The 54,478-nt window shown below is 41.8% G+C and overlaps 4 protein-coding genes across 5 annotated transcripts; 3 read left to right on the forward strand and 1 right to left on the reverse strand.

Annotated features, from left to right (window-relative positions):
* Positions 1–3,208: 3,208 nt before the first annotated feature.
* On the forward strand, positions 3,209–12,057 carry LOC135547203 (Bardet-Biedl syndrome 5 protein homolog). Of its 2 annotated transcripts, none has more exons than XM_064975980.1 (11): positions 3,209–3,411; positions 4,471–4,553; positions 4,709–4,774; positions 9,762–9,811; positions 9,903–10,030; positions 10,176–10,311; positions 10,408–10,503; positions 10,725–10,787; positions 10,998–11,132; positions 11,255–11,338; positions 11,573–12,057. In XM_064975980.1, exons 1-11 carry the CDS (start codon positions 3,350–3,352, stop codon positions 11,696–11,698), a joined length of 1,029 nt encoding a protein of 342 aa, XP_064832052.1. In that variant the 5' UTR covers positions 3,209–3,349; the 3' UTR covers positions 11,699–12,057. The 2 variants fall into 2 exon arrangements, with proteins under 2 accessions (XP_064832052.1, XP_064832051.1); XM_064975979.1 differs by lacking the exon at positions 10,725–10,787 and adding an exon at positions 10,625–10,687 and having other exon boundaries at positions 3,210–3,411.
* Positions 12,058–12,856: 799 nt separating this feature from the next.
* Positions 12,857–20,244, forward strand: klhl41a (kelch-like family member 41a). Its single transcript, XM_064975982.1, is given in 8 exon segments — positions 12,857–13,600; positions 13,602–13,958; positions 14,523–14,606; positions 14,608–14,681; positions 14,791–14,898; positions 15,239–15,424; positions 15,513–15,659; positions 20,133–20,244. Coding segments are annotated over 8 exon segments (1,812 nt in total).
* fastkd1 (FAST kinase domains 1) lies at positions 20,222–31,826 on the reverse strand. Its single transcript, XM_064975981.1, has 15 exons — positions 30,251–31,826; positions 29,448–29,909; positions 29,283–29,351; positions 29,039–29,164; positions 28,559–28,957; positions 26,896–27,006; positions 24,444–24,575; positions 23,844–24,330; positions 23,599–23,713; positions 23,385–23,513; positions 22,154–22,285; positions 21,953–22,066; positions 21,447–21,591; positions 21,213–21,327; positions 20,222–21,117 (listed from the first exon to the last, which is right to left on the reverse strand). The coding sequence occupies exons 2-15, from the start codon at positions 29,792–29,794 to the stop codon at positions 21,025–21,027; spliced, it is 2,514 nt and encodes an 837-aa protein (XP_064832053.1). The 5' UTR covers positions 29,795–29,909; positions 30,251–31,826; the 3' UTR covers positions 20,222–21,024.
* A 923-nt stretch (positions 31,827–32,749) lies between these two features.
* LOC135547207 (peptidyl-prolyl cis-trans isomerase G-like) lies at positions 32,750–39,515 on the forward strand. The gene is made up of 13 exons (XM_064975983.1): positions 32,750–32,870; positions 33,317–33,393; positions 33,500–33,574; positions 33,679–33,786; positions 33,879–33,923; positions 34,003–34,090; positions 34,487–34,516; positions 34,662–34,801; positions 36,486–36,684; positions 36,784–36,960; positions 37,066–37,147; positions 37,245–37,390; positions 37,624–39,515. The coding sequence occupies exons 2-13, from the start codon at positions 33,333–33,335 to the stop codon at positions 38,660–38,662; spliced, it is 2,190 nt and encodes a 729-aa protein (XP_064832055.1). The 5' UTR covers positions 32,750–32,870; positions 33,317–33,332; the 3' UTR covers positions 38,663–39,515.
* Positions 39,516–54,478: the final 14,963 nt, after the last annotated feature.

Genomic DNA, 54,478 nt, shown 5'->3' on the forward strand with positions numbered 1-54,478 from the left:
TGGAGCATCAAGCAAAAATTACTAACATAGGCCTACTGGTCATTTGGTATGTAAAAATTGCTCAAAATGTATAATTTACTTATGAAGCTTGCATTTGGAATTTCTTAAAAATAATGATTACATCATCAAAATGAGTTGAAGACAAAAATAATGAAAAGGGCTATCTGGAAGCCTCAATAACTAGACAAAGATTTGTAGTTGAACAAGTCATTTTCTGTGTAGATTTTGTGTTACTTGACTTTTTTTTAAACTTGTGACTAGACTTGCTCTTAGAATGCACAACTTGGACTTGCCTCAAGACTCGACCGGTTCTACTTGGGACTTGACTTGCTCTTAGAATGCACAACTTGGACTTACCTCAAGACTCGACCGGTTCTACTTGGGACTTGACTTGAGACTTGGACCTTCTGTCTTGAGAATAGCTTGTGACTTGAATAATAGTGATTTGGTCCAACCTCTGGGGGCTACGCAAGTAACCTTAAGTTACAGGAATGCAGTTCAGGCCATAATGCACAGGAGCAGGGTCTACTGTTGGAGGAGGATAGAGAAGTCTACCTCTGTCAAAGTCCACGGCTGCGCTCCCCATCCACCTTCTTACAAACCTACCAACATCCTCATGGACTCTGGTAAATGCTTTGTGTGTGTGTGTGTATTACTGTCCTCCTGGGTAATGTCTCCACAGGGATGGTAAAACAAGGGGGAAAAAATCACATGGAGACATTTCCCAGGTTTCCATGAGGACAAAGGCTATTTCATGGTTAGGTACCAGGGTTACAATTAAGGTTAGAATTTGGGTTGGGGTGAGGGGTTAAGGTAAGGGTTAGGGGTTAGTCTAAATAGGATTTTGAATGGAAATCAATTATTTTAGGTCACCACAAGGATAGTAAAACGTGTGTGCGACCCAAGTCATAGACTGTTCTCTCTGCTACCGCACGGCAAGCAGTACCAGAGTGCCAAGTCTAGGTCCAAAAGGCGCCTTAACAGCATCTACCCCCAAGCCATAAGACTGTTGAACAATTAATCAAATGGCCACCGGACTATTTACATTGACACCCTCCCCCTTTGTTTTTACACTGCCGCTACTCGCTGTTTCTTATCTTTACCCCTACCTACATGTAGATATTACCTCGACTAACATTTACCCCTGCACATTGACTCGGTACCGGTACACCCTGTATTGGGGCAGCAGGTAGCCTAGTGGTTAGAGCGTTGTGCCGGTAAATAAGAATTTGATCTTAGCAGACTTGCCTAGCTTAAAAAATATATATATATACATATGGCCTTGTTATTTTATTGTGCTACTTTATGTATATTTTTTTTACTTAAGTTTATTTAGTCAATATATTCTTATGTTTATTTTCTTAAAACTACATTGATGGTTAAAGGCTTTTAAGTAAGAATTTCACAGTAAGGTTTACAGCTGTTGTATTCGGCACATGTACAATTTGAGAGTAATGCTGAGTATTGCTGCGCTCTACTGGTGTGAATATGCACTGAAATAGTGGTTAGGAGGTTAGCCGTCTCCCTCTGACAACTTCTGGTGCTCTCAGTCAGTCATAGTTATGAAAACAACGAACAAAACGAGGAGGGACTAGCAAACCTTGCTGTAGTTCCAAACCAGATTCTGCAGTTTGTACTGTATATTGAAGGGCCAGTTCTGTACTGAAGAGATCAGCGTTTCATATTCCTTCTATATTTTGTACTTGACATTGCTCCACAAGTTGTACAATCATCAGTTTTACCATTGTCAAAACAAATGTGTATTTCTAATTTGTAAAGGAAGGAAATCATTCAAACCTTCAACGGTGCATTTCAGAGAGCAGAAATTAGGTACCATTGACTGTATATTTTAGATGGTGAAATCACAACCATTGTCAGTATATTTTAGAGGGTGAAATCACAACCATTGACAGTATATTTTAGAATGTAAAATCCCAACCATTGACAGTATATTTTAGAGGGTTAATTCACAATCATTGACAGTATATTTGAGAGGGTAAAAACACAACCATTGACAGTGTATTTAAGGGGGTAAAATCACAACCAGTGACAGTATATTTGAGGGGGTAAAATCACAACCATTGACAGTGGTTTTGACTAAGTAAAAACACAACCATTGACAGTGTATTTGAGGAGGTAAAATCACAACCAGTGACAGTATATTTGAGGGGGTAAAATCACAACTATTGACAGTGGTTTTGACTAAGTAAAAACACAACCATTGACAGTGTATTTGAGGAGGTAAAATCACAACCAGTGACAGTATATTTGAGGGGGTAAAATCACAACCATTGACAGTGGTTTTGACTAAGTAAAAACACAACCATTGCAGTGTATTTGAGGAGGTAAAATCACAACCAGTGACAGTATATTTGAGGGGGTAAAATCACAACCATTGACAGTGGTTTTGACTAAGTAAAAACACAACCATTGACAGTGTGTATGACAGGGTAAAATCACAATCATTGACACTGTTGACTAATCACTGCTATTATGTTGTGCCTTCTTCTGAAAGAAACTATATGCACATTCAAAATGGTTATTTATTCAAACACAAAAATACAAATCTACCGTAGGTGAGTCTAAACCTCTAGGCAACCTCTGGGCAACACCCACCCGTAGCACGCGCTCCAGCAGGTGTATCTCACTGATCATCCCTAAAGCCAACACCTCATTTGGCCGCCTTTCGTTCCAGTTTTCTGCTGCCTGTGACTGGAACGAATTGTAGAAATCGCTGAAGTTGGAGACTTTTATCTCCCTCACCAACTTCAAACATCTGCTATCTGAATAAAAATAAAAAATAAAAAATTATTACACCCTAGATAAGATTTGAGTATCATGTAGTAGCCTAAACCTATCGATGTTACATTGAACTGGGTGAATGGAATATGAATGACAGTCATCCAACATGCTGTACTAGAAATGTGTCCTCCCTCATCATAAATGGCATTGACTGCCACTGGTATACAACTATGCATTTTTCTGACAAAGTATTTTGGAAAACGAGTTATTCTAACATTGAATGTGGTGTTTGTTTCTTTATTTCTTTAGTAATTCACTGTCAGATGAACAGGTAATGTTGCCAGAATTAGCATTCTGTGTTTGTAGTGTGTTTGTAGTGCTGATGACACACGTTGACCTTGAACACCATTAAGCAAGGTGAACTGTCTACCAAGAAGAAACGCGGTTTGCTTTTCTATTATGTCCCTTGTGCTTACCGTAGTAATGTTGCCAGGGCAACAGGGAATGGGAACGAGGAAGACGCGTAATCTTTGGCGGGCCATCTTGTCTGGAGAAGATTAGTAATAATGATTTAAATACATTAGCTACCTGTTGTTGTTCTAATATCATGGCGTCTATGTTGGATGTTCTCTGGGAGGATAGAGATGTTAGATTCGATATAACCGCACAGTAAGTTATTTAATTGCTCATCGGCAATGCTAAGTTAGCATAAAGATATGCAGCAGAGTGCAAAGCAAAGGGGGACCTAGCCGTAGCCGTTTGATAGCTGGCTAGATTTCTGCTTTTCAACGCTGTTGTATTTACATACACTAGCGTTTATTGCTATTGTATTGGCCTACACAAAAATAGTCCACGGGAAGCCTGAAGTTAAATGAAATGTACATTTACTGTGCCGATAGGCAGGACAGTTAGTTATGATGACGGGGGGATTTGAGACAAAATATCTCAAGGAAATTCTTATCATATAGGAAGAGGCGAAGCAAGAGTTTTTACTCGGCCCAAAATCTGTCCATGAAAAATAAGCCCACGCAGTGAGGAATTTCTGTATGGGAGGTCATTGAGAGACTGACTGACAAATGTAATTGCTAATTTGCTACATGAGGCTTATTTGATAATTTATACTTTCATAATGGTTACGTTGTTAGGAATGGACTGATATAAGTGGGTGCACGTGCCATTTCGGCAAATTACCACTAAATGATTTTATATTGGAGTTGTGTCTGTTGTCATATGTTAAAAGAGGACTCCTCGTGGATATAACTCGTGTTTACTAGATCGAATCCCTGAGCCGACAAGGTAAAAATGTGTTGTTCTGCCCCTGAATAAGGCAGTTAACCCACTGTTCCTAGGCTGTCATTGTAAATATCCATTTGTTCTTAACTGAGTTAAATAAAAATTGCAGAAATAACTTTTATTTTGACGAGGGAAGCAGAGAGGAAGTGGATCTATAACGTTTGGGAAGTCTGTTTTAAAATACGTTCCTTTAGATATTTTGTCTCTAATTACCCTCGTCATAATTACCAACCGTCCTGCCCACTGGCACAATAAGTTGAAATTGAATGTTATTTAACTTCTGGCTTCCCGCTGACTGTTTTTGTGCAGCCAAATACAATGGGTGCAACGCTAGTATATGTAAATACACTCACGTTACTAAAAGCAGCTACTGGTTAGAATTAATCTGGTTTACATAGGAAAACACTGACTAGCTACAACTGTTTTTATTTACAGGCAAATGAAAACGCGACCTGGCGAGGTCTTGATAGACTGCCTTGATTCCATTGAAGACACCAAAGGAAACAATGGGGATCGAGGTAAAGTAAATGTAGCATGTCTATCCCACTACTGACACCAATGTAGCAATTGAGGGGGAGAGGTAAACAAAGCCAGATAATGTGGGACTTGAACCAGCAACCATGTGGTTATGGGCGTTTGCACTAATTATACAATGCTTACTCCTTACTTGCAGGGAGGCTCCTGGTAACAAATCTGAGGATCATCTGGCATTCTTTGGCTCTGCCAAGAGTCAATTTGTGTGAGTACATCTAGACCTAGCTAGCTATGTACATGTATATATCTTCCCTTGACATGGCTAGAGGAGCAACCACCCTGCAAAGGGAAAACATTAATTATTCTCATCTCAATTCATTTAGACTGCTTTTGGATTATGATAGTACTACAGTGGGCCACAAAGATTCTGTGCCTTTTGAGAAGTATAACTTGGTAATCTCAAGAAGTTTTAAATACAATTACTTTAGGAAGTGCCAAATAAAGTAACAGGTTTGACCATAGGGGATTTCTTCTTAAATGAGACATAAATCCCCTTCTGATAGGGGGAATGGAAGCTTGTTGGGTGCAACGGAGTGGCAATTTAATGCAACCTTAACAAAACGTGTTTTATTGTTAAAACATTTCTAGCCTGTCTATCTATGGGTAACAGAGTAGAACCAGCTAACCTTCTTTTACAATATGATTTGACTATTACAGTTGAAGTCGGAAGTTTACATTTTAAAAAATAAAAATGATTTCACCTTTATTTAACCAGGTAAGCTAGTTGAGAACAAGTTCTCATTTACAACTGCGACCTGGCCTAGATAAAGCAAAACAGTGCGACATAAACAATAATGCAGAGTTACACATAGTTTAAACAAGCGTACGGTCAATAACACAATAGAATATATATATATATATATTTTTTTTTGTCTATATACAGTGTGCACATTTTTATTTTACCTTTATTTAACTAGGCAAGTCAGTTAAGAACAAATTCTTATTTTCAATGACGGCCTAGGGACAGTGGGTTAACTGCCTGTTCAGGGGCAGAACGACAGATTTGTACCTTGTCAGCTCGGGGATTTGAACTTGCAACCTTCTGGTTACTAGTCCAACACTCGACTAGGCTACCCTGCCATCCCAAATGGAGGAGATAAGGCAATGAATAGGCCATAGTAGCGAAGTAATTACAATTTAGCAAATTAACACTGGGGTGATAGATGTGCTGATGATGATGTACAAGTAGAAATACTGGTGTGCAAATGAGCAGAAAATTAAAAAAAAACAATATGGGGATGAGGTAGGTAGATTAGAGGGGTATTTACAGATGGGCTATCTACAGCTGCTGTTGAAAGTTAGTGAGGGAAATATAAGTCTCCAGCTTCAGAGATTTTTGCAATTCGTTCCAGTCATTGGCAGCAGAGAACTGGAAGGAAAGGCGACCAAAGGAGGTGTTGGCTTTGGGGAGGACCAGTGAGATATACCTGCTGGAGCGCGTGCAACGGGTGGGTGTTGTTATCGTGATCAGTGAATGAGATAAGGCGGAGCTTTACCTAGCAAAGACTTATAGATGACCTGGAGCCAGTGGGTCTGGTGACTAATACGTAGCAAGGGCCAGCCAGCTAGAGCATACAGGTCGCAGTGGTGGGTGGTATATGGGGCTTTGGTGACAAAACAGATGGCACTGTGACAGACTGCATCCAGTTTGCTGAGTAGAGTGTTGGAGGCTATTTTGTAAATGACATCGCCAAAGTCGAGGATCGGTAGGATAGTCCTTTTTACTCGGGTATGTTTGGCGGCGTGGGTGAAGTAGGCTTTGTTGCGAAATAGAAAGCTGATTCTAGATTTAACTTTGGATTGGAGATGTTTAATGTGAGTCTGGAAGGAGAGTTTACAGTCTAGCCAGACACCTAGGTATTTGAAACGTCCAGAGTAGTGATGCTAGTTGGGCGGGCGGGTGCGGGCAGCGAACGGTTGAAAAGTATGCATTTAGTTTTGCTAGCGTTTAAGAGCAGTTGGAGGCCATGGAAGGAGTGTTGTATGGCATTGAAGCTCATTTGGAGGTTTGTTAACACAGTGTCCAAAGAAGGGCCAGATGTATACAGAATGGTGTGGTCTGCGTAGAGGTGTATCAGGGAATCACTCGCAGCCAGAGCGACATCGTTGATATATACAGAGAAAAGAGTCGGCCCGAGAATTTAACCCTATGGTACCCCCATAGAGACTGCCAGAGGTCCGGACAACAGGCCCTCCGATTTGACACACTGAACTCTATCTGAGAAGTAGTTGGTGAACCAGGCGAGGCAGTCATTTGAGAAACCATGGCTGTTGAGTCTGCCGATAAGAATACGGTGATTGACAGAGTCGAAAGCCTTGGCCAGGTCGATGAAGATGGCTGCACAGTACAAACTTTTATTGATGGCGGTTATGATATCATTTTGTATCTTGAGCGTGGCTGAGGTGCATCTGTGATCTAGAAGAAAAAGAAACGCACACCTATTAAGACGATGTGCTGGATAGCGGAATAGAAACTTGAAAATAAAAGAGAGCCGCGCACTCTAGGAGCTCAGATGCAAAAATGTAATACCAACGTTTCGACAGCCAAGCTGTCTTCATCAGGGTATAATCACAAACACTGCGGGATGACTTGTTTATATAGTGTCAAAAGGTGTCTGTAATCATGACCAAGAGTGGCCTAATATCATTGGTTAATAATCAAATATTAAAATGTCATGAGGTGCATCTATGACCAGCTCGGAAACCGGATTGCACAGTGGAGAAGGTACGGTGGGATTTGAAATGGTCAGTGATCTGTTTAACTTGGCTTTCGAAGACTTTAGAAAGGCAGGGCAGGATGGATATAGGTCTATAACAGTTTGGGTCTACAGTTTCACACCCTTTGAAGTAGGGGATGACCACGGCAGCTTTCCAATCTGGGGATCTCAGACGATACGAAAGAGAGGTTGAACAGACTGGTAATAGGAGTTGCAACAATGGTGGCGGATCATTTTAGAAAGAGAGGGTCTAGATTGTCTAGCTCAGCTGATTTGTACTGGTCCAGGTTTTGCAGCTCTTTCAGAACATCTGCTATCTGGATTTGGGTGAAGGAGAACCTGGGGAGGCTCAGGCAAGTAGCTGCGGGGGGTGCAGAGCTGTTGTTGGCCGGGGTTGGGGTAGCCAGGAGGAAAGCATGGTTAGCCGTAGAGAAATGCTTGTTGAAATTCTCGATTATCGTGGATTTATCGGTGTTGACAGTGTTACTTAGCCTCAGTGCGGTGGGCAGCTGGGAGGAGGTGCTCTTGTTCTCCATGGTCTTTACGATGTCCCAAAACTTTTTGGAGTTAGAGCTACAGGATGCAAATTTCTGTTTGATAAAGCTAACCTTTGGCTTTCCTGATTGATCATACACTTAGGTTGGAGTCATTAAAACTCGCTTTTCAACTACTCCACAAATTTCTTGTTAACAAACTATAGTTTTGGCAAGTCGGTTAGAACATCTACTTTGTGCATGACACAAGTCATTTTTCCAACAATTGTTTACACAGATTATTTCACTTATAATTCACTGTATCACAATTCCAGTGGGTCAGAAGTTTACATACACTAAATTGACTGTGCCTTTAAACACCTTGGAAAATTACAGATAATGATGTCATGGCTTTAGAAGCTTTTGATAGGCTAATTGACAGAATTTGAGTCAATTGGAGGTGTGCCTCAGACCTCAGAAAAAAAAAATCTCACAAGTCTCATTCATCCGTGGGAGCAATTTCCAAATGCCTGAAGGTACCACGTTCATCTGTACAAACAATACTACGCAAGTATAAACACCATGGGACCACGCAGCCGTCATACTGGTCAGGAAGGAGATGTGTTCTGTCTCCTAGAGATGAATGTACTTTGGTGCGAAAAGTGCAAATCAATCCCAGAACAACAGCAAAGGACCTTGTGAAGATGCTGGAGGAAACAGGTACAAAAGTATCTATATCCACAGTAAAAACGAGTCCTATATTGACATAAACCAATAGTCCGCTCAGCAAGGAAGAAGACACTGCTCCAAAACCACCATTAAAATAAAGCCAGACTACAGTTTGCAACTGCACTTGGGTTTGCGGTTTTTGGAGAAATGTCCTCGGGTCTGATGAAACAAAAATAGAACTGTTTGGTCATAATGACCATCATTATGTTTGGAGGAAAAGGGGGGATGCTTGCAAGCTGAAGAACACCATCCCAACCATGAAGAACAGGGGTGGCAGCATCATGTTGTGGGAGTGCTTTGCTGCAGGAGGGACTGGTGCACTTCACAAAATAGATGGCATCATGAGGAGGGAAAATATTTGTGTATATTGAAGCAACATCTCAAGACATCAGTCAGGAAGTTAAAGCTTGGTCGCAAATAGGTCTTCCAAATGGACAATGACCCCAAGCATACTTCCAAAGTTGTGTCAAAATGGCTTAAGGACAGCAATGTCAAGGTATTTGAGTGGCCATCACAAAGGCCTGACCTTAATCCTATAGACAATTTGTGGTCAGAACTGAAAAAGTGTGTGCGAGCAAGGAGGCCTTCAAGCCTGACTCGGTTACACCAGCTCTGTCAGGACGAATGGGACAAAATTCACCCAATTTATTGTGGGGAGCTTGTGGAAGGCTACCCAAAACGTTTGACCCAAGTTAACAATTTAAAGGCAATGCTACCAAATACTAATTGAGTGTATGTAAACTTCTGACCCACTGGGAATGTGATGAAAGAAATAAAAGCTGAAATAAATCATGATCTCTACTATTATTATAACATTTCACATTCTTAAAATAAAGTGGTTATCCTAACTAACCTAAGACAGGGAATTTTTACTACGATTAAATTTCAGGAATTGTGGAAAAACTGAGTTTAAATGTATTTGGCTAAGTTGTATGTAATCTTCCAACTTCAACTGTAGTTTCACCATATTAAAACGAGAGTTCATGTTACGTAGCAGGGTTGACCTTAATTAAAATGAGAGACCGATGTAAATTAATGACTTTAAATCAATAATAATCTTCAGAAATGACTATGTCAAGGCAACAAAAATAACTAGGGCATTACAGTGATGGTGAAAACTTGAGAGATGTTGAGGTTAAGTGGGTCAAAATCTTCATAGCAGTCACAGAGGGTGCACCGTGTGCAGAGGGATGTCAAAATGCTGAATTTTGGCACCTTAGCAAGTCTCAGATTTATTGAAAATTGAGTGACATTCATCTTCTTTGTTTCATAGCTGTTGGATACAATTCCATTATTAACATCACAACAAGGACAGCTAACTCTGTACGTATACTGTATTGGACTGTCTATCAATTTACTTTATGGGTAGATTTGCCTAGATGTCACCATTTATACTACGACTGTTCTTTTTCAGAAATTGAGAGGCCAGACTGAAGCACTGTATATCTTGACAAAGTCTAACAACACAAGATTTGAGTTCATTTTCACCAATGTGGTTCCAGGGAGTCCGAGGCTATTTACATCTGTCATTGCCGTTCACAGGTATGTATACATAGAAAACAAGAAATTACCCTTGTGGAAGTTGCTACACTTTTTCAGATTATGTTATGAGATAGGATTCAGTCAAGTCACTGCTGAGTTGAATTGAATGTCTCGTCAACTAATTGTCCATATCCCTCTGCTCCAGGGCTTATGAGACCTCTAAAATGTACCGTGACCTGAAGCTGAGAGGAGCTCTTATTCAAAATAAACAATTGAGGCTTTTGCCTCGAGAGGAAGTGTATGACAAAATCAACGGGGTGTGGAATTTATCCAGTGACCAGGTACATCAACTAGCTAATCCTTCAGGAAGTATTTCAAATAAAAACGTGTTTCATGCTCTTTCAATAAAATGTTCTGTTCTGAATTGTATATTGTAGGGTAATCTAGGGACCTTTTTCATCACCAATGTTCGGATCGTGTGGCATGCCAATATGAACGAGAGCTTCAACGTCAGCATTCCCTATCTTCAAATTGTAAGTGGCGTAAAACAAAAAGAAGTAATAAAACAAATCTGCTGTCATACCCTCATACCCATGTTTTAGGGTATTGAAAGTGATCATCTATTTTCCTTATTGTCACCTCTCTTCCCCGTAGCGTTCCATCAGAATAAGAGACTCAAAGTTTGGCCTAGCTTTGGTGATAGAAAGCTCTCAGCAGGTAATTGTGGTCATTATTGTCACTTTCTTTCCCAAAGAGTTCCATCAGAGTAAGAGACTCAAAGTTTGGTCTGGCTTTGGTGATAGAAAGCTTTCATCAGGTAATTGTGATCATTTGAGATGTATCCGATCTAGTATTTGACTTATTGTGTACCATAGAATTACATATAGAACTAGTCATTTAATAGGATATGTAGAATATCTGTGCTGTAGTATCAGCTTTAAAACATGACATAAAATACAGAGCGAAGAACTTGTCTCTTGCATGCCATTGACATACTCCTGAGTACATAAGTCGTCTTTGTCTGTAGACTGGAGGATATGTGCTTGGATTTAAGATCGACCCAATGGATAAGCTTCAAGATGCAGTTAAAGAGATCAACTCGCTGCACAAAGTCTACTCTGCCAACCCCATCTTTGGAGTGGACTATGAGATGGAGGAAAAGGTACTCCTATATTATACAAGTGACCACACATTGATGAAAATATCACAATTAATGCAGTTCGATGTGTAATGGCTTTGCCATGTTTCAACAAGAAGTATTCTCTCTCCCAACAATGATTCCAGCCTCAGCCACTGGAGGAGCTGACAGTGGACCAGCCCCCCGATGATGTGGAAATTGAGCCCGATGATCAGACTGATGCTTTCACTGTGAGTGTGCTTATCCAAACTGGCAACTCCCTTTGGGAGTCTGATTTGTTTTCACAATCTGAAAATAGCAGTTTGTTAAAATCATGTTACACAACATACTGCAAACATGACTTTGGTGTTGCCTAGTGCTATCATGTTTATACAGACTGAGGTGTACTTTGTAAGATGGCTTAAACACTTAACCTCCTATTTAATGCCATTGTGATAACTGATTTCTATTTGTTTGCTTCTAAGGCTTACTTTGCTGATGGCAATAAGCAACAAGACCGGGAACCTATGTTTTCTGAGGAGCTGGGAATTGCAGTTGAAAAATTGAAGGAGGGGTTCACACTTCAAGGACTCTGGGAAGTCATGGGCTGAAGCATGAACACTGATAAATTAGATTAAGTTAGATTAACCTAGTTCCTGAAATCCTCCCTTTCAAATGACACAATTGACACTACTGTTTTTTTTAGAACCATTTGTAAATGTACAATGTATTTTGTCAATTGAAAGGTCTTGATGTATATAATAAAGATGTAGACCTGGTCCGTGTATGAGTGACATGAATTTTAAGAATGATTTCTAAATAAAAATTATAATTCTATATAATTCTATATAACAGTGTAGTTTTGGTGTTAATGTTTATATGTACAATTTAAGTAGATATTGCAAATGTTAATCATTGAATTTTGAATTGTATTTTTTAGATTGAAGAAATAAAGTATTTCTGTATATTATACATTTGGTCTGACCTTTCTTAGTTGTGACAATGTCTTCTTAAATGTGTTTTTGAAATTAGTAATTTTGTTCTGTGTACAATGATCTACAGGCTATTTACAAGTGTGCCAGAGGAGCTTTAGTATTTTACAAATGGTTCACAAGGACAGACTGTCCCTGTTGTAGCTGCAGCTGCTCATTGACCCTTCCTACGAGGACGGTCAGTCCCTTGGAAATTTACTCACATTTAAATATAAAACATGTTCATGTCGCACACAAATTAATCACCGAAGATTTTCAGGACTAAAAGGGATCATATTAATTTCTATCAAAGATGTGATTACAGCGTCAGAGGACTTTAAAGTCCACTTCATCTTTATTTTCAGTTTGACATACTTTTTAATGATACAATAACTGATTATACATCAAGGATTTGTCATAAGTGATAAATGGGCGAACCCTTATGATCTAGGATGTTCTTTCCTAAAACGTGACTGAATATGAAGATTTCATCACTACGTAAAACTGCACCGGTCACTGTTACACATATTGTGTCTAGTCCTATGACATTACTAACAGCTAACTATCACAGTGACAAAAGTGCACAGTTGTTCCTTTCACTCTGTGACAGCTGTGTGAAACAGACTGCTTTCGGATTTGGCCAACATAAATGCTTCCTGAAAGGGGTGGTTGGCTATATTTATAGGGCCAAAGTTATATTGAAGGGTCTTCCGATCTGGGGCTCAATACTGCTTAGTCCAGCTGGGACAGTGTTGAGAGTTGCATCCATATCCTTTGTCAAGTCACGTTTCCTACAACATGGATCCGAAAGCCGTAAGGGAAGATCTGCGCCTGTTTCAGAGCACCCTGCTCCAGCATGGCCTGAAAGAGCTTCTGAACGAGAACAAGCTTATTGACTGCATTCTGAAAGTGGGAGACAGAAGCTTGCCCTGTCATAGGCTCATTTTGGCAGCCTGTAGTCCTTATTTCCGAGAGCTTTACATCTCAGGCGACGCTAAGGAAATGGATATGGAGGTCGTTCTGGAGAATTTAGATCCCACAATCATGGAGATGATTGTGAATTACATGTATTCAGCAGAGATCGACATCACAGACGACAATGTGCAGGATATCTTTGCTGTGGCAAACCGTTTCCAGATCCCCTCAGTGTTCACTGTGTGTGCAAATTTCCTACAGAAGAAGCTGTCCCCGGGTAACTGTATGGCCATATTCAGAATGGCACTGGTGCTCAACTGTCCTAGACTGGCATTGGGAAGTCGAGACTACATTGCAGATTGTTTTGAAACCCTGGCCAAGGAGGATGACTTCTTAGAGCTGGCCTCTCATGAACTCTTTGCTGTCATCGGAGCGGACTCTCTCAGTGTAGAAAAGGAGGAGGTGGTGTTTGAATCCCTGATGAAATGGATTCGAAAAGACAAGGAGAACCGTGTCAAGACTCTGGATGAGGCCTTTGGCTGCATCCGTTTCCGTTTACTCCCAGAGAAGTACTTCAATGAGAAAGTGGAAAAGGATGACAACATCAAGTCTGACCCTGAGCTCCTCAAAAAAAATCAAAGTAATCAAAGATTCTTTTTCTGGGAAACTCCCCAAAAAGAAGACAGGAGAGTCAGGGAAGGATGCATCTAGTGGTGAAGTAGAAGAGGATAACAGGTTACCTGGTTACCTGAATGATATCAAGAGAGTTGGTATGTATTCCAAGGATCTTGTGTTGATGATCAACGACACTGCTGCAGTGGCCTATGATGGCGTTGAGAACGAATGCTTCCTTGCTGCATTGACTGAGCAGATACCACACAACCATGTCAGCCTGACGTCAGAGAAGAATGATCTCTTTATCCTGGGAGGATTGTTTGTCGATGAAGAGGATAAAGAAGCTCCATTACAGTGCTACTTTTATCAGGTAAGAAGCCATGTTTTTTCACTTCCTAAGGACATTCACTACCAAATGAATGAATTAATATGAATGACGTTTTATTTTCGTGTCAAATCGCCAATTGGCAACCCATCCCTTATGGGGTTAATTGACACATAAACAAACATTACAATAATTCACTGTGATAATTCAGTGATATTTCTTCAGTTCTGTGCAGTACACATCACATAAGGAGTGAAAAATAAATCCATACATAATAGTAAATAAGGTTATCAAAGCAATTAACTATAACCCTAGAGCAATAAAATAATAAAATATACAGATAAATACATACAGACAAATTAAATGGAAGGCATTTGAACCCAGTCAAGCACAAAGAGAAGATTCAAGTGGGAGACAGGCCTACACACAATCTATAAACTGTACATTTGCTATATAGAAGCTAAATATTTGTTATACCAATGATACACGTTTAAACTAGCACCATGTGTAATGCAATGAGCAAGGAACGTTCTCTGACCATCAGAAAATGAAAACCATCCATAGATGGCTTCATGACTGGAATATTCTAATATCCGGTTCTTTTTTCAGCTGGATATCCTTGCTGCTGATTGGATAGCTCTGCCCCCTATGCCCTCTCCCAGATGTCTGTTCAGTATGGGAGAATTTGGCAATAAAATTGTTTGCTGTAGCTGGTAAAGATCTACAGTCCAACGTGTCTCTTGACTCTGTAATGTGCTATGATGTTGAGTAAGTATTATCCACTTGGCTGAGTTCATATATTCCCACACTTAATACCTGTCACTAAATGAGTAAGGAGCCTTAAACACATGTTTTGTCCTTACTATCTGCTGCCCAGGACAATGAAGTGGGCTGAGACCAAAAAGCTGCCTCTGAAAATCCATGGTCATAGTGTTGTCTCCCAGAATGGGTTGGTGTACTGTATCGGAGGGAAGACAGATGACAAGTAAGCTTGCAAAAAACACTTCTTAATAAATATTTGATACTTTTACTAATACAGTATGCTGGTATAGGTGTAGCAGGGGTCAGTGTGCTGCTAACAATTTAGCTTCCTCCCCTGTCCGACTGCCCCACACTGGGCTAGAACCAGTGATCCTATGCTTCGCAAGTGACCGCACTCCTTAACAACGTTCCAATGGCACGTTCTTAACTTCGTTACAAAAGGTTTAAAATAGTAGATGCTTGATGTAAAACAAATGAGTTTGTGTCGTTTTATAATCCTCATTGAGACGATGGTTTATCCCTGTGTTCCTAAATGTGATTTCCCATCCTTTTTTCTATGAAAGCAAAGCAACCAATAAGATGTTTGCGTACAACCACAAGAAGTCAGAATGGAAGGAGCTGTCTGCTATGAAAATGGCAAGATCCATGTTTGGGGCAGTCGTTCACAATGGGAAGATTGTGGTGACTGGAGGGGTCAATGAAGATGGTCTCACCGCTGCATCTGAAGCATATGACTTTGGAAACAATAAGTATGTGCCTTGACATTGTAGTCTGCAGGCTATGATTAGCAACAATCTAACAACAGAGCCATTCAGTTAACAATGATCCTCTTTCCAGGTGGGTGCCCTTCACAGATTTCCCCCAGGAGAGGAGCTCCGTGAACCTGGTCAGTAGTGGAGGATTGCTATATGCCATTGGAGGCTTTACCATTGTGGCGACGGAGGACGACAAAGTTGCCCCTACGGAAATCATTGACGTCTGGCAGTAAGTGATTAACTAGTACGCAAATTTCATCCAATCCTATATACAGTACATTCAGAAAGTAGTCAGACCCATTGAATGTTTCACAATTTTGTTACGTTACAGCCTTATTCTTAAATAGATTAAAACAAAAAATTCCCCTGATCAATTTACACGCAATACCCCATAATGGCAAAGCAAAAACAGGTTTTTAGACATTTTTGCACATGTATTAAAAATTAAAACTGAAATATCACATTTATATACAGTAAGTATTCAGACCCTTTACTCAGTACTTTGTTGAAGCCCCTTTGGCAGTGATTACAGCCTCAACTCTTCTTGGGTATGACGCTACAAGCTTGCCACACCTGTATTTGGGGAGTTTCTCCCATTCTCTGCAAATCCTCTCAGGCTCTGTCAGGTTGGATGGGGAGCGTCGCAACACAGCTATTTTCAGGTCTCCAGAGATATAAGCTTGCAAAAAATACTTCTTAAAGATTTGATACTTTTACTAATACAGTATCCCGGTATAGGTGTAGCAGGGGTCAGTATGCTGCTAACAATTTAGCTTCCTCCACTGTCCCATACTGGGCTCGAACCTGTATCGGGTTCAAGTCCGGGCTCTGGCTGGGCCACAAGCACATTGAGACTTGTCCAGAAGTCATTCCTGCGTTGTCTTGGCCGTGTGCTTAGGGTCATTGTCCTGTTGAAAGGTAAACCTTCGACCCAGTCTGAGGTCCTGAGCACTCTGGAGCAGGTTTTCATCAAGGATTTCTCTGTACTTTGCCCGTTCATCTTTCCCTCAATCCCCACTCGTCTCCCAGTTCCTGTTGCTGAAAAACATTGCCACAGCATGATGCTTCCACCACCATGATTCACCGTAAGAATGGTGCCAGGTTTCCTCCAGACGGGATGGGCTGACATGTGCCTTTTACTGAGGAGTGGCTTCTGTCTGGCCACTCTACCATAAGGCCTGATTGGTGGAGTGCTGCAGAGATGGTTGTCCTTCTGGAAGGTTCTCCCTTCTCCACAGATGAACTCTGGAGCTCTGTCAGAGTGACCATGTGGTTCTTGGTCATCGCCCTGACTAAGGCCCTTCTCCCACGATTGGATCAGTTTGGCGAGCGACCAGCTCTAGGAAGAGTCTTGGTGGTTCCAAACTTCTTCCATTTAAGAATGATGGAGGCCATTATGTTCTTGGGGACCTTCAATGCTTCAAAAAAGTTGGGAAACCTTCCTCAGATCTGTGCATCGACACAATCCTATTTCAGAGCTCTCCGGACAACTTTTCCTCTGACATGCACTTTCAACTGTGTGTGCCTTTCCAAATGATGTCCAATCAATTGAATTTGCCACAGGTGGACTCCAAGTTGTAGAAACATCTCAAGGATGATCAATGGAAACAGGATGCACCTGAGCTCAATTTCGAGTCTCATAGCAAAGGGTCTGAATACTTATGTAAATAAGGTATTTGTTTTTTATTTGTAATACATTTGCAAAAAAAATGTAAAACCTGTTTTCGCTTTGTCATTATGGGGTATTGTGTGTAGATTGAGAAAAAATATATATTTAATACATTTAGAATAAGGCTTTAATGTAACAAAATGTGGAAAAGGAAAGGGGTCTGAATACTTTCCGAATGCACTGTACTCTGCTATCTTTAGAGATGCTCTATATTAAAATACCCCTGATAAGTTTATAATTTCTGGTGTACAAATGGTTTCACTACCACTTACTGTATGCTCAGTACCAAAGGTATAACCAGGGTTGCCAGGTCTCCCTACAATTTCTAGACCAATGACCTCTGAATACCCGCTCCCCAAAACAAATTTGCAGCGAGAGGAGTTGCCACATATAAACCAATTAACCCTTTTCCCATAACATTATTAAGCAAATTAAGAAGGAATATCAATGTCGTTAACATAGGCTAAGAAGCTAAATTTGGTTTTCCATCAAATTATAATTATTGCGAGTTTAAGAATAAATGTCAAGAAAAAAGATAAATTGTTCTTATTAAACTCTCCAGATCATTTTCCATCAATGGATGTCGATTTAACTAGTTTTGACTGCTATGACTAAGCAACAAGGCCTGAGGAGGTGTGGTGTGTGGCAAATATACCACGGCTAAGGGCTTTTCTTAGGACATAGCCCTTAGCCGTGGTATGTTGGCTATATACCACAAACCCCTGAGGTGCCTTACTGCTATTACAGTGGCTTGCGAAAGCCCACAAATTCTGACAAACTCCAAGCATTGATTATGCAAGAATGGGCTGCCATGTGGCCAAGAAGTTAATTGACAGCATGCCAGGGCGGATTGCAGAGGTCTTGAAAAATAAGGTTCAACACTGCAAATATTGACTCTGCATCAACTTCATGTAATTGTCAATAAAAGCCTTTGACACTTATGAAATGCTTGTAATTATACTTCAGTATTCCATAGTAACATCTGACAAAAATATCTAAAGATACTGAGGCAGCAGACTTTGTGAAAATTAATATTTGTCATTCTCAAAACTTTTGGCCACGACTGTATGTCCATTACATGAAATCCAAATAAAAATCTATTTAAATTACAAGTTGTAATGCAACAAAATAGGAAAAAGCCAAGGGGGATGAATAATTTTGCAAGGCACTGTATAAACTGGTTACCAACGTAATTACAACTGTAAAGTATGTTTTTGTAATTAATGTGGTACACAGCTTTCAACCAATCAGCATTAAGGGCTCAAACCACCCCGTTTATAATTGCCAATAAATCCTGTTTGAGCTAATGCATAACTATAGATAAATCCGACAGGAGAGTTTTAGGGATGAAAGTTGAACAGAGGATCTCGAAATCTCTGTGCAAGAAATACTTGGACAAACCTTAAAAAATCTAATGTTAGGCTATTTTCTGGCAATGGTGCCGTTATGTGCCAGATGTTAAGACTACAAACCCTTATAAATGGCCTATTTGCGAGATTGACTTATTTCAATATGCATAGGCTACTGACTAATATCTGGCTTTATAATTGCAATTCAATTTTGCCATGGTTTGCTGAGCGAGATGCAGGTAGCCTATAGCCCCTGATAGGCCAACATCTAATTTCAGGGAAAAGTCCACAATGAAACTGACATTAATTGTGGAGAATGATACATTGGCCATAGAGCTGTGAACATGACCACAATTGATAACTTCCAATTTAATTACCTAAACATGGCCATTAATACTTGCATAATAACACAAGGCTACAACCACAAACTGAGTTATATGCTATTTATTGAATCCGTTTTCCAGCTCCAGGTAGGCTACACAAGTGGCACAAATTGATTAGCAATGACTCAAGTGATTTTATCATTTCAATGTATATTTATTGTATGAAATGGTAGGCTACAGTAGACTGCAATGACATAGAAATGAATAGCCTACTTGATGGTTAACAAATGCAGCCCATCATTCTCCATATTTAATGTCATTTTCATTGTGGACTTTTCCCATAACCCAAGCACACAAGGGAGTTCCATAACTTCTATTTCAATTGTACACTCTGTGCAGCTCTCCAGACCCTAGAACTGAGCATGATAAAACTCTTAGCTTGATACGGTTATCCATAAGGAAAGTCGACATTAGAATGCAGTTTACTTTAAACCACCTCTGAGTGAATTTTTCTAAAGAGCGCTAGTGTGCGTTAATGTTTTATGGAAAAGGGGTGTCTCCAACAGGACAAATCTAAATAGCCTACATACAACTGGTGTGTGTTTGCTGCTCTGTCTCTACCGCAGCACTCTCTCAGCCAGTGCCCTCAATGCGCACCCCCCCTCCCTCACTCGCTAACAGCCTGATAATCAGCAGCAGCAGGTCACAGTGAAACACACACAGTACCAATCCAAAGTTTGGACACAACCCCTGGAATGCGTAGGTTTCTTTATTTTTCTACAGAGTTGGGTCGGTTACTTTATAAATGTAATACATTAGTTATTAGTTACCTGTCCAAAATTGTAATCAGTAATGTAACTTTTGGAATACCCAAACTCAGTAACGTAATCTGATTACATTCAGTTACTTTTAGATTACTTTCCCCTGGAAAATGTGCCAAGTTGTCATCAAGGCAATGGGTGGCTGCTTTGATGAATCTCAAAAATAAAATATTTTGATTTGTTCAACACTTTTTTGGGTTACCACATGATTCCATGTGTGTTACTTCATAGTTTTGATATCTTCACTATTATTGTACAATGTAGAAAATAGTAAAAATAAAGAAAAACCCTTGAATGACTAGGTGTGTCCAAACTTTTGACTGGTACGGTATATTTAAGAGAAATGCCATGACGGTAGTAGCCCAAAACCTACCACCCATACATTTTCCCCCACAACCTCGTTTCCAAATGAGCCCAAAACCTAACACCCATACATTTTCACCCACGACATCGATTCCAAAGTAGCCCAGTTTAGCAGAAAAAAACACAAACATAGCAACACTGGGTATAACATCTAACTTCTCTTTTCTCCTGTGGCAGGTATGAGGAGGATAAAAGTGAATGGACCGGAATGCTCAAAGAGATGTGTTATGCCTCAGGGGCCTCCTGTGTGTCTATGCGCCTCAATGCCGCCAAAATGCCTAAATTATGAACAAGAACACAATATGTACTGTCTAGATGTAACATGGAGGACTGAGAAAAGTATTTATTTAAAAGTGAATTTCATCCAGATCCTTCAGGATTGTAACCCACCATAATATTGTATTATAATATTGTATTTTGTTGCCCGTCTTTGTAAAGTTTATTGAACCTTTATTTAAACAAGGCAAGTCAGTTTAGAACAAATTATTATCTACAATGACCAGCTACCAAAAGGCTAAAGACCTCCTGCAGGGACGGGGGCTGCAGCAGAAAAGAAATAGGACAACACACATCACAAGAGAAACAACACAACATAAAGAGAGATCTAAGACAACATAGCATGGCAGCAACAAGGCATGGTAGCAGAACAAAACAGGGTACAAACAAGGGCAAGAAAGTAAAGTTTGTACCTTAAAGGTTTGTCTACATACATGTCTTCCTGCTCAATGTATTATATTTATGTGGAACAGATTCATTGGCGGAATCAAAACCACCAAAACAAATCTTTTTTATTTATTTTTATTACAAACAATTATTATTATTTGACAAATGACACAGTTCATATAAAAAGCCTGATACATGTTTTGTCTTGGTAGGAGGTGAGGTAGCTCCATGTCCACTTTAGGATTTGGAGTTGGCAATAAGGAGCACTTGATAAACATCTGATGCTTAAAAATAATAGTCAATGACCTGCCTGCAAATAAACATTTCTAAAAGGCAGACTTTTTCCTCTCACAGTTCGGTAGCAAAAGCAATATAACACGTGTCCTTCATTCAACATCTAGGTGCTTCAGGGAAGCCCGGTAAATATCTTCTTCCGAAGGTATTCCTTCCATGCATCCTGTGTGGAGAGCTCCATAGAGTTCCATTCAAAATGAGGGATCTGTTTAAATGGCATTACCATTAATCAGTGACGTACAATTTTATATACACAGTAATACCACTGAAAAGGACAGACATGATATTTCACACACATACCTGGACAACATGATATCCCAGAATCTCCAGATGTCTCTTTCTCATCATGGCTTCCCCTTTCATGTGACGAGAGTTTTTGCAGAAGGATTTGGAATCCAAGAAGTCCACAGCAACACTGAGTATGTGGAAAAAGGGAGAAAAAAAATCATTTTCAATGTGTTTACCCATGATAACAGTACATCAGCAAAACGTTTTCAACCAAAAGTTCTGAAATCTACCAATAAAGTTTTGTACCGTTGTGCCCCTGGAGGGACCTCACTCCGATCCTTCCCGACAGAGTCAGAACCCCAGCGGACCTTTCCATCTTCAGATATCTGCAGCTGGCTCTGCTCACTGTAGGCCACTGCCTGGTGGTGTCTGTCCAGAACACATTCAAAATCTAGGGAGATAAGATGAAATATAGATCACAACTAGAACAGGTGACAGACACACTAAAAAGTTAATTAAATGTTATACCAATCGACTAACATAACACATGGTCAGGACTCAGCCCTTACAAAAAAAATAGATTGCCAGTTTGAAACTGCAGTCGACTGTGGTATTTTGGACGCAATAACTGCAGAATAAATGCACTATAACTACAGTTACACTGCAAAATTACTGCAGAATTTTTTATTTTATTCTGGACGCAGTATTTGCAGCACACTAGTTATTACTGCATCCTGGCTGCAATCTTTTTTTGTAAGGGAGGAGCCAACTGCTGTCAAACATGCCACAATCCAATCCTGTGTATTACCCACCTACTGTGTAGAAATAAGTAGTGAGCAATGCCACTCTGGCACAATTAATCCCTCCAAGAACTTCCCCAAGCATTTTGTGGATTTGTTGTTGGACAGGACTGATGGAACCATTCCCTGACAAAAGTAAGCGTGAAATTAGACCCCTCAACATTTGTGATGTAGGAACTGGGGCAATCCACAAATATATCAGTATTGGCTCACCTTTCTTCTGTAACTGGAGGCAGTAACGCTCGTGGAACCAGGGAACCTGGGACTCTGGACACTCCAGACACACAGCCCGATTTAGCTCCATGAGACGCAGGCGGATCCGCTTGTTGAGGGCGTCAGGCAGGGCTAACACAAAAGAGAGTTATGCTTATCCCACCAGCCTCATCTCATAATATTCAACCTTTTTATACTACACACCAGTTTATTCGGTACACCACCCCGTTCACGAAAATGGTTCGCTCCTACAAACAGTGAGTCACGTGGCCATGGCTTGCGATATAAAGCAGGCAGACAGGCATCGAGGCATTGAATGTTAGAATGGGCAAAACTGTGAGCGTGGTATGATCGCCGGAGTCAGGCGCGCAGGTTCCATTATCTCAGAAACGGCTGACCTCCTGGGCTTTTCACACATGACCGTGTTAAGTATCCCTATCACTCTGTTATTAGTGCGCCTGCGCAGGAGTCTCGTTGTTGATGAACCTGGCCTGAGTGCAATGGCAACCTTGTATTGTCTAATACGGCTGAGTAAACGTTAAAAACTGGAACCTTGTTGTGGTGGAACTTTGAGTTAACAGACAGTGTCTAGGGTCTGCCGAGAATTAGGCGACAAACAAAAAACATCCAGTCAGCAGCAGTCCTGTTGGCAAAAACAGCTCGATGAGAGGTCGAAGGAGAATGGCAAGAATCGTGCAAGCTAACAGGCAGTCTACAAACAGGCAAACAACGGCGCAGTACAACGGTGTGCAGAACGGCATCTCGGAAACGCACAACTCGTCAGTCATTGTCATGAATGGGCTATTGCAGCCACACTGGGTTCCTCCTATGAGATAAAAACAAGAATATGCGGCTCTAGTGAGCACGCGATCACCAACACTGGACAACTGAAGAGTGGAAAAATGTTGCCTGGTCCGACGAATCCCGGTTCCTGTTGCGTCATACCGATGGCAGTGTCAGGATTTGGCGTAAGCGGCACGAGTTCATGGCTCCATCCTGCCTGGTGTCAACGATACAGGCTGGTGGCAGTGGTGTAATGGTAATGGCAAAGGGGGGGGGGGGTCCAACCCATGACTAGGTTGGTATAACTAGTAAACTGGCCACCGAATGTATATTGTTTTGCATTTGTATACAAATCAACCTTGATTAGCTTTTTTTTTGTTGATAGTAAGGGAAACAGGATACAAGTTTGTATTCATTCACACATTTCTAATATAATCCGATAACATACTTTCTAACTGGGAATCCAGCTTGGCAAGGAAATTCACATTGAAGATTTCTCGAACCAGGTCCTCCGGGAAGCAGTCAGCCACAGCCAAGGCATATGCGAGAAGTACAAGCAGATGGGGGTCAAAGGAACCTGGAGGAAGAAGAACAATATATTTGGCTTGTCCTATTGAGGAGTTCCAAACACAAAAGATGTAGCATAATCCACAATCACTCACTGATATGAGGTATGACGCGCTGAATGCACATGTCAAACAGCTCATCCACCCCTGGTGGATCATAATTCAGTACGGCGAAGGGCAGCAAGGTGGCATAAGTCGCTGAGTAGTGGATCTTCAGGACAAGGGGGGGGGGGGGGGATAGTTATAGTACGGGACTTCCATTCTGTCTCTACATATATACAGGCAATACAACAGTATTCCCTAATGTGAAATAAAAGGTCATGTGTCATGTCTCAAAGTACCTTGTTGATATTCTCCATGGCCACGCTAGCGATGCGGTCCATTAATGGAGTACAGAGGTGATTAGTCCTGGTCAGGAAAAGGGCCATCTCAGGCAAATTGGTCCAGGATATCTGGTCCTCCAACCTCTGGAGTGTAACCATGGTCTCCTCCAGCAGCATCTCCTCAAACCATTCCCCTGACATGTACTTGAGCTCCTCCAACACCAAGTCCAGGCGATCAGCCTTGCGCAGGCGCTCATGCCCGCAGCGGTTCAGTGTCTGTAGCAGACGCACATACTTGCTGGGCGTGCTGTGTCGGTAGGACGGGTCATTTCGCACCCACTTAGCGACGGCCATTGCAAAGGTGTTCAGGTCATTCAGATTACACTGGGACAGCACTGCCTCCACCCGTGAAACGACGCCTTCGTCGAGTCGAGGTGAAGGCAGCATGGCGAGAACACGAGTCAGCATGGTCACTTCATATGGGTAGACGCTGTTCAGCAAGAACCTGTGAGAAGAAGTTGTATTAGCTTACTCATACTGTATAGTATGCAATAAGAGTGACCCGTCTACACACAAAGGAGCTTGGTGGGCAAAGAATTATTTTGAATAATTACTCACTGAACCAGGATGTTCCTTAATTTAGTGAAGAGCTCTGGACTCTGGTAATGCAGCAGGATCAGGGCTTGTGTGATCCTGGCTATCTCCATGGGCTTGTAGACATGCAGGTTCTTGTGGACTACTGATGCAATCCTGTAAAGAGACAATGTTACATTATGACTATAACTACTGTTCCCTGAAGGAGGGGAAACGAGGTACAACATACGGATGGAGAGTCGCACTCTCGCAACTTCGGTTGAAGGATCTACAATCACACTTGACAAGGCCAATGTAATCTGTACCTCGCTGGAAGCCCCGCCTTCCACAGGTGATAAGCGTGAGGCTCGGATTCATTCCTTCAATTTAATACCACTCGTCACCGAGCCCAGCAACGGGCGGTGCGGGAGCAAACAGGTTTTGCACCACGTTTCCCTCCTTCAGTGAACGAACATTAGTTAAAGTTATATATGTTCCCTTTCAGTCAGTCAACTTCGGTACAACATACTATAGGGAAATATATCATGCCACAAGCCGACCCCTACGGATACTACACTGAACAAAAATATTAAAACGCAACATGTAAGTGTCCCATGTTTAATTAGCTGAAATAGAAGATCCCAGAAATGTCACATTTTTGGCACAAATTTGTTTACATCCCTGTTAGTGAGCATTTCGCCTTTGCATAGCAAGAAGCTGATTAAACAGCATGATCATTACAAAGGTGCACTTTGTGCTGGGGACAACAACAAGGCCACTAAAATGTGCAGTTTTGCCACACAACATAATGCCGCAGATGTCTCAAGTTTTGAGTCTGCAATTGGCATGCTTACTGCAGGAATAACCACCAGAGCTGTCGCCAGAGGATTTCATGTTAATTTCTCTACCATAAGTCGCCTCCAACATTGTTTTAGAGAATTTGGCAATACGTCCAACCGGCCTCACAACCGCAGACCAAGTGTATGGCATCGTGTGCATGAGTGGTTTGCTGATGTCTTTGTTGTGAACCGAGTGTCCCATGGTGGCAGTGGGGTTATGGCATGGGCAGGCATAAGCTACAGGCGACAATGAACACAATAGCATTTTATCGATGGCAATTTGAATGAACAGATACCCGTGACGAGATCCTGTGGCCCATTTTCGTGCCATTCAACCACCTTTGCAGACTGGATGGTAGCAATAATTGTCCATCTTAGGGTCCAGGCTCATAGGAACCAAATCTCGGGCCTCGCTTGCCAAACCTGCCTGTGCATCTGGAACAACAAGTTTCCACCAGTCCTTGTCTAAAAAGGCGAATGATCGCCACGGCTGCCTGGGCAAACGGGGAGCCACAAGAATCAATGGTAAGCCCTCCCGGTGCACCCACTCCAACGTGGTGGAACTGAGTAAAGGAGGGTACGAGGCCACTGGTGCACCAGTTCCCAACGGGGCACCCGGGTCCCCTATCGAGAAAAATAGATGACAGTACGTTTCCTCGCGATGCATAAAAATATGTCGGCCCTGACAAAATTGTCTCTCCTGAGGGACAGGGCCCCATCTGGAGAAAAGATCTGCACCTGAGTTGAAGCAACCGGGGACATGCGTTGCCCAAAGCATGTGCGCCCTGCTCCCCAGCAATAGGGAGCAATCCAAGGTTAGGAGGGAGAGAGAGTCTCTCCATCTATTCATGCACGCCACCACTGACATAGTCGGTTCTGACCAGCCAGATGAAAACAGGAAGAAGCGCCAGTGCCCCAGACACTCCGGGTAATTGACATGCAGTGTGTTCTGCACCAGTGTCCATACCCCCCGAATCGAGCTGCCTTCGTACAGAGCACCCCACCCTCAGAGGAATGCATCTGTCGTAATCACCTTGCAGGATATAAGAGTTAGGCGACAGAGCATACAGGAGACCGGTTGGGCACGGGCAACCACCACGTACCCCGCGCCCAGGCAAACATTTGTACCAAGCATCCAACCCAGCTCCGCTTCCTGGCATCCGGGAAAGGAAAGTAGCCATCTGTAATTCCAAGCATCCTCAAGAATGCTACACGTCTTTCCGGGGAGCTTGTACACGGTACGTAAAAATGCGCACACGGACTGGTTCGAGTGAGGGCCGCCTGAGTGGGCTCCAAGCCGAGACAAACTATACATGGATCATGAGTATCTTTCAGAGAAATGCTATAACCGCATGAATGGGGGCATGATCGACCCCGGCTTAGCCACTGTCGTCTCGGTCGTTTTCTTAGCCATCTTACTCATTGCACTAGCAAATTGAAGAATAACAAATTGTCTGATCAGAAAACGTATGATAACATGTACAAACTTCAGCACACAACATCCAGGGGGTGAGCACACTCTACCACTATGGAACAGTTAGTAGTATGTATATACAATATAGTATGTTGTACTGAAGTTGACTGACAAAAGGAACTTGCCTTAGTTCTACTGTCTACATGCAACTTTCAAACATGGCTGCAACAGAGAATGAACTTACTTTTGGATCAGATTCAGGTTTCTACACTGAATCTCCGCTAGTGTCTCTGCCACAGCTAGGGCCTGATGGGCATTTAAATCTTCTGCCAGTAGCAGTGCTGTACTCTCCAACCTGAAAGATAAGTGGTTAGTGCTTTCAGAAAGTATTCACACCCCTCAACTTTTTCCACATTTTGGTCTGTTTCAGCCTGCATTTTAAAATGGATAAAATGTAGATGTGTCTCTGATCTACGCACAATACCCCATAAACTCAAAGTGGAATTATGTTTACAATTGAATAAAAAATTAAAACCTGAAATGTCTAGATTCAACCCCTTTATTATTTCAAGACTAAATAACTTCAGGAATAAAAAATGAGCTTCACAAGTCAGATAATAAGTTGCATGGACTAACTATGTCCCATACATGGTGTTTAACATGATTTTTGAATGACAACCCCACCTCTGTACCACACATTTACAATTATTGGTATAATCCCTCAGTCAAGCAGTGAATTTCAATCACAGATACAACGTCAAAGACCCGGGAGGTTTTCCAATGTCATGCAAAGAAGGTAATTGACTATCCCTTTGAGCATGGTGAAGTTATTACACTTTGGATGGTGTAGCAACACACCCAGTCACTACAAAGATACAGGTGTCCTTTTAACTCAGTTGACGGAGAGGAAGGAAACCGCTCAGGAATTTCACTGTGAGGCCAATGGTGATTTTAAACTATTTAAGGCGTTAAATGGCCGTGATAGAAAACGGAGGATGAATCAACATTGTAGTTACTCCACAATACTAACCTAAATGACAGCTAAAGCAATACTGCAAAACATGTGGCAAAGAAATGTTTTGTCCTGAATACAAAGCATTATATTTGGGGGAAATCTAACAACACTGAGTACCACTCTTCTTATTTTCAAACATGGTGGTGTCTGCATCATGTTATGTGTATGCTTGCCATTGACAAGGACTAGGGAGTATTTTTTTTAGGATATAAAGAAAAGAAAGAGCTAAGCAGAGGCAAATTCCTAGAGGAAAACCTGGTTCACTCTGCTTTCCAACAGACAATAAGGTTATTATTAAACCAAGCCAAATATACACTGGAAGACGACATTGAATGTTCCTGAGTGGCCTAGTTAGTCTTGACTTCAATCGGCTTGGAAATCTATGGTAATACTTGAAAATGGCTGTCTAGCAATGATCAACAACCAACTTGACAGAGCTTGAATCATTTTTAAAAGAAAAACAGGCAAATATTGTACAATCCAGGTTTGCAAAGCTCTTAGAGTAACCCAGAAAGACTCACAGATGTAGTCGCTGCCAAAGGTGATTCTGATATGTATTGACTCAGGGGGTTGAATACATATCCTAATCAAAATTTGAGTGTTTTATTTGCCATTTATAAAAATAAATTACATTTCTTCCACTTTGACAGAGTATTTTGTGTAGATCGTTGACAAAAAGAACAATTAAATTAATTTTAATTCCACTTTGTAACAACAAATTGTGGAAAAAGTCAAGGGGTTTGAATACTTTCTGAAGGCAATGTAAAAGAGTTTTAAAAAAACAGTCTGTGAATTGAACTTGCGTCACGACTCAAAGTTGATTCATAGTTGTAAAACTATACAGGTTATTGAAACAGATTATAGCTGTGGCATACTAAAATGTTCAACCTACCTCTCTTTGGTGTCCTCCCCTGCCATAGGCCCAAGAGCAACAAACAGCTTGGTGAAGGAGAAAGGGTCTGCGCTCGAGTCCACGAGCTCCATTAGCCTTTGTTTTGCAGCCAAACGGAAGTCACAGTTGTTGAACTGGATTGACTGGTAGAGCCCCATGATGATGCTTATGTTCTCTGCATTTAGGTGGGGAACATTGCGCAGGAGAATATGGTTGCACTTCTCCAGCAGGGGGCGGTAACTATACTTGATGTTGCGCAGGAACTGCACCATCCTCCTGGGGTTGTTGTAGTGTGAGGGATCCATGGTGTCAAGGAGATGATCTGCCTTATTGATGAGTTTATCCCGCAGATGAGGGGACACCAAAGATGACACGCTGACCATCAGGGTTGTCAGGATCCTGCAGAGACATGTCCAGAAATGTGAAAAATGAAGTAGTATCAAGGACTTACCAGTACTGATTCTGTTGGTTTCTTTGTACCTGGCATCATCAATTGAGGAGAGTTTCTGATTCAAAATGTCAGTGATTTGACCCATTGGAGGACTGTGCTGCAGATGTTGATCACTTAGACAGACAGCAAACTTGGACAATGATGGCATTGGAAATCTGAAAAACAGTGAATCAACTCACATCTGTACACCAGCTCACATCACCATGTTAAAAGATAATGGTTCTGCTTTAGGTATGTAGTATTCAATAGCTAAATAACATGTTATTGATTTACCTGTATAATCTGAGCCAGGCCTCTGAGACCAATTGCTGAGCAAGAGAATCATATGGTTCCACATTGAGCCTTCAAATGAGAAAATACAACATTGATGTGAAAATGTAAACAAACATTTAAAGACTAAGTATATCTGCTTATCCACCACTTAGTGAACATCTGTACCTGAGAACATTGTAGAGCATGTCCACCAACATGACATCATCCATGAGCTCAATTTTGTTCTCAGCCAGCACCCGGAGAGTCAGGAACTCTGGGTGGCTTTTGATGAACTCAACCGTTCTGAGCATCTGTGGCTTCTCCTTCTGGAAATGCCAGAGCATGCCTATGGCACAGCCAACATGGTTCACAGTCAGCTTGGCCTTGTTCTTGCCGACCACTTCCAACACTTGGTCTTCACCAGAGCAGATGCCAAGCTGCTCCAGAACATGATCCCGGTTCGCTGCTCCCCCATGCAAAAACCTGCGCAGGTAGTGGCTCCCAGTCACAGCTCGGAGCCGAAACATGGACATGGAGAACCCGGCCTAGTTCAAGTGACAATGGAAGTCCACCTATTTAGAAGGTAAACTAACCAGGGCCAAGATCAGGTCCACAGAAAGCTGCCTGCATATTCCTTAAGTGAAACATCTGTAGAAGATATGAATTTATAGCGAAGATAAATACATATGTCCACAAAATTAATCATGTGAAATTAAGGTACACGCTGAAACAATTAATTCATGCATCCAGTAACGTAAGCAACAACACAGCTGACTGACACTGATGGCGTCCTTTTATATTCCTAATTATATCTGACAAGCATGCCTATACAGTATGATTATAATATTACGAAATAATATACTTGGCAAATTATTATCATAACGGGTTAAGTAGTAAGTTACTATACCTAATCATTGGAAAATCAGGGACTTGACTTTCAAGCCTTAGCAGTGACAATTACAATGATTATAAAAGCGTGTTCTACTCACGTGGGGACAGGACAGTGCCCAAGTCAATCCCGTTCCCAACACATCTTGTTTAAGCGTTTACCGGTGTAAGTCTCTTTTTGTTTGTTATATCAAATGATGAATTAGAGTGAAATCTACCTACCAAACAAACTAGTATAATTTATCTATTTTACTTCTCCAGCTAGCTAAATGGCTACATCAATTTTTGACTTGAGTCTGTTGGCTGTGTTAGGCTACCGTACTTTTTATTATTCTTCGATTATGTTTAAAGGCGGTTGGCATCCAATAAATATTGCATTACCGCCACCTACCAAACAGGAGTATAACTCCCTTGTACTTTGATTAAAAAAACATCTTCAAAAAATATATATTTTTCAAATAAAAAAACACAACAAATATCCTACCATCTAACACTAGACTCAAATAATAAATACCCTACTCCACTATTTAAATATTTATTCCTACTTTAGGCCAAAAGTCTGAAATGATGGGACACCACCACTTAACACACCCTGTAACTCTTCTGATGTCAAGTCTCGCATACCAAAATACCTTTCTGCAGCTACCACAACAACCTCTATTTTCTGCGACTTACGTTTCATCCCTGCAGTACAGTTGATAACCATTACTATAAATGCCAAAAATCCAATCTTACTGAAACATATATCACTTGTTGGCCTATCCCTCTGTACTGGTACAGATCTGTTACTCCTCTCGGGATCCCCTCCCCCTTGACCCTTCTTCGCTGCCTCACCATATGACAACCCCTGCACTACTCTAACCCTGTAAAACCTCAACCTGCCTCTCTTGCATGGGACATTTCTGATCCCCAGCCACATGGATACCCCTACAATTAACACATACCACTACTTTCCCCAATGCTACTCACTTCTTCGTCTCATGCTCTTCTGCACACTTCTCACATCTAGGAACCTCACTCCTAAACACTGCTGCCACATGCCCATAAGCTTGACACCTGTAACAACGTAATGTAGTCGGCACAAAAGCTCATACGGGATAACTTATATATCCTAACATCACTGTCCGGCAAAGACTCAACATCAAAACTCAAAAGAACAGACAATGAATCTTCTGTAACTCCCCTCACGCCACCCTGTCTGTCTGCTTTGCACCAAACAACCCCAGTAATAACTCATTTCAATGGCACCCTTTTCGTGAGAGCAAAACAATTCACATATCTTGCCCCCATTTTGTTTATTTATTTAACCTTTATTTAACTAGGCAAGTCAGTTAAGAACACATTCTTAAATACAATGACGGCCTACCAAAAGGTTTAACACCGCGCTCCCTCTGACCAGCAGAAACACATACAATTATCACAAGACCACTTCTGGTTACCCTCAGCGATTTCACAACATCCAACTCTGTTTTCACCCACCCTGAAACCTCAAATGGATCAAAGGGGTCCACTTAAAAAAAAACTTCCCTCCTACTGTCACAGACTCATCTTTATCCTGACTCTCAGTGCAAGCCTCAGGCCCCGAGAACTTCACCACACCTACCACCTCCAATACTTCACCACACCTACCACCTCCAATACTTCCCCACACCTACCACCTCCAATACTTCACCACACCTACCACCTCCAATACTTCCCCACACCTACCACCTCCAATACTTCCCCACACCTACCACCTCCAATACTTCCCCACACCTACCACCTCCAATACTTCACCACACCTACCACCTCCGATACTTCACCACACTTACCACCTCCGATACTTCACCACACTTACCACCTTCGATACTTCACCACACCTACCCCCTCCAATACTTCACCACACCTACCACCTCCGATACTTCGCCCTCGATCACTTCCATTTCTCCTCCTGTCTTCAACTCACTCTGTTACACTTTCTACCATTCTTCTTTAACAATCTCAATTTCCCCGCCGTTTTAACCGACTCAAATCCACCCTCTTCCTCTCTTAGGCCTCCTCTGCCTATTTCCTCTCCATTCCTCCTCCGTATTCCAAGTATAACTCTCCTTATGATAATACTGCACTTCTTCTGACATACATCTTGTCAAGGGACGCCATTTAACCGGCTGTCACAAGCAGAACGAACCCCAAGGGATGTAGCGCTCAAAAGTGCACCCGACTTGATGTTCTTCTTTATCAATATAGTAGCTACCACGGCGCTTTTCCATTTCAAACAAGTGCGCACTCTTTCCCCCGGATTTCTCGATTTCTTGAAGCGTGACCACTGCCGTACTTGTTTCAATATACTGTACCTTTTACCATAATCCATGAGCAAGTACCTAATGTAAATAACACGTAAACACCTGTGTCCCTTAGTTTATGTACTCTACATAAGCAGCAGGTAAACAATAACGGAAGACATTTAAAAATATATATTTGATCAAAAATGTTTGCGTTTGCATTATGAGTGATCATCATAATAACGGACAACACCAGCCAGATGTACCAAAGCTCGCACGTATGAAAGGCCGTCTTCTGCGCGCCGACTGGCGCATCTTTTTTACCCAAAATGCACTGACTTTTCCTGTCGCGCCATCTTTAGAAAACATTGTGGAGGAAGCGCTGAATGAAACTCGATTTCACCTTGTTGAGGAGAACTACCGTGAGAGATTGGCCTCAGTTGACCAACTGAGCTAATTTGTAGGTCAACTCTCTAATATTTCCGCTATTGTGAGTTATGTCAATTTTGAAATAGCGGTGAATCCGAAAGAAAGACGGAGATGTAATCGTTGCATTAAGTACCTGCTAACGTTAACAGTAGCTAGTAGTTTTAGCAGCGTAGCTACTTGCAGGCCATAATCCGCAAAACGACTAACTAGAATGAAAATGACGTTTTAGTTTACATTGTTTCGTCTAGATATTCACGTTATTTCATTAATGTTGATAAAGCGTGTTTTTAAATCAGTTAACCTTAACTATCTAGTCATGTTTTTGATACACCATGGTCCTAATGCCAATGAATGAATACGCTATATTAGCCTCCGCTTTTAGTTAGAGATGGGTGTTATGTTTGTAAACAACTAACGTTAGCTAGCTATCGAGCTAAGTTACGCTCGCTAACTAACCGCAAAACACGTTGGTTTCAGCTACAGAAGTTTGATAATGGGAATAAAAGTTCAGCGTCCACGCTGCTTTTTTGACATTGGCATCAGCAACGTGCTGGGTAAGAATGCAACGTTTTTCCATTTTGAGCTTACCACCAGTTAATCATATATCTGAAATTTAGAGATGCTTTACTAAAACGTACATAAACCTGGTTTCTCTTGCAGTTGGCAGAGTTGTGGTAGAATTGTTTTCTGACGTCTGCCCCAAAACATGTGAGAACTTTCGATGCCTCTGCACAGGTAATTGACTTTCTCTTGTCTTTGTACACTAATTTCAAACCATCTTTAGATGATGCACATATTGCCTTCTCTGTTTTGACTAAACCTTTACTTTTTTTGTGTAGGTGAGAAAGGAATTGGAAAAGGTACACAAAAACCTCTGCATTACAAAGGATGCCTATTCCACAGAATTGTGAAGGACTTCATGATTCAAGGAGGAGACTTCAGTGAAGGTATATTAAATACGTGTTTGCCTCAAACAACCAAAACGTAGAAATGTTTTATTTGCAGATATTCACATTTCTGTATTCCTTCTGTACATCAGGCAATGGAAAAGGAGGGGAATCTATCTATGGAGGATTCTTTGAAGGTAGGACTCTACAGATTTAGTTTAATATTCTAATCATAACCAGCCTCAAGGACTATCTAATGGCCTGTTTGTTTCTCAGATGAAAGCTTCTCTGTCAAACATAACAAGGAGTACCTCCTGTCAATGGCAAACAGGGGTAAAGATACCAATGGATCCCAGTTTTTCATGTAAGTATATCAATGTTTTAAGGGCCTTGCTACTATCAAATAAATTTTTATTGGTCACATACACATGTCTAGCAGATGTTATTGCGGGTGTAGCGAAAAACGTGTGTTTCTAGCTCCAACAGTGTAGTAATATCTAACTGTTTCATAACAATGCACACATCTAAAGTAAAGGAATGGAATTAAGAATATATAAATATTTGGGTGAGCAATGTCGGAGTGGTATGGACTCAAATACAGTCAAATTGAATGTAATACATTATATACATATGAGATGAGTAATGCAACATTTATGAGTTGGTCATTCATAAATCTAGCATCTTGAGTGACTCAAAACCTACATTTCTTTTGGCTCATTCTAATCTTCTGCTCCATTTTTTTTGTTATCCTGGAATACAGAACAACAAAACCCACACCGCACTTGGATGGGTAATTATAATATTCTGACAAGCATTGCAACTTAGTTCGACAATCTGTATCTGATTGGATGGTCTTTTGATAATAAGAGCATGTTAGATAAATAGCGATCTGTTCTTAATTTTCACTTGTTATAACTTGCTGATTTTTATTCTAGTGTCCATGTGGTTTTTGGCCAAGTGATCTCTGGCCAAGAGGTTGTTCAGACAATGGAGAGTCAAAAGACAGATACTGGCAGTAGACCATACTCTGAAGTGAAAGTTATGAACTGTGGAGAGCTAATTCCAAAATCAAAAGGTTCGTAGGATTCCCAAAAATTGGCAAGGTGTTTTAAACTCATTGTTTTAGATTGGAGACCTTGGACTGTGTTATCGTCAGGATCATAGCTTTGGAAGGTATCCTTAGCACTTACAGTACCAGTCAAAAGTTGACACACCTACTCATTCAAGGGTTTTCTTTATTTTTACCGTACTTTTACGTTCTACGTTGTAGAATAATAGTGAAGACATCAAAATGATGAAATAACACATGGAATCATGTAGTAACCAAAACAATTGTTAAACAAATCTAAATATATTTGAAATTCTTCAAAGTAGCCACCTTTTGCCTTGATGACAGATTTTCACACTCTTGGCTTTTTCTCAACCAGCTTCACCTGGAATGTTTTTCCAACAGTATTGAAGGAGTTCCCACATATGCTGAACACTTGTTGGCTGCTTTTCCTTCACTCTGTGGTCCAATTCATCCTAAACCATCTCAATTAGGTTGAGGTCGGGTGATTGTGGAGGCCAGGTCATCTGATGCAGCACTCATCACTCCTTATTGGTCAAATAGCCCTTACAATGCCTGGAGGTGTGTTTGTGGTCATTGTCCTGTTGAAAAACAAATGATAGTCCCACTAAGCGCAAACCAGATAGGATGGCGTATTGCTGCAGAATGCTGTGGTAGCCATGCTAGTTAAGTGTGCCTTGAATTCTAAATAACTCACTGACAGTGTCACCAGCAAAGCACCCACTCACCATCACACCTCCTCCTCCATGCTTCACTGTGGGAACCTCGCATGCGGAGATCATCCGTTCACCTACTCTGTGTCTCACAAAGACATGGCGTTTGGAACCAAAAATCTCAAATTTAGTCTCATCAGACCAAAGGACAGATTTCCACCTGTCTAATGGCTGTCGCTCGTGTTTCTTGGCCCAAGCAAGTCTCTTCTTCTCATTGGTGTCCTTTAGTAGTGGTTTCTTTGCAGCAATTCGACCATGAAGGCCTGATTCATGTAGCCTCTGAACAGTTGATATTGAGATATGTCTGTTACTTGAACTCTGTGAAGCATTTATTTGGGCTGCAATTTCTGAGGCTGGTAACAAATGAACTTATTCTCTGCAGCAGAGGTAACTCTGGGTCTTCCTTTTCTGTGGTGGTCCTCACAAGAGCCAGTTTCATCATAGCTCTTGATTGTTTTTGCGACTGCACTTAATTTTCCTCATTGACTGACCTTCGTCTTAAAGTAACGATGGACTGTCACTTTGCTTATTTGAGCTGTTCTTGCCATAATATGGACTTGGTCTTTTACCAAATAGGGCTGTCTTCTGTATACCCCCTACCATGTCACAACTAATTGGCTCAAACACATTAAGAAGGAATTCAATTCCACAAATGTATTTTTATCAAGGCACACCTGTTATTTAAAATGCATTCCAGGTGACTACCTCATGAAGCTGGTCGAGAGAATGCCAAGAGCATGCAAGGCAAAGGGTGGTTACTTTGAAGAATCTAAAATAGAAAATATATTTTGATTTTGTTTAACACTTTTTTTGGGGGGGTTACTACATGATTCCATGTGTTACTTCATCGTTTTGATGTCTTCACTATTATTCTACAATCTAGAAAATTTAAAAAATAAAGAAAAACCCTTGAATGAGTAGGTGTGTCCCAACTTTTGACTGGTGCTGTATGTTAACTGTCCTCTACCATTTTACAGCCAAGAAAGAAGAGAAGAAAAGACTGAAGGCCGTCTCCAGTGGCAGCGACAGCTCAAGTGACTCTGACAGTTCTGACGACGACTCTTCTGAATCTGAGGGTGAATCTGATAAGGAATCCAAGAAACGGAAGAAGAGGCACAAGAAAGAGTCCAAGAAAAAGAAGGACAAGAAACAGAAGAAGAAGAAAGATAAAAAAAAGTTTGTAGTGACTGTTATAATGTGTTCCGTAGCATGTGAACTCTTAACAACCGCCTTCATTAGAGCGTAGGTTTTAAGTCTGGTCTGTAATGTCTGTAGGTCTGAGGCTGGCAGTGGTGATGAGAAAGAGGAAGAGGTTACGTCTACGGTACGGCCAGAGGAAATCCCTGTTATCCCAGAAAATAGTTTCCTTATGAGGAGAAGTCCTCAGCAGCAAAAAGAAGAGTTTGGAAAGGAGAGGGGAAAAAAGAGGGAGAGGGAAAGGCCTAGGGAGAGGTGAGTTTATGGACAAGACGGAACAACATTCCAGTTCATTCTGAACCTTTACAACTGGGAACAACAGTATATTCATGGAAATGCGTTTTTTTTTTTTTTTTGCAGAATGTTTCATTGTCAGTCAGCATATCAGAGGAGCCTTCTGATGACAAGATCAGGCAGGACGATTAAAGGCAGAGGTCCAAGAGTAAGTGCACTGTCAAGCAAGTACGGTACTATCATCATACAGTTTCTGCAAAACACGGGTCTAGAAAGTTAATGGTAATTTATTATCTTTCTTGTAGCGGTACCGAACTCCGTCACACTCCAGGTCGAGGTCAAGGGACCGTTACCAGCGTAGTGAGACTCCTCCACACTGGCGCCATGAGATGCAGCGTGCACAAAGGGCACCAAGAGCATCCAGCGGAGACCGTTGGATAAAGGGTGACAAGTAAGTACTACTTTTTTAGTATTTTAACTGCCGGTGCTGGACTGATCAGGCTGTTGAAGTATATAGCAGCTTATTCTTATCTAGTTAAGCAGCTTCCCAAGTATTGGCTAATTTATTCTACTGCCAAAGGTTATCATCAGCCAAGGGCCCGTTATTTTAAGGTGTCTTCAAAGTCTCAACTTGGATTCTGCGTTTTCTGTGAGGGTGATTTTACTCTGTATTTATATTTGTAGGGGTGACATGACAGAGGACAAGAATGAGAGTGGCATAGCTCCAAGAGGAAGAGAGAGGAAGACCTCTGAAAACAAGCATGAACACGCTGCTGAAATACAGAGTAAAAACCGAGAGGAGAAGAAAGGTCGCTCCCATAGATCCAAGAGCAAAGAAAAGGACACTTTTAAAACTGAAGACAAGCACAACAAACACAAGGCAAAGAAGGCCACATCTCGAAGCCACAGTAAGAGCAAAGAGAAAAGTGGTCGGTCCAAAAGCAGAGAGAGGGATCAGAAACATAGCAAAGGGGATGATAAGAGGGGCCGCCTAAGAAGCAAGGACCGAAACCTCAAAGAAAAAGCCACAGAGTCTGGAACTCAAGACAGTGTTAGAAGTAAAGAACACTCTAAATCCACTGAGGCTGACAAGAACCGAGAGGAGACCAAAGGAAGAAATGGTGAGAAGCTTAAGGCAAAGTCTAGAAGCAAGGAGAGGAACTCAGGAAAGGACAGAAACCGATCTCTCAGCAGAAGCAGGGACATGGGGAGACATGTCTCATCTCGAGACAAAGAGCAAGGACGGGACAGAGAGCGAGGTAGGGAGCGCAGTAAGAGCAATGAAAGACGGCGCCACAGAGAGAGAGAGGACAAAAGGAGAGGTAGATCCAAGAGCCGAGACCGGACAAGGAGTCCAGACAAGGTTAAGAGCAGAGACTCCCGTAGAGGCAGGCGCTCCAGGAGTAAGAGCAACAATCGAGACCATAGCAAAGACGGTTCATCTCATCAGAGGAAGAACAGAGACAGTGAAGACACTCACAGACGAAGGAGGTCCAAGAGCAGCAACTCTGAGAGTGAAGGGGAGGGCAAAGGGAAGGACAGGGGTAGAAAGAGCCCCATCTCCAAGAAGAAAAGGGGGGGAAGCCCAGAAAAGGAGTCCTCTCACAAGTCCAAAGACACAGGGAAAAGCCCTGAGCGGAATCAAAAGTCAAAGAGCCAAGAGAAGGATAAGAACCACAGCAAGAAAAAGAAGTTCAGCTCAAGTTCTGATGACTGTGATTAGTCCAGTAAATGTTCACTCTTGTCCATCATCGAAATGAAACATTCGCACGTTTATACCTAATAATGTGTGTGGGTGGTTCTGCTGTAAAACGATTTTAGACAAATACTACAACCGATCCAATTCTGGAACATTTGTACAATTTAAGATTTCAAAAGTCTTGACAGCTAGGAGACATTTTTTTTTGGGGGGGGGGGGGGGGTCAGTCAGACAAATTTTTACAAATGTTGGAAATGTCATGTGCATTGAGGGTTTAGTGGTGAAATGGCTGAACATGTGACTGTTGGAAGGAACTTTTGACAATAAAAAGTTTGTCAGGTTTAAGGATTATTTTTACTTTTTTTGTTGTCTGGTACCGAGGGGTCATGTTATTCCAGTGTGATAATTGTAATGGAAGGGATGAGTTTGATGTCCTGTGTTGTTCTTTCTGGCCTTAATGCCTGACTTAACTAATATTACATGGATACATCACCAGTATGACTAATCATATGGTTATTTTTTAAGTGTTTGCATTACCAACTGTCACATTTGTCACTGAACATACTGTAAGTGCTACATATAAAACTGTCTGACTTAAGTGTATGTCAGTAGAGAAGGCTCAATTTGATTTGAAGGGCTGATTATTAAAATGGTTGTGGTGTTAGATAATTAAAAAAAAAAAAAAAAAAAAAGTTACCTGGCTGTTTCAGGGAATTCTAACTTTTTCCTAACCTCAGTCAGAAAATGAATTCGGAACTGACACATTGCTTTTTGTATTATTGTATGCATTTTTATTTTTTTTTAGACGTGCTTATGTTCAGACCCAGCTTTTAAAATGTAAAAAAAATAAAACATCTCCCCCTTAGGTGTAACTGCATTGCTGTGGTGTTCCATTGTGTTAGTTCATACTGGTGTTACATTCCTCGCCATGACTTTCCTTTGAACTATAAATGAAAACCACTGGCTTTGTGTAAACAATCAGAGTTCAATATTCCCTAATGAAACATCTGCTTTGAAATAAAAGGATATGGTTAAAATGTTTGTTTTATTGCCTATAGATTGTTTATCATGTTTAACAGAAGTGACAATTGATACAATAGATATAGAGAACATTGATGAATCACATTTTTAATCTGGTGGAGTGGTTCATGGGAGAGAGGGGAAGGGGGGATGAATGAGCGAATTGGAAGCTGTATTAAAATGAAACTACCCTGGTCCCAGATCTGTGCTTTATCCAACTCTGACTATTGTTATGCAGGTACAGATCTAGGACCGGGCTATCAGTATTGTTTCCCAATTTGTGCACTAGTTTTATTTGAACTGTGTATATTCAGTAGTGTAATGTGCTTAAGTAGTTTTTTTGGGTATCTATACTGTACTATTTATAGTTTTGACAACTTTTGCTTATACTCCACTATATTCCTAAAGAAAATAATGTACTTTCTACTCCAAACATTTCCCTGACACCCAAAAGTATTCGTTACATTTTGAATGCTTAACAGGACAGGATAATTGTTCAATTTATGCACTTAAAGAGAAAATCCCTGGTCATCCCTACTGCATCTGATTTGGTGGACTCACTAAACACAAATGCTTTGTAAATTATGTATTGAGTTTTAGTGTGCCCCTGGCCATCTGTAAACAAAGAAAACAAGAAATCGTGCCGTCTGGTTTGCTTAATATAATGAATTTGAAATTATTGTTACTTTTGATACTTAAGTATATTTTAGCAATTACATTTACTTTTGATACTTAAGTATATTTAAAACCAAATAAAGGTAGACTTTTACTCTAGTATTTTAATGGGTGACTTTTACCTGAGTACTTTTACCTGAGTTACTTGAGTCCTTTTCTATTAAGGTATCTTTACTTTTACTCAAGTTTGACAATTTGTTACTTTTTCCACCACTGTATATTCTCAAAACGAAACAAAAAATTAAAATTTCAGAGACATTGGTTACTATCACTATCTCTACATTCCCATAATTCTGAGATGAGTCATCTTGGAGCACTGAAAAGGACAGCAATCATAACACTGTGTCAGTCAACAACCTGCCTATCAAGTTTCTTTTTTTGTATGTGCAATAAATTACTAAATGGTCTTATATCATAAATGCTTATTACTTTTTTAGATTTTAATTCCATTGGTTTATTTTTCTAATCATGCTTTACCTGACCATGGCTGCGTTCACACAGGCAGCCCAATACTGATCTTTTTTCTACTAATTGTTCTTTTGACAAATTACATCAGATCTTTCAGAGCTGATTTGATTGGTCAACAGACCAATTAGTGGAAGAAAAAAAATATGTGTAAATGCAGCCCATGTTGCTCTTTTCAACAGATCTTTACCATGTGAATCCAAGTTTTTTTCTTGGATTGCTGAATATACCACGTCTCGTTCAGCACCTTGACGTCCTGAGATCTACTGCTGACGTAATTGGGCATCTGGACACCAATGTTATCTTGAACCAAGTAACTTGGTCTCACTCCTCCAAAGATGGGGCCAAGACCACCTCCAATTCCCTCCCTGACAGCTTTGTGGTGTAAGTATTGTATGTCTTGATCACATTCTTTGCATACTGCTGGATCTGCTTCTCCACAGTCACTACAGCCCCTGGTTTGATTCCAGGCTGTATCACATCCGGCCGTAATCGGGAGTCCTATAGGGCGGCGCACAATTGGCCCAGTGTCGTCTGGGTTTGGCCAGGGTAGGCCGTCATTGTAAATAAGGCTTTGTTCTTAACTGACTTATCTGTCAAGGGCTTTCTGGTTCTTTGCTTCTGTTCTTGTCTCTGAAATAACAAATACAGTGTCATTATGATAATGGAACACTTTGTTAGTAACTTAGACTTATTCCTTGATAAATATTCATTCAGAGTTGAATTTGGTGAGAATAATATTTTGAGCTTGCGATTGACCCCTTGCTTGTGGTAGGGTGCACATGTCATACCATGGCTTCTCTGTGTGAGGCAACGGAGTCCAGCATAGCCATCTCCTTCTGCTGCTGTGCCATTGAGCAATAATAGCCTTTGCAATGAGCTCCTCCTCATTGTCTGTCTGCCCCTGCTGTTGTGGAGCCAATTTCTTCATGATCCTCTCCCTGGGCATTTGGACCTCTCTTAGGAGGGAGAAGAGGCTTAGCAAATCTATGCCCATGACACTTTCAGAATTGTAAGACAACTGTTGACTAGTGATGCCAAAGATATATATTTATTTTTGTGGTACTTCAAATGTTTTCTCATGTGATTTCCTTTTTCAATCATTTTCTACCTCACCTGAACATCTCTTCCTCTTTATCTTTCCTTAACTTCATCATTTTCTGTTATGCATTTGAAAAAAGCCTCCTGCGCTCCCCCTCCATCTCTTGCTTTTGTGCCTCTACTGCTCTAATGAGATCTCTGTTAAGAGAGATGCCTCTTTAAGTACAAATGCAGGATTCATTATTACAACTCCATGAATCTTGTGTAATATTGCTCTAGTGAGTAAGACATTTGAACATTGATTACATCCTTAATACCTTAACATGTGAGCTTTCATGGTATTTCTCTGCTGCCCTTCTTTCTTTTGCTCCTGCATGCCTTGCTCCCACAGAAAAATTTTAGTCACGGGAGTTCCTCTGCCTCTTTTTTGTCTTCCAGCTTCTCCCGTTCTCTTATCTATTTCATGTTCCCTAGCCCTAATAGGGATGAGACAATTCATCATACTAAACCATTGAAAGCATTCAGTCTATTCTTATTTGAACTATGTTTAAATTCATTTGACTTCATGGTAGAGTATTTGGTAGTCTATGACATAGATATTCAATTAAATGACTGCTAACAGGTTGTTAGGCTTCAATGAGACTTACTAGAGATGGGTCGTTTGCGAACGAGTCGGCTCTAAGAGAAAGCCCTTGTAGGTGAACGTTGGGAGCCGGCTCGCATATCAGAAGAGCTGAATCTATTAAAAAATATATAAAAAATTAAGATATTAATAATCAACAGATTTAAATGAATAGAATTAACTAATTCAAAGAAAGAAAAAGTCAATATAAGCCTAAATGCTCAAGCGCACACATTTGTTCTGACTGTCTGCTCAGACTAACAGCCTCACCTGTTGTTCCTGTCAATCAGACAAGCAGTGTCAACCAATGAACCAAAAATGCGTGAGGGAGAGCCGAGCCAACTCACTCACAGTTGCACACTTAGCAGCCCAGGAGAGAGAGGAAGGACAGCTGGACAATGAGTTGGAAGCCCAGTAGCATTTGCATTTGAAAAGGTTCGATGTGAACACTGAAATGGTCTATTCATTCATTTTCAGTAGACTCTTATCTAGAGCAACGTATAGTGGTGAGTGTATACATTTTCATACTAGTTCCCCTGTGGGAATCAAACCCACAATCCTAGTACTTCAAATCCTATGCTCTACCAACTGAGCCACATCCTCACAAACTACTTGACGTCTCGGTGTACTGAATTACTGTGTTTGTGCATTGTTTTTCTTCATGGTGGTGGAATGTCTGCAAGTGACCTCAGGTTCAAAGCCTCTCATTATTTGGACGCTTCCTTTAGACTCTCCTTGTATTTATTCTCCTGGTTCAAACTACTTGAATTCGGAGCCATTCGGCTTCGGGAAAAACAGTGACTTGTCCATCAACAGCATGCAATGGAAGAAACGAAAAAACATCAACAGTGTTATGGTCATGGTATAACAATGATGTTATGCTGTGGTATGCTCTGCATAGTTATTGCTTTAATATTTGTACATTTATGTTTCTAGAGCCATACTGCAATTGAGCTTCGATTCACGTTTAGCTGGAGTATTTGGCTGTTTTGGCTTCCAGAGCCAATTCTCCATCAAAACAGAACATGTAAAATCCTTCGACTTTAAGGAGCGTTTATAATTAGCCTAGTGCTTGTGTAACAGTACTCTTCTTGCGTTGTATACCCCCCCCCCCATGGAGTGCACAACAAATATTTACCAAAAAAAAGCTGGATCTTATGTGTGATGTTCGAATAACATTTACAAACAAATTTATATAAATCACCACTTGGTAGGATAAAAATCACGTTTGACGTACAGTGCTTTGCAACCAACAACTTACCGCTAGTTTGGTGCTGAAACTGAAACATCCTCCCTTGCAAGCAAGCTACGCAAACCAGCCAATAAGATGCCATGTTGAGTAGGTGAAGGCTGATCATCACTTGATTTCCCTGAATTTACAAGCTACTAAAAAATCAAAAGGTACTCGAGGCTATTGGAAATTAAACAATACACTTCTTAAAGTTACTGATCTCATTGAAAACATCAAAAAAGAAAAGACTCAAGGGTCATGGAAGTCGATGGGAATTTTTCAAACATAAAGTCAGAGTGGTAGCCATTAAACGAGCCAAAGAGCTGATGCAATTAAAGAACAATAGAGTAAAGGAGATGATGAGCAAGCTTGACAGTTTTCTAAAGAAAGACAATTATCTGAAGAAGAGGAGTCTGTGTTCAGGTCTTTACAACTAGAATTAGAACAGACTTACACGGATCTGGCAAAGGGCACATTTGTAAGGTCAAGAGCCAAATGGTTTGAAGAGGGGGAAAAAACACTAGTTACTTTTCTGCACTTGAAAAGAGAAACTACAAAAGAAAATCTATAACTGCACTCAAAATTAACAATGTTTTATGCAAAGATCCCATTATAATATCATCATTTGTCAATTCCTTTTATGAAAACCTTTACAACTCTCAATTTCAGGAAGATGGTTGTGAAAGTTACATTTGCCACATTCAGAATTGTGTCCCTGTAGTTGAGGATGATTTCCACTCAGTTTGCGATTCACCTGTGTCAATTGGAGAAATTAGGGAGGCTCTGAATTCAATGAAAAAAGGGAAATCACCTGGCCCCGATGGCCTGTCAGTTGAATTCTATAGACAGTTTTGGGAGTTACTAGGAGTTACTAGAAGACCCGATTTTCAATATGTTTCAAGATTGCATTAAAAAAGGGGAAATGGTCTCCACTATGAAACAGGGCCTTATTCCACTGATTCCGAAGCCTGATAAAGACCCTTCTCTCATTGACAATTGGAGACCAATTACTTTATTAAATACTGATTACAAATTGATTGCCCTGGTTTATGCCAAAAGATTAAAGAAAGGAATAGATACCATTTTAAATGAGACTTAAACAGGATTTATGACGGGCCGTCACATAAGCTCTAACATTCGTTTAGTCTTGGACCTTGTAGATTATTCAGATGCAATTGACTCAGATGCGGTAGTCCTATTTCTGGACCTCTGTAAAGCCTTTGACACAATTGAACATGAATTTCTCTTTAGGTATCTTAAACTTTTTGGATTTGGTGAACATTTTATTACAGTAATTTGCATGTTTTACAAAGATATAAATAGTTCTGTGCTACTAAACCTTAATACTTCCAAAAGATTTAGTATCAACAGAAGTGTACGACAGGGATGCCCAATTTCGCCATTTTTATTCATTTTGGTTGTGGAACTTCTATCTCTAGATATTCTGAATGATGCAAATTTGTATGGCTGAACCATTTTTAACAAAGAAATCAAAATTTCCCAACTGGCTGATGATACTACTATTTTCTTAAGAGACAAAGACCAGGTCACACATTTTTTTATTTTTTTTATTTCACCTTTATTTAACCAGGTAGGCTAGTTGAGAACAAGTTCTCATTTGCAACTGCGACCTGGCCAAGATAAAGCTTAGCAGTGTGAGCAGACAACACAGAGTTACACATGGAGTAAACAATTAACAAGTCAATAACACAGTACAAAAAAGGCGAGTCTATATACATTGTGTGCAAAAGGCATGAGGAGGTAGGCGAATAATTACAACCTTGCAGATTAGCACTGGAGTGATAAATGAGCAGATGGTCATGTACAGGTAGAGATATTGGTGTGCAAAAGAGCAGAAAAGTAAATAAATAAAAACAGTATGGGGATGAGGTAGGTGAAAATGGGTGGGTTATTTACCAATAGACTATGTACAGCTGCAGCGATCGGTTAGCTGCTCAGATAGCACGTTTGAAGTTGGTGAGGGAGATAAAAGTCTCCAACTTCAGGGATTTTTGCAATTCGTTCCAGTCACAGGCAGCAGAGTACTGGAACGAAAGGTGGCCAAATGAGGAGTTGGCTTTAGGGATGATCAGTGAGATACACCTGCTGGAGCGCGTGCTACGGATGGGTGTTGCCATCGTGACCAGTGAACTGAGATAAGGCGGAGCTTTACCTAGCATGGACTTGTAGATGACCTGGAGCCAGTGGGTCTGGCGACGAATATGTAGCGAGGGCCAGCCGACTAGAGCATACAAGTCGCAGTGGTGGGTGGTATAAGGTGCTTTAGTGACAAAACGGATGGCACTGTGATAAACTGCATCCAGTTTGCTGAGTAGAGTGTTGGAGGCAATTTTGTAGATGACATCGCCGATGTCGAGGATCGGTAGGATAGTCAGTTTTACTAGGGTAAGTTTGGCGGCATGAGTGAAGGAGGCTTTGTTGCGGAATAGAAAGCCGACTCTTGATTTGATTTTCGATTGGAGATGTTTGATATGAGTCTGGAAGGAGAGTTTACAGTCTAGCCAGGCACCTAGGTACTTATAGGTGTCCACATATTCAAGGTCGGAACCATCCAGGGTGGTGATGCTCGTCGGGCATGCGGGTGCAGGCAGCGATCGGTTGAAAAGCATGCATTTGGTTTTACTAGCGTTTAAGAGCAGTTGGAGGCCACGGAAGGAGTGTTGTATGGCATTGAAGCTCGTTTGGAGGTTAGATAGCACAGTGTCCAAGGACGGGCCGGAAGTATATAGAATGGTGTCGTCTGCGTAGAGGTGGATCAGGGAATCGCCCGCAGCAAGAGCAACATCATTGATATATACAGAGAAAAGAGTCGGCCCGAGAATTGAACCCTGTGGCACCCCCATAGAGACTGCCAGAGGACCGGACAGCATGCCCCCCAATTTGACACACTGAACTCTGTCTGCAAAGTAATTGGTGAACCAGGCAAGGCAGTCATCCGAAAAACCGAGGCTACTGAGTCTGCCGATAAGAATATGGTGATTGACAGAGTCGAAAGCCTTGGCAAGGTCGATGAAGACGGCTGCACAGTACTGTCTTTTATCGATGGCGGTTATGATATCGTTTAGTACCTTGAGTGTGGCTGAGGTGCACCCGTGACCGGCTCGGAAACCAGATTGCACAGCGGAGAAGGTACGGTGGGATTCGAGATGGTCAGTGACCTGTTTGTTGACTTGGCTTTCGAAGACCTTAGATAGGCAGGGCAGGATGGATATAGGTCTGTAACAGTTTGGGTCCAGGGTGTCTCTCCCTTTGAAGAGGGGGATGACTGCAGCAGCTTTCCAATCCTTGGGGATCTCAGACGATATGAGAGAGAGGTTGAACAGGCTGGTAATAGGGGTTGCGACAATGGCAGCGGATAGTTTCAGAAATAGAGGGTCCAGATTGTCAAGCCCAGCTGATTTGTACGGGTCCAGGTTTTGCAGCTCTTTCAGAACATCTGCTATCTGGATTTAGGTAAAGGAGAACCTGGAAGGGCTTGGGCGAGAAGCTGCGGTGGGGGCGGAGCTGTTGGCCGATGTTGGAGTAGCCAGGCGGAAGGCATGGCCAGCCGTTGAGAAATGCTTGTTGAAGTTTTCGATAATCATGGATTTATCGGTGGTGACCGTGTTACCTAGCCTCAGTGCAGTGGGCAGCTGGGAGGAGGTGCTCTTGTTCTCCATGGACTTCACAGTGTCCCAGAACTTTTTGGAGTTGGAGCTACAGGATGCAAACTTCTGCCTGAAGAAGCTGGCCTTAGCTTTCCTGACTGACTGCGTGTATTGGTTCCTGACTTCCCTGAACAGTTGCATATCGCGGGGACTATTCGATGTTATTGCAGTCCGCCACAGGATGTTTTTGTGCTGGTCGAGGGCAGTCAGGTCTGGAGTGAACCAAGGGCTGTATCTGTTCTTGGTTCTGCATTTTTTGAACGGAGCATGCTTATCTAAAATGGTGAGGAAGTTACTTTTAAAGAATGACCAGGCATCCTCAACTGACGGGATGAGGTCAATGTCCTTCCAGGATACCCGGGCCATGTCGATTAGGAAGGCCTGCTCACAGAAGTGTTTTAGGGAGCGTTTGACAGTGATGAGGGGTGGTCGTTTGACTGCAGCTCCGTAGCGGATACAGGCAATGAGGCAGTGATCGCTGAGATCCTGGTTGAAGACAGCGGAGGTGTATCTGGAGGGCCAGTTGGTCAGGATGACGTCTATGAGGGTGCCCTTGTTTACAGAGTTAGGGTTGTACCTGGTGGGTTCCTTGATGATTTGCGTGAGATTGAGGGCATCTAGCTTAGATTGTAGGACTGCCGGGGTGTTAAGCATATCCCAGTTTAGGTCACCTAAAAGAACAAACTCTGAGGCTAGATGGGGGGCGATCAATTCACAAATGGTGTCCAGGGCACAGCTGGGAGCTGAGGGGGGTCAGTAGCAGGCGGCAACAGTGAGAGACTTATTTCTGGAGAGAGTAATTTTCAAAATTAGTAGTTCGAACTGTTTGGGTATGGACCTGGAAAGTATGACATTACTTTGCAGGCTATCTCTGCAGTAGACTGCAACTCCTCCCCCTTTGGCAGTTCTATCTTGACGGAAGATGTTATAGTTGGGTATGGAAATCTCAGAATTTTTGGTGGCCTTCCTGAGCCAGGACTCAGACACGGCAAGGACATCAGGGTTAGCAGAGTGTGCTAAAGCGGTGAGTAAAACAAACTTAGGGAGGAGGCTTCTGATGTTGACATGCATGAAACCAAGGCTTTTTCGATCACAGAAGTCAACAAATGAGGGTGCCTGGGGACATGCAGGGCCTGGGTTTACCTCCACATCACCCGCGGAACAGAGAAGGAGTAGTATGAGGGTGCGGCTAAAGGCTATCAAAACTGGTCGCCTAGAGCATTGGGGACAGAGAATAAGAGGAGCAGGTTTCTGGGCATGGTAGAATATATTCAGGGCATAATGCGCAGACAGGGGTATGCCCTTAATGCTATAACTGCATTTTCTATTGCATCAGGATTAAAACTGAATGTTTCTAAATGTGAAATTTTATGTTTATTTGACTCTGATGATAAAGAAATTGAAAATATTCCTGTAAAGGACTATGTTAAATATTTAGGAATACATCTGTCAAAAAAACCACTTAGTCAGACAACATATGAATTTCTCTCCTAAAATTTAAGAGAACTAAAAATACATTTAATAATTGGCTACAAAGAGATCTTTCTATACTTGTGAGAGTACTTCTGTCCAAGGCAGAGGGACTGTCTCGTTTTGTGTACCCCTCATTATCGTTATGTGTAAATCCAGCTACTTGTAAAGAGATCAATAAGAACTTTCTTGACTTCATCTGGAAAAATAAGCCTCACAAACTAAAAAAATATGTCCTTTCTAACCAAAGAGCTGAAGGCGGTCTAGAAGTGTTGGACTTTGTTGACACAAATAACACTTTCAAGATAAACTGGTTGAAAACATGTTTGCTCAATACTGATTCAATATGGTATTTCATTCCAAATAATGTGTTTAATAAATTGGGAGGTTCTTCAATTTTTACTGAAATGTAATTATATTCCTGAAAGATTACCTGCTAAATTGGCTAGGTTTCACCAACAAGCTTTACTGGCCTGGAAAATATGTTTCCTGCACAATTTTTCCCCTCATAAAGCTTTTTTGTGGAATAATTCAGACATAACTGTAAGGAATAAGTCATTGTTCTACCCCAGCTGGCATGAGAGGAATATTGACTTTGTCCTTGATATTTTTGACAACAAGGGTAATATTCTCACATATGGACAATTTACTTGAGAAATCTTGTTGTAATAAATATATAAGACAAATTCTTCATTCACAAAACCAACTTACACCGAGAGGAAAGTGTTTCTGGAACATGCTTATTCCTGACATTGTCTGGAAAAATGCATGGTTAAGACCTTACAAATACTGTATACCAAACAAAGTTAAGGAAGTGCACTTCAACATTTTGCATAAGATATATCCATGTAATTCTATGATGTCCAAATTTGTGGCTATTGATGATATCTGCGTTTTCCGTTGTTCTTTGAATGTAAATATGTGTCCGAATTTTGTGAAAACCTTGCAAAGTACTTATTTACCATGATGAACACTGCCTATAATTTTAACATAAAATATATAATATGTTACTATTGCAATGATAACAAAACCACTGAAATTATTGTTCATTTTTTAAATTCTCATTGCTAAAAACTTTATACACAAACAGGAATTATTTGAAGAATCTTCTGCAGACCAGAAGTCTATGCACACTAGTTCAAGAGGCTCAGTTGTTATTATGCTCTCAAGAGGAGCTCTTGCTTCCGGATCAGGAGTCTTGCTCACGACGCATCTCCTGCAGCACATCACATATGCTTTAACCTCCCTCTCCAGGCCATGCCAGAAGAACCTCTGTCTAGTCAGGTAGACTGTTCTCTGTTGGCCCTGGTGCCCAGCTTCATCATGGGCACCCTTCAACACCATTGCTTTCATGGAGGCTGGAATCACATACAGATACGTTTTCCTCTTTGTAAACACATTCTTCAAAACACGATACAGTGTACCCATCTTCATGGTCAACTTGTCCCAACTTCTGAGAAGACACAAAACCTAAAACACTCTCATGGGCACGCTCTCTCCGGTCTTCTCCCCCTCTCCACAAAGAAGATCACTCTGCTGATCACGTTGTCATCACGCTGCTTACTTATCAGTAGATTGCTCGGTCTGCTCTGATGGCATATCAACCTGTGGAAGCTGTGGCAACAGCAGTGCATTGGAGCCTTCTTCACCCACCCAGGACCTGGGTGAATGAAGAACAGCTGCAACTTCATGTCTTGATAAAGCACCAGATGGGGGAGTCAACAGTAGCCTGACAGCTAATGACCACTTCGTTGGAGTCAGAGGCTTTGTGGCTGGACCAGCGAAACACATCTTGCACTGTCTGTGCGCACAGCATTAGCTTCAGCTAGTAAGGTCTCGTACGGGACCCTTGTCAGGCGATGGAGTGCACTGGGTCGTACGAAGGGTTCTCTGCTCAAAGCATCTGCAACAACATTTATATTTCCAGGGATGTACTTGATGTCAAACTTGTACGGTGCCAGCTTGGCGACCCATCTCTGTTCACAAGCATCAAGCTTCGCTTTGGTCAGAATGTATGTCAAGGGATTATTATCCGTCCATACCGTGAACTGCTGTCCCCGTACCCAGTGGTGGAACTTGTCACAGATAGCCCATTTCATGGCAAAGAACTCGAGCCTGTGCGCAGGATACCTCGACTGCGCATAACTGAGGGACTTGCTCGCGAAGGCTGTAGGTCTCGCTGTAGCTCCCTGTTCCTGCACCCGGGGCAGCACAGCACCTAAGCCGTTGCTGGACGCATCCACCGAGAGTAGAAAGGGTTTGTCGAAGTTGGGGTGGGCCAACAAAACCTGGTCCAGTAAAGGCTTGCTTTAGCTGGAATAAGGCAGGTGTGCATTCTGTTGTCCCATCGGCAGCCGTCAACTTCCTGACAGGTGAGCGTCGCTGCTTTTTCCAGCGTGGAGCCTTTGTGTCCAGTAGTCAATCCAAAGAGAGGCTTTGCGATAGTCGAGCAACCTTCAATGAACTGTTGATAATACACCACCATCCCAAGGAATGACCTCAGTGCCATCTTTCATCAGATCAGCTTCTGTTACTCCTGTAATGGCCCTCACCTTCTCAGGGTCTGGAGCTACACCATCCGCACTAATGATATGCCCCAGAAACTTCACAGACCTCTGCAGAAAGTTGCACTTTTTTGGCACCAACTTCAGGTTGTGAGCCTTGAGACGCTCAAAAACCATTTCCAGGCGCTGTATAGCCAGATCTTCAGTGGACGCATAGACCAAGACATTGGCAAGGTAACACAGCAGGCTAAGAAAGTTCTGATCCCCAAAGACGTTTAGCATCATCCTCATAAAGGTTGCAGGACTATTACATAACCCCTGTGGCATATGATTGTATTCATACAATCCAAATTGCGATGTAAAATCTGTGAATCTCCAGTCATCCTCATGCACTTCCACATTGTAGTAGCCAGAGGTAAGGTCCATTGTCGAGAAAAAGGCATTTCCACCTATAGCAGTCAACACGTCAGCCTGGTGAGGGAGTGGGTGGGCGTCTTTGATGATGCGAGCATTAAGCAAATGAAAATCAGTCCAGAGTCTCAGGTCTCCAGACTTCTTCCATACAAGGACAAGGGGAGAGGCAAACTCACTACTAGACTTCCTTATGATTTCACATTCTTCCATCTCATTCAATGCTTGTTTGAGCTTCTCATTATGATTTTGTGAAAGGCGTCGGTAGGGCATCCGAAAGCGTTTCTCATCACTCAGTTGAATGCGGTGAAGACATCCGGAAGCTTTTCCACAATCCAGCTTGTGCCTGGAAAGAATGGACTGGTACTCAGCTATGAGCTGGATGAGTTTCTTCTTACCAGCAGGAGACACTTGACAGGAATCGACATCAATATCAGTCAAACCTAAGTCACATAAGACCACAGGACTGCTTGAACTGTCAGGTCCGTCAGTATCGTGAAGTTGGCTGGAACCGTCATCAGTCAGTGTCAAGTCATCTTAGCAGTCAGTGAATATATCAGCCGTTCTCTGCACTTGCTGCTGTAAAGCTGCTGATGAACCATCATTCACACACGAACAGTCAAAGTCCTCTAGAGCCATGCAAGGAAAGACATCGGCTAGAGTGGCGTTTCGTCTCAATGTCACTGTCTTCTGAGAAGGGTTTATCACTCTAACAGGGAGCCACCCAACCCCCGCAATAGAGCTACTGTCCTCCCTACCAGTATTGACCTTGGTGTTGACCTTGAACTGCTGGGCTCAATGAGAACAGAGTGTTTCGTTGTCTGCCCCAGACTAAGTGCTTCTGCATAGGCTCTAGAGTCACAGCCCGTTTTAGTCTCACAGTTCCAACTGTGTCAGGTACTTCACTGTCTCAATCTCTCCACATTAGCCATCATGTCGATTAGCTTGCTCTCCTCACCCCCGTCACGCACAGGAGTATAAACCCTCTTTCAGAGATCTCCATTAATCTTCAAGTGGCGAATCAAGTGCTTTAGGAGATTGCTGCCCAAGATGAGGTCATCACTCTGGCCTTCAACCACCAGTGTAGGCACGGCAACTCTACATCCGTACACCTCCATCTCCAGCTCACATACTCCCAAAGGCCTCGTCTTCAACCCACCACAACCAACCAAGACTACCTCTGTAGGACTCAATGATGGACTTTTCAACACTCCTGCATGCAACAGTTCAGGTAAGACCCTAGAACTCAAGGTACAAGCCATGGACCCACTGTCAAGCATAGCTCTCACTTCCACTTCTCCTCCTATTAACACCTTGGCATAGAATATATCACCATATGGGGAAAGTTTCTGTGTGTTCTGCATTATGATACTCTTCTCAGTCTCCATTTCATCACAAACACTTTTATATACAGACTCCAAATCAACAGCTCTCACCGATGGGGACTCTACAAAAGGCCCAACACTCTCCCCTTCTACATGCAGGCCTACTAGTTTTCCGGGAGCTGAGCAGTGATTACTGTTGGGACTCCACCAGCTGTGCTCAGAGCTGCGACCTTGGGGCACTGAGAGCGTGCGTGGCCAGCTACATGACAAAGAAAGCAGAGGTGATTGGCCCTGCAGTGAAAGTAAGTATCATGTCCAGCATCCCTGCACACGTTACATGGCCCATTAGACTTCACTCTGCTCCTATTCCCTTTTTAGAACTTATGGTCAGACTGTTGTGGCCTCTGCTCCAGCACACGCTCCAGCATTGCAAGGATAGTCTGGGCTGGCTAAGGCAACGCATTAGGTATTTCCATGTGGGGCCTCACAGCAGGCATGGTGATCGGCAAGACAGCACCAACTTCCTGCTTCATTGTTGCGATGGCTGGGGTCACCTTAGATAAGTGAGAGTACCTCCGCTCCCTCCTGTATTCATCCAACCTCTCATGAACATCTGCAGCGGTCCACTGCTGTAATGGCTTGCACTTAAAGATAAGCGACAGTTCAGCGTTAGGGCAATGTCTGATGAACATGACTGTGAGCTCACAGTCTCTTTAGACAATCTTCAGCAACCTCCATAGCCCTGTTCAGTCTAAGCCAATATTCAAATGGTTGTTCATCAGTCAGAGATAATGTGGCATAAAAGTCAGCGAGGGGCATGCTTGAAAAAGCAGTGTCCCTAAAATGTTGTTTCAGTATGTCAAAGATGGGACTCGGGCATTTAGATAAATCAACGGAGGAAAACTAAGTATGCCCACTTTTACAACATCGCGGGCCCTTCCCATAAGCCTACCCATAACCTCAACTGCTTGGTCCATCACAGATACGCCCCTCTTACGCATGTAAACCATGACCATATCCTCCCACTCATGCACTGTGCACGTTTCAGAGCCATCCCCCCAAAAGTACACTGGTTCCCTGATATCAGACGTCAATACCAGGTTCAGGCCTGACACATCCATACCCCTAGAGCTGCATACACTCCCCATAACATTGTCCCCAACATGTCCAACAATTGCCTTTGACTCCAAACAGGAGGCAATGTTCTCCCCAATGGAATGACCAATCTGCTGTACTATGTCTTCTATGATATCCATGGAGACCTCCCCACTCCCTGTATTTGGCAAAACTCTTTTTTTAATACACATCCTTGTGCGTTTCCATGGGTAAACTATCATCAAAACTCCCAAAACCCTCCAGTTTTTAGGCATAGAAGAAACTGGAATTTTTGGCTGAACCCATACCAACA

This window comes from Oncorhynchus masou, chromosome 10 (assembly GCF_036934945.1).
Source record: "Oncorhynchus masou masou isolate Uvic2021 chromosome 10, UVic_Omas_1.1, whole genome shotgun sequence".
Classification (NCBI taxonomy): Eukaryota; Metazoa; Chordata; class Actinopteri; order Salmoniformes; family Salmonidae; genus Oncorhynchus; species Oncorhynchus masou.

Bases quoted from the DNA above. Each gene is read 5' to 3' on its own strand.
- LOC135547203 (XM_064975980.1), top strand. From the start codon at position 3,350: ATGGCGTCTATGTTGGATGTTCTCTGGGAGGATAGAGATGTTAGATTC. The intron at 4,775-9,761 runs GTGAGTACATCT...TTTGTTTCATAG, and splicing joins TCTGCCAAGAGTCAATTTGT to CTGTTGGATACAATTCCATT. The intron at 10,788-10,997 runs GTAATTGTGATC...CTTTGTCTGTAG, and splicing joins TGATAGAAAGCTTTCATCAG to ACTGGAGGATATGTGCTTGG.
- fastkd1 (XM_064975981.1), bottom strand. From the start codon at position 29,794: ATGTCCATGTTTCGGCTCCGAGCTGTGACTGGGAGCCACTACCTGCGC. The intron at 29,352-29,447 runs GTACAGATGTTC...TCTCATTTGAAG, and splicing joins ATGCTCTACAATGTTCTCAG to GCTCAATGTGGAACCATATG. The intron at 21,328-21,446 runs GTACAAAACTTT...CCACATACTCAG, and splicing joins GTCCCTCCAGGGGCACAACG to TGTTGCTGTGGACTTCTTGG.
- LOC135547207 (XM_064975983.1), top strand. From the start codon at position 33,333: ATGGGAATAAAAGTTCAGCGTCCACGCTGCTTTTTTGACATTGGCATC. The intron at 36,685-36,783 runs GTTTGTAGTGAC...TAATGTCTGTAG, and splicing joins AAGAAGAAAGATAAAAAAAA to GTCTGAGGCTGGCAGTGGTG. The intron at 37,148-37,244 runs GTAAGTGCACTG...TCTTTCTTGTAG, and splicing joins TTAAAGGCAGAGGTCCAAGA to CGGTACCGAACTCCGTCACA.